Source organism: Crinia signifera, chromosome 7 (genome assembly GCF_055691185.1).
Source record: "Crinia signifera chromosome 7, ASM5569118v1, whole genome shotgun sequence".
In the NCBI taxonomy this organism is placed as follows: Eukaryota; Metazoa; Chordata; class Amphibia; order Anura; family Myobatrachidae; genus Crinia; species Crinia signifera.
The window spans coordinates 102,379,272-102,451,360 of record NC_139223.1 but is presented as its reverse complement, the minus strand read 5'-3'; positions in this window follow the sequence as shown (position 1 = coordinate 102,451,360).

Here is a 72,089-nt window from a genome sequence, read left to right as displayed (position 1 = left end):
CAGAGAGTTCCGTGGGTCTGTCTGTGATGTCATAAAGGGCCTGCTGATCAATGGCCAGCTCTCTGATTGGCTGCTGTGTTTGATTGACAGATTGAATCTGGCAGCTGATTGGCTGTCTACGCTAAAGTGCATTACACACCCCTCATGGTACCACTGGCTAAGACTCCACCTCAGCTCATTGATTAATTATACATTTAGAACAAATGATGGATGAAAGCAGGCAGGCCGGCCATTTTTTTCACCCTCATTGGACTTGTTTAATGCAATGCACCTTTGTATATATTCACATGCATTCGCTTCATGCTGTAACCACTGTGCATAACAATTTGGAAACATGGCATACAGTGTATCATTTGATGTCTAAGTCATGTTTCCCATATTTTCGATTGCAAGATACAAGCCGGTTTGAGTGTTTGGAGCACATTTTAGCTAAAATTGTCCTACGGGGCCTAACTGCATATGCTAAAGCCTGCCTATTTTGAATGGCGTAGTGGCCACTGCAACCTCCAAAAATATCAGGACTTACTACCCCAATAACCTGCTAACTCACCCCTGAAATACTTACTTATTCACACTATTTTGTTCATTTGACTTGTTTCTAATTTGAAATGCCCATTTTTGTGGGGCCAGAAAGGTGCGTCTTTAAAAGGCGATTTCTAGGATACCCCACTTTTGCGCGTCGGACCGCGATTTTTACCGGAAACGCCGAAAAACCGCAATTTTCAGGAGAAACGAGACGTACATCCTCCCCCTCTGCCGCCCACCCACCCAACTGACAGCCAGCCAGCAGACAAGCACAGAGAGTTCCGTGGGTCTGTCTGTGATGTCATAAAGGGCCTGCTAAACAATGGCCAGCTCTCTGATTGGCTGCTGTGTTTGATTGACAGATTGAATCTGGCAGCTGATTGGCTGTCTACGCTAAAGTGCATTACACACCCCTCATGGTACCACTGGCTAAGACTCCACCTCAGCTCATTGATTAATTATACATTTAGAACAAATGATGGATGAAAGCAGGCAGGCCGGCCATTTTTTTTCACCCTCATTGGACTTGTTTAATGCAATGCACCTTTGTATATTCACATGCATTCGCTTCATGCTGTAACCACTGTGCATAACAATTTGGAAACATGGCATACAGTGTATCATTTGATGTCTAAGTCATGTTTCCCATATTTTCGATTGCAAGGTACAAGCCGGTTTGAGTGTTTGGAGCACATTTTAGCTAAAATTGTCCTACGGGGCCTAACTGCATATGCTAAAAACTGCCTATTTTGAATGGCGTAGTGGCCACTGCAACCTCCAAAAATATCAGGACTTACTACCCCAATAACCTGCTAACTCACCCCTGAAATACTTACTTATTCACACTATTTTGTTCATTTGACTTGTTTCTAATTTGAAATGCCCATTTTTGTGGGGCCAGAAAGGTGCGTCTTTAAAAGGCGATTTCTAGGATACCCCACTTTTGCGCGTCGGACCGCGATTTTTACCGGAAACGCTGAAAAACCGCAATTTTCAGGAGAAACGAGACGTACATCCTCCCCTTCTGCCGCCCACCCACCCAACTGACAGCCAGCCAGCAGACAAGCACAGAGAGTTCCGTGGGTCTGTCTGTGATGTCATAAAGGGCCTGCTGATCAATGGCCAGCTCTCTGATTGGCTGCTGTGTTTGATTGACAGATTGAATCTGGCAGCTGATTGGCTGTCTACGCTAAAGTGCATTACACACCCTTCATGGTACCACTGGCTAAGACTCCACCTCAGCTCATTGATTAATTATACATTTAGAACAAATGATGGATGAAAGCAGGCAGGCCGGCCATTTTTTTCACCCTCATTGGACTTGTTTAATGCAATGCACCTTTGTATATATTCACATGCATTCGCTTCATGCTGTAACCACTGTGCATAACAATTTGGAAACATGGCATACAGTGTATCATTTGATGTCTAAGTCATGTTTCCCATATTTTCGATTGCAAGATACAAGCCGGTTTGAGTGTTTGGAGCACATTTTAGCTAAAATTGTCCTACGGGGCCTAACTGCATATGCTAAAAACTGCCTATTTTGAATGGCGTAGTGGCCACTGCAACCTCCAAAAATATCAGGACTTACTACCCCAATAACCTGCTAACTCACCCCTGAAATACTTACTTATTCACACTATTTTGTTCATTTGACTTGTTTCTAATTTGAAATGCCCATTTTTGTGGGGCCAGAAAGGTGCGTCTTTAAAAGGCGATTTCTAGGATACCCCACTTTTGCGCGTCGGACCGCGATTTTTACCGGAAACGCTGAAAAACCGCAATTTTCAGGAGAAACGAGACGTACATCCTCCCCCTCTGCCGCCCACCCACCCAACTGACAGCCAGCTAGCAGACAAGCACAGAGAGTTCCGTGGGTCTGTCTGTGATGTCATAAAGGGCCTGCTGATCAATGGCCAGCTCTCTGATTGGCTGCTGTGTTTGATTGACAGATTGAATCTGGCAGCTGATTGGCTGTCTACGCTAAAGTGCATTACACACCCCTCATGGTACCACTGGCTAAGACTCCACCTCAGCTCATTGATTAATTATACATTTAGAACAAATGATGGATGAAAGCAGGCAGGCCGGCCATTTTTTTCACCCTCATTGGACTTGTTTAATGCAATGCACCTTTGTATATATTCACATGCATTCGCTTCATGCTGTAACCACTGTGCATAACAATATGGAAACATGGCATACAGTGTATCATTTGATGTCTAAGTCATGTTTCCCATATTTTCGATTGCAAGATACAAGCCGGTTTGAGTGTTTGGAGCACATTTTAGCTAAAATTGTCCTACGGGGCCTAACTGCATATGCTAAAGCCTGCCTATTTTGAATGGCGTAGTGGCCACTGCAACCTCCAAAAATATCAGGACTTACTACCCCAATAACCTGCTAACTCACCCCTGAAATACTTACTTATTCACACTATTTTGTTCATTTGACTTGTTTCTAATTTGAAATGCCCATTTTTGTGGGGCCAGAAAGGTGCGTCTTTAAAAGGCGATTTCTAGGATACCCCACTTTTGCGCGTCGGACCGCGATTTTTACCGGAAACGCAGAAAAACCGCAATTTTCAGGAGAAACGAGACGTACATCCTCCCCCTCTGCCGCCCACCCACCCAACTGACAGCCAGCAGACAAGCACAGAGAGTTCGGTGGGTCTGTCTGTGATGTCATAAAGGGCCTGCTGATCAATGGCCAGCTCTCTGATTGGCTGCTGTGTTTGATGGACAGATTGAATCTGGCAGCTGATTGGCTGTCTACCCTAAAGTGCATTACACACCGCTGATGGTACCACTGGCTAAGACTCCACCTTAGCTCATTGATTAATTATAAATTTAGAACAAATGATGGATGAAAGCAGGCAGGCCGGCCATTTTTATCACCCTCATTGGACTTGTTTAATGCAATGCACCTTTGTATATTCACATGCATTCGCTTCATGCTGTAACCACTGTGCATAACAATTTGGAAACATGGCATACAGTGTATCATTTGATGTCTAAGTCATGTTTCCCATATTTTCGATTGCAAGATACAAGCCGGTTTGAGTGTTTGGAGCACATTTTAGCTAAAATTGTCCTACGGGGCCTAACTGCATATGCTAAAAACTGCCTATTTTGAATGGCGTAGTGGCCACTGCAACCTCCAAAAATATCAGGACTTACTACCCCAATAACCTGCTAACTCACCCCTGAAATACTTACTTATTCACACTATTTTGTTCATTTGACTTGTTTCTAATTTGAAATGCCCATTTTTGTGGGGCCAGAAAGGTGCGTCTTTAAAAGGCGATTTCTAGGATACCCCACTTTTGCGCGTCGGACCGCGATTTTTACCGGAAACGCAGAAAAACCGCAATTTTCAGGAGAAACGAGACGTACATCCTCCCCCTCTGCCGCCCACCCACCCAACTGACAGCCAGCCAGCAGACAAGCACAGAGAGTTCCGTGGGTCTGTCTGTGATGTCATAAAGGGCCTGCTGATCAATGGCCAGCTCTCTGATTGGCTGCTGTGTTTGATTGATAGATTGAATCTGGCAGCTGATTGGCTGTCTACGCTAAAGTGCATTACACACCCCTCATGATACCACTGGCTAAGACTCCACCTCAGCTCATTGATTAATTATACATTTAGAACAAATGATGGATGAAAGCAGGCAGGCCGGCCATTTTTTTCACCCTCATTGGACTTGTTTAATGCAATGCACCTTTGTATATATTCACATGCATTCGCTTCATGCTGTAACCACTGTGCATAACAATTTGGAAACATGGCATACAGTGTATCATTTGATGTCTAAGTCATGTTTCCCATATTTTCGATTGCAAGATACAAGCCGGTTTGAGTGTTTGGAGCACATTTTAGCTAAAATTGTCCTACGGGGCCTAACTGCATATGCTAAAGCCTGCCTATTTTGAATGGCGTAGTGGCCACTGCAACCTCCAAAAATATCAGGACTTACTACCCCAATAACCTGCTAACTCACCCCTGAAATACTTACTTATTCACACTATTTTGTTCATTTGACTTGTTTCTAATTTGAAATGCCCATTTTTGTGGGGCCAGAAAGGTGCGTCTTTAAAAGGCGATTTCTAGGATACCCCACTTTTGCGCGTCGGACCGCGATTTTTACCAGAAACGCCGAAAAACCGCAATTTTCAGGAGAAACGAGACGTACATCCTCCCCCTCTGCCGCCCACCCACCCAACTGACAGCCAGCCAGCAGACAAGCACAGAGAGTTCCGTGGGTCTGTCTGTGATGTCATAAAGGGCCTGCTGATCAATGGCCAGCTCTATGATTGGCTGCTGTGTTTGATTGACAGATTGAATCTGGCAGCTGATTGGCTGTCTACGCTAAAGTGCATTACACACCCCTCATGGTACCACTGGCTAAGACTCCACCTCAGCTCATTGATTAATTATACATTTAGAACAAATGATGGATGAAAGCAGGCAGGCCGGCCATTTTTTTCACCCTCATTGGACTTGTTTAATGCAATGCACCTTTGTATATATTCACATGCATTCGCTTCATGCTGTAACCACTGTGCATAACAATTTGGAAACATGGCATACAGTGTATCATTTGATGTCTAAGTCATGTTTCCCATATTTTCGATTGCAAGATACAAGCCGGTTTGAGTGTTTGGAGCACATTTTAGCTAAAATTGTCCTACGGGGCCTAACTGCATATGCTAAAAACTGCCTATTTTGAATGGCGTAGTGGCCACTGCAACCTCCAAAAATATCAGGACTTACTACCCCAATAACCTGCTAACTCACCCCTGAAATACTTACATATTCACACTATTTTGTTCATTTGACTTGTTTCTAATTTGAAATGCCCATTTTTGTGGGGCCAGAAAGGTGCGTCTTTAAAAGGCGATTTCTAGGATACCCCACTTTTGCGCGTCGGACCGCGATTTTTACCGGAAACGCTGAAAAACCGCAATTTTCAGGAGAAACGAGACGTACATCCTCCCCTTCTGCCGCCCACCCACCCAACTGACAGCCAGCCAGCAGACAAGCACAGAGAGTTCCGTGGGTCTGTCTGTGATGTCATAAAGGGCCTGCTGATCAATGGCCAGCTCTATGATTGGCTGCTGTGTTTGATTGACAGATTGAATCTGGCAGCTGATTGGCTGTCTACGCTAAAGTGCATTACACACCCCTCATGGTACCACTGGCTAAGACTCCACCTCAGCTCATTGATTAATTATACATTTAGAACAAATGATGGATGAAAGCAGGCAGGCCGGCCATTTTTTTCACCCTCATTGGACTTGTTTAATGCAATGCACCTTTGTATATATTCACATGCATTCGCTTCATGCTGTAACCACTGTGCATAACAATTTGGAAACATGGCATACAGTGTATCATTTGATGTCTAAGTCATGTTTCCCATATTTTCGATTGCAAGATACAAGCCGGTTTGAGTGTTTGGAGCACATTTTAGCTAAAATTGTCCTACGGGGCCTAACTGCATATGCTAAAAACTGCCTATTTTGAATGGCGTAGTGGCCACTGCAACCTCCAAAAATATCAGGACTTACTACCCCAATAACCTGCTAACTCACCCCTGAAATACTTACATATTCACACTATTTTGTTCATTTGACTTGTTTCTAATTTGAAATGCCCATTTTTGTGGGGCCAGAAAGGTGCGTCTTTAAAAGGCGATTTCTAGGATACCCCACTTTTGCGCGTCGGACCGCGATTTTTACCGGAAACGCTGAAAAACCGCAATTTTCAGGAGAAACGAGACGTACATCCTCCCCTTCTGCCGCCCACCCACCCAACTGACAGCCAGCCAGCAGACAAGCACAGAGAGTTCCGTGGGTCTGTCTGTGATGTCATAAAGGGCCTGCTGATCAATGGCCAGCTCTATGATTGGCTGCTGTGTTTGATTGACAGATTGAATCTGGCAGCTGATTGGCTGTCTACGCTAAAGTGCATTACACACCCCTCATGGTACCACTGGCTAAGACTCCACCTCAGCTCATTGATTAATTATACATTTAGAACAAATGATAGATGAAAGCAGGCAGGCCGGCCATTTTTTTCACCCTCATTGGACTTGTTTAATGCAATGCACCTTTGTATATATTCACATGCATTCGCTTCATGCTGTAACCACTGTGCATAACAATTTGGAAACATGGCATACAGTGTATCATTTGATGTCTAAGTCATGTTTCCCATATTTTCGATTGCAAGATACAAGCCGGTTTGAGTGTTTGGAGCACATTTTAGCTAAAATTGTCCTACGGGGCCTAACTGCATATGCTAAAAACTGCCTATTTTGAATGGCGTAGTGGCCACTGCAACCTCCAAAAATATCAGGACTTACTACCCCAATAACCTGCTAACTCACCCCTGAAATACTTACATATTCACACTATTTTGTTCATTTGACTTGTTTCTAATTTGAAATGCCCATTTTTGTGGGGCCAGAAAGGTGCGTCTTTAAAAGGCGATTTCTAGGATACCCCACTTTTGCGCGTCGGACCGCGATTTTTACCGGAAACGCTGAAAAACCGCAATTTTCAGGAGAAACGAGACGTACATCCTCCCCTTCTGCCGCCCACCCACCCAACTGACAGCCAGCCAGCAGACAAGCACAGAGAGTTCCGTGGGTCTGTCTGTGATGTCATAAAGGGCCTGCTGATCAATGGCCAGCTCTCTGATTGGCTGCTGTGTTTGATTGACAGATTGAATCTGGCAGCTGATTGGCTGTCTACGCTAAAGTGCATTACACACCCTTCATGGTACCACTGGCTAAGACTCCACCTCAGCTCATTGATTAATTATACATTTAGAACAAATGATGGATGAAAGCAGGCAGGCCGGCCATTTTTTTCACCCTCATTGGACTTGTTTAATGCAATGCACCTTTGTATATATTCACATGCATTCGCTTCATGCTGTAACCACTGTGCATAACAATTTGGAAACATGGCATACAGTGTATCATTTGATGTCTAAGTCATGTTTCCCATATTTTCGATTGCAAGATACAAGCCGGTTTGAGTGTTTGGAGCACATTTTAGCTAAAATTGTCCTACGGGGCCTAACTGCATATGCTAAAAACTGCCTATTTTGAATGGCGTAGTGGCCACTGCAACCTCCAAAAATATCAGGACTTACTACCCCAATAACCTGCTAACTCACCCCTGAAATACTTACTTATTCACACTATTTTGTTCATTTGACTTGTTTCTAATTTGAAATGCCCATTTTTGTGGGGCCAGAAAGGTGCGTCTTTAAAAGGCGATTTCTAGGATACCCCACTTTTGCGCGTCGGACCGCGATTTTTACCGGAAACGCTGAAAAACCGCAATTTTCAGGAGAAACGAGACGTACATCCTCCCCCTCTGCCGCCCACCCACCCAACTGACAGCCAGCAGACAAGCACAGAGAGTTCGGTGGGTCTGTCTGTGATGTCATAAAGGGCCTGCTGATCAATGGCCAGCTCTCTGATTGGCTGCTGTGTTTGATGGACAGATTGAATCTGGCAGCTGATTGGCTGTCTACCCTAAAGTGCATTACACACCCCTGATGGTACCACTGGCTAAGACTCCACCTCAGCTCATTGATTAATTATAAATTTAGAACAAATGATGGATGAAAGCAGGCAGGCCGGCCATTTTTATCACCCTCATTGGACTTGTTTAATGCAATGCACCTTTGTATATTCACATGCATTCGCTTCATGCTGTAACCACTGTGCATAACAATTTGGAAACATGGCATACAGTGTATCATTTGATGTCTAAGTCATGTTTCCCATATTTTCGATTGCAAGATACAAGCCGGTTTGAGTGTTTGGAGCACATTTTAGCTAAAATTGTCCTACGGGGCCTAACTGCATATGCTAAAAACTGCCTATTTTGAATGGCGTAGTGGCCACTGCAACCTCCAAAAATATCAGGACTTACTACCCCAATAACCTGCTAACTCACCCCTGAAATACTTACTTATTCACACTATTTTGTTCATTTGACTTGTTTCTAATTTGAAATGCCCATTTTTGTGGGGCCAGAAAGGTGCGTCTTTAAAAGGCGATTTCTAGGATACCCCACTTTTGCGCGTCGGACCGCGATTTTTACCGGAAACGCAGAAAAACCGCAATTTTCAGGAGAAACGAGACGTACATCCTCCCCCTCTGCCGCCCACCCACCCAACTGACAGCCAGCCAGCAGACAAGCACAGAGAGTTCCGTGGGTCTGTCTGTGATGTCATAAAGGGCCTGCTGATCAATGGCCAGCTCTCTGATTGGCTGCTGTGTTTGATTGACAGATTGAATCTGGCAGCTGATTGGCTGTCTACGCTAAAGTGCATTACACACCCCTCATGGTACCACTGGCTAAGACTCCACCTCAGCTCATTGATTAATTATACATTTAGAACAAATGATGGATGAAAGCAGGCAGGCCGGCCATTTTTTTTCACCCTCATTGGACTTGTTTAATGCAATGCACCTTTGTATATTCACATGCATTCGCTTCATGCTGTAACCACTGTGCATAACAATTTGGAAACATGGCATACAGTGTATCATTTGATGTCTAAGTCATGTTTCCCATATTTTCGATTGCAAGATACAAGCCGGTTTGAGTGTTTGGAGCACATTTTAGCTAAAATTGTCCTACGGGGCCTAACTGCATATGCTAAAAACTGCCTATTTTGAATGGCGTAGTGGCCACTGCAACCTCCAAAAATATCAGGACTTACTACCCCAATAACCTGCTAACTCATCCCTGAAATACTTACTTATTCACACTATTTTGTTCATTTGACTTGTTTCTAATTTGAAATGCCCATTTTTGTGGGGCCAGAAAGGTGCGTCTTTAAAAGGCGATTTCTAGGATACCCCACTTTTGCGCGTCGGACCGCGATTTTTACCGGAAACGCTGAAAAACCGCAATTTTCAGGAGAAATGAGACGTACATCCTCCCCCTCTGCCGCCCACCCACCCAACTGACAGCCAGCTAGCAGACAAGCACAGAGAGTTCCGTGGGTCTGTCTGTGATGTCATAAAGGGCCTGCTGATCAATGGCCAGCTCTCTGATTGGCTGCTGTGTTTGATTGACAGATTGAATCTGGCAGCTGATTGGCTGTCTACGCTAAAGTGCATTACACACCCCTCATGGTACCACTGGCTAAGACTCCACCTCAGCTCATTGATTAATTATACATTTAGAACAAATGATGGATGAAAGCAGGCAGGCCGGCCATTTTTTTCACCCTCATTGGACTTGTTTAATGCAATGCACCTTTGTATATATTCACATGCATTCGCTTCATGCTGTAACCACTGTGCATAACAATATGAAAACATGGCATACAGTGTATCATTTGATGTCTAAGTCATGTTTCCCATATTTTCGATTGCAAGATACAAGCCGGTTTGAGTGTTTGGAGCACATTTTAGCTAAAATTGTCCTACGGGGCCTAACTGCATATGCTAAAGCCTGCCTATTTTGAATGGCGTAGTGGCCACTGCAACCTCCAAAAATATCAGGACTTACTACCCCAATAACCTGCTAACTCACCCCTGAAATACTTACTTATTCACACTATTTTGTTCATTTGACTTGTTTCTAATTTGAAATGCCCATTTTTGTGGGGCCAGAAAGGTGCGTCTTTAAAAGGCGATTTCTAGGATACCCCACTTTTGCGCGTCGGACCGCGATTTTTACCGGAAACGCAGAAAAACCGCAATTTTCAGGAGAAACGAGACGTACATCCTCCCCCTCTGCCGCCCACCCACCCAACTGACAGCCAGCAGACAAGCACAGAGAGTTCGGTGGGTCTGTCTGTGATGTCATAAAGGGCCTGCTGATCAATGGCCAGCTCTCTGATTGGCTGCTGTGTTTGATGGACAGATTGAATCTGGCAGCTGATTGGCTGTCTACCCTAAAGTGCATTACACACCCCTGATGGTACCACTGGCTAAGACTCCACCTCAGCTCATTGATTAATTATAAATTTAGAACAAATGATGGAAGAAAGCAGGCAGGCCGGCCATTTTTATCACCCTCATTGGACTTGTTTAATGCAATGCACCTTTGTATATTCACATGCATTCGCTTCATGCTGTAACCACTGTGCATAACAATTTGGAAACATGGCATACAGTGTATCATTTGATGTCTAAGTCATGTTTCCCATATTTTCGATTGCAAGATACAAGCCGGTTTGAGTGTTTGGAGCACATTTTAGCTAAAATTGTCCTACGGGGCCTAACTGCATATGCTAAAAACTGCCTATTTTGAATGGCGTAGTGGCCACTGCAACCTCCAAAAATATCAGGACTTACTACCCCAATAACCTGCTAACTCACCCCTGAAATACTTACTTATTCACACTATTTTGTTCATTTGACTTGTTTCTAATTTGAAATGCCCATTTTTGTGGGGCCAGAAAGGTGCGTCTTTAAAAGGCGATTTCTAGGATACCCCACTTTTGCGCGTCGGACCGCGATTTTTACCGGAAACGCAGAAAAACCGCAATTTTCAGGAGAAACGAGACGTACATCCTCCCCCTCTGCCGCCTACCCACCCAACTGACAGCCAGCCAGCAGACAAGCACAGAGAGTTCCGTGGGTCTGTCTGTGATGTCATAAAGGGCCTGCTGATCAATGGCCAGCTCTCTGATTGGCTGCTGTGTTTGATTGACAGATTGAATCTGGCAGCTGATTGGCTGTCTACGCTAAAGTGCATTACACACCCCTCATGGTACCACTGGCTAAGACTCCACCTCAGCTCATTGATTAATTATACATTTAGAACAAATGATGGATGAAAGCAGGCAGGCCGGCCATTTTTTTCACCCTCATTGGACTTGTTTAATGCAATGCACCTTTGTATATATTCACATGCATTCGCTTCATGCTGTAACCACTGTGCATAACAATATGAAAACATGGCATACAGTGTATCATTTGATATCTAAGTCATGTTTCCCATATTTTCGATTGCAAGATACAAGCCGGTTTGAGTGTTTGGAGCACATTTTAGCTAAAATTGTCCTACGGGGCCTAACTGCATATGCTAAAAACTGCCTATTTTGAATGGCGTAGTGGCCACTGCAACCTCCAAAAATATCAGGACTTACTACCCCAATAACCTGCTAACTCACCCCTGAAATACTTACTTATTCACACTATTTTGTTCATTTGACTTGTTTCTAATTTGAAATGCCCATTTTTGTGGGGCCAGAAAGGTGCGTCTTTAAAAGGCGATTTCTAGGATACCCCACTTTTGCGCGTCGGACCGCGATTTTTACCGGAATACGCTGAAAAACCGCAATTTTCAGGAGAAACGAGACGTACATCCTCCCCCTCTGCCGCCCACCCACCCAACTGACAGCCAGCCAGCAGACAAGCACAGAGAGTTCCGTGGGTCTGTCTGTGATGTCATAAAGGGCCTGCTGATCAATGGCCAGCTCTCTGATTGGCTGCTGTGTTTGATTGATAGATTGAATCTGGCAGCTGATTGGCTGTCTACGCTAAAGTGCATTACACACCCCTCATGGTACCACTGGCTAAGACTCCACCTCAGCTCATTGATTAATTATACATTTAGAACAAATGATGGATGAAAGCAGGCAGGCCGGCCATTTTTTTCACCCTCATTGGACTTGTTTAATGCAATGCACCTTTGTATATATTCACATGCATTCGCTTCATGCTGTAACCACTGTGCATAACAATTTGGAAACATGGCATACAGTGTATCATTTGATGTCTAAGTCATGTTTCCCATATTTTCGATTGCAAGATACAAGCCGGTTTGAGTGTTTGGAGCACATTTTAGCTAAAATTGTCCTACGGGGCCTAACTGCATATGCTAAAGCCTGCCTATTTTGAATGGCGTAGTGGCCACTGCAACCTCCAAAAATATCAGGACTTACTACCCCAATAACCTGCTAACTCACCCCTGAAATACTTACTTATTCACACTATTTTGTTCATTTGACTTGTTTCTAATTTGAAATGCCCATTTTTGTGGGGCCAGAAAGGTGCGTCTTTAAAAGGCGATTTCTAGGATACCCCACTTTTGCGCGTCGGACCGCGATTTTTACCGGAAACGCAGAAAAACCGCAATTTTCAGGAGAAACGAGACGTACATCCTCCCCCTCTGCCGCCCACCCACCCAACTGACAGCCAGCAGACAAGCACAGAGAGTTCGGTGGGTCTGTCTGTGATGTCATAAAGGGCCTGCTGATCAATGACCAGCTCTCTGATTGGCTGCTGTGTTTGATGGACAGATTGAATCTGGCAGCTGATTGGCTGTCTACCCTAAAGTGCATTACACACCCCTGATGGTACCACTGGCTAAGACTCCACCTCAGCTCATTGATTAATTATAAATTTAGAACAAATGATGGATGAAAGCAGGCAGGCCGGCCATTTTTATCACCCTCATTGGACTTGTTTAATGCAATGCACCTTTGTATATTCACATGCATTCGCTTCATGCTGTAACCACTGTGCATAACAATTTGGAAACATGGCATACAGTGTATCATTTGATGTCTAAGTCATGTTTCCCATATTTTCGATTGCAAGATACAAGCCGGTTTGAGTGTTTGGAGCACATTTTAGCTAAAATTGTCCTACGGGGCCTAACTGCATATGCTAAAAACTGCCTATTTTGAATGGCGTAGTGGCCACTGCAACCTCCAAAAATATCAGGACTTACTACCCCAATAACCTGCTAACTCACCCCTGAAATACTTACTTATTCACACTATTTTGTTCATTTGACTTGTTTCTAATTTGAAATGCCCATTTTTGTGGGGCCAGAAAGGTGCGTCTTTAAAAGGCGATTTCTAGGATACCCCACTTTTGCGCGTCGGACCGCGATTTTTACCGGAAACGCAGAAAAACCGTAATTTTCAGGAGAAACGAGACGTACATCCTCCCCCTCTGCCGCCCACCCACCCAACTGACAGCCAGCCAGCAGACAAGCACAGAGAGTTCCGTGGGTCTGTCTGTGATGTCATAAAGGGCCTGCTGATCAATGGCCAGCTCTCTGATTGGCTGCTGTGTTTGATTGACAGATTGAATCTGGCAGCTGATTGGCTGTCTACGCTAAAGTGCATTACACACCCCTCATGGTACCACTGGCTAAGACTCCACCTCAGCTCATTGATTAATTATACATTTAGAACAAATGATGGATGAAAGCAGGCAGGCCGGCCATTTTTTTTCACCCTCATTGGACTTGTTTAATGCAATGCACCTTTGTATATTCACATGCATTCGCTTCATGCTGTAACCACTGTGCATAACAATTTGGAAACATGGCATACAGTGTATCATTTGATGTCTAAGTCATGTTTCCCATATTTTCGATTGCAAGATACAAGCCGGTTTGAGTGTTTGGAGCACATTTTAGCTAAAATTGTCCTACGGGGCCTAACTGCATATGCTAAAAACTGCCTATTTTGAATGGCGTAGTGGCCACTGCAACCTCCAAAAATATCAGGACTTACTACCCCAATAACCTGCTAACTCACCCCTGAAATACTTACTTATTCACACTATTTTGTTCATTTGACTTGTTTCTAATTTGAAATGCCCATTTTTGTGGGGCCAGAAAGGTGCGTCTTTAAAAGGCGATTTCTAGGATACCCCACTTTTGCGCGTCGGACCGCGATTTTTACCGGAAACGCAGAAAAACCGCAATTTTCAGGAGAAACGAGACGTACATCCTCCCCCTCTGCCGCCCACCCACCCAACTGACAGCCAGCAGACAAGCACAGAGAGTTCGGTGGGTCTGTCTGTGATGTCATAAAGGGCCTGCTGATCAATGGCCAGCTCTCTGATTGGCTGCTGTGTTTGATGGACAGATTGAATCTGGCAGCTGATTGGCTGTCTACCCTAAAGTGCATTACACACCCCTGATGGTACCACTGGCTAAGACTCCACCTCAGCTCATTGATTAATTATAAATTTAGAACAAATGATGGATGAAAGCAGGCAGGCCGGCCATTTTTATCACCCTCATTGGACTTGTTTAATGCAATGCACCTTTGTATATTCACATGCATTCGCTTCATGCTGTAACCACTGTGCATAACAATTTGGAAACATGGCATACAGTGTATCATTTGATGTCTAAGTCATGTTTCCCATATTTTCGATTGCAAGATACAAGCCGGTTTGAGTGTTTGGAGCACATTTTAGCTAAAATTGTCCTACGGGGCCTAACTGCATATGCTAAAAACTGCCTATTTTGAATGGCGTAGTGGCCACTGCAACCTCCAAAAATATCAGGACTTACTACCCCAATAACCTGCTAACTCACCCCTGAAATACTTACTTATTCACACTATTTTGTTCATTTGACTTGTTTCTAATTTGAAATGCCCATTTTTGTGGGGCCAGAAAGGTGCGTCTTTAAAAGGCGATTTCTAGGATACCCCACTTTTGCGCGTCGGACCGCGATTTTTACCGGAAACGCAGAAAAACCGCAATTTTCAGGAGAAACGAGACGTACATCCTCCCCCTCTGCCGCCCACCCACCCAACTGACAGCCAGCCAGCAGACAAGCACAGAGAGTTCCGTGGGTCTGTCTGTGATGTCATAAAGGGCCTGCTGATCAATGGCCAGCTCTCTGATTGGCTGCTGTGTTTGATTGACAGATTGAATCTGGCAGCTGATTGGCTGTCTACGCTAAAGTGCATTACACACCCCTCATGGTACCACTGGCTAAGACTCCACCTCAGCTCATTGATTAATTATACATTTAGAACAAATGATGGATGAAAGCAGGCAGGCCGGCCATTTTTTTTCACCCTCATTGGACTTGTTTAATGCAATGCACCTTTGTATATTCACATGCATTCGCTTCATGCTGTAACCACTGTGCATAACAATTTGGAAACATGGCATACAGTGTATCATTTGATGTCTAAGTCATGTTTCCCATATTTTCGATTGCAAGATACAAGCCGGTTTGAGTGTTTGGAGCACATTTTAGCTAAAATTGTCCTACGGGGCCTAACTGCATATGCTAAAAACTGCCTATTTTGAATGGCGTAGTGGCCACTGCAACCTCCAAAAATATCAGGACTTACTACCCCAATAACCTGCTAACTCACCCCTGAAATACTTACTTATTCACACTATTTTGTTCATTTGACTTGTTTCTAATTTGAAATGCCCATTTTTGTGGGGCCAGAAAGGTGCGTCTTTAAAAGGCGATTTCTAGGATACCCCACTTTTGCGCGTCGGACCGCGATTTTTACCGGAATACGCTGAAAAACCGCAATTTTCAGGAGAAACGAGACGTACATCCTCCCCCTCTGCCGCCCACCCACCCAACTGACAGCCAGCCAGCAGACAAGCACAGAGAGTTCCGTGGGTCTGTCTGTGATGTCATAAAGGGCCTGCTGATCAATGGCCAGCTCTCTGATTGGCTGCTGTGTTTGATTGATAGATTGAATCTGGCAGCTGATTGGCTGTCTACGCTAAAGTGCATTACACACCCCTCATGATACCACTGGCTAAGACTCCACCTCAGCTCATTGATTAATTATACATTTAGAACAAATGATGGATGAAAGCAGGCAGGCCGGCCATTTTTTTCACCCTCATTGGACTTGTTTAATGCAATGCACCTTTGTATATATTCACATGCATTCGCTTCATGCTGTAACCACTGTGCATAACAATTTGGAAACATGGCATACAGTGTATCATTTGATGTCTAAGTCATGTTTCCCATATTTTCGATTGCAAGATACAAGCCGGTTTGAGTGTTTGGAGCACATTTTAGCTAAAATTGTCCTACGGGGCCTAACTGCATATGCTAAAGCCTGCCTATTTTGAATGGCGTAGTGGCCACTGCAACCTCCAAAAATATCAGGACTTACTACCCCAATAACCTGCTAACTCACCCCTGAAATACTTACTTATTCACACTATTTTGTTCATTTGACTTGTTTCTAATTTGAAATGCCCATTTTTGTGGGGCCAGAAAGGTGCGTCTTTAAAAGGCGATTTCTAGGATACCCCACTTTTGCGCGTCGGACCGCGATTTTTTACCAGAAACGCCGAAAAACCGCAATTTTCAGGAGAAACGAGACGTACATCCTCCCCCTCTGCCGCCCACCCACCCAACTGACAGCCAGCCAGCAGACAAGCACAGAGAGTTCCGTGGGTCTGTCTGTGATGTCATAAAGGGCCTGCTGATCAATGGCCAGCTCTATGATTGGCTGCTGTGTTTGATTGACAGATTGAATCTGGCAGCTGATTGGCTGTCTACGCTAAAGTGCATTACACACCCCTCATGGTACCACTGGCTAAGACTCCACCTCAGCTCATTGATTAATTATACATTTAGAACAAATGATGGATGAAAGCAGGCAGGCCGGCCATTTTTTTCACCCTCATTGGACTTGTTTAATGCAATGCACCTTTGTATATATTCACATGCATTCGCTTCATGCTGTAACCACTGTGCATAACAATTTGGAAACATGGCATACAGTGTATCATTTGATGTCTAAGTCATGTTTCCCATATTTTCGATTGCAAGATACAAGCCGGTTTGAGTGTTTGGAGCACATTTTAGCTAAAATTGTCCTACGGGGCCTAACTGCATATGCTAAAGCCTGCCTATTTTGAATGGCGTAGTGGCCACTGCAACCTCCAAAAATATCAGGACTTACTACCCCAATAACCTGCTAACTCACCCCTGAAATACTTACTTATTCACACTATTTTGTTCATTTGACTTGTTTCTAATTTGAAATGCCCATTTTTGTGGGGCCAGAAAGGTGCGTCTTTAAAAGGCGATTTCTAGGATACCCCACTTTTGCGCGTTGGACCGCGATTTTTACCAGAAACGCAGAAAAACCGCAATTTTCAGGAGAAACGAGACGTACATCCTCCCCCTCTGCCGCCCACCCACCCAACTGACAGCCAGCCAGCAGACAAGCACAGAGAGTTCCGTGGGTCTGTCTGTGATGTCATAAAGGGCCTGCTGATCAATGGCCAGCTCTCTGATTGGCTGCTGTGTTTGATTGACAGATTGAATCTGGCAGCTGATTGGCTGTCTACGCTAAAGTGCATTACACACCCCTCATGGTACCACTGGCTAAGACTCCACCTCAGCTCATTGATTAATTATACATTTAGAACAAATGATGGATGAAAGCAGGCAGGCCGGCCATTTTTTTTCACCCTCATTGGACTTGTTTAATGCAATGCACCTTTGTATATTCACATGCATTCGCTTCATGCTGTAACCACTGTGCATAACAATTTGGAAACATGGCATACAGTGTATCATTTGATGTCTAAGTCATGTTTCCCATATTTTCGATTGCAAGATACAAGCCGGTTTGAGTGTTTGGAGCACATTTTAGCTAAAATTGTCCTACGGGGCCTAACTGCATATGCTAAAAACTGCCTATTTTGAATGGCGTAGTGGCCACTGCAACCTCCAAAAATATCAGGACTTACTACCCCAATAACCTGCTAACTCACCCCTGAAATACTTACTTATTCACACTATTTTGTTCATTTGACTTGTTTCTAATTTGAAATGCCCATTTTTGTGGGGCCAGAAAGGTGCGTCTTTAAAAGGCGATTTCTAGGATACCCCACTTTTGCGCGTCGGACCGCGATTTTTACCGGAATACGCTGAAAAACCGCAATTTTCAGGAGAAACGAGACGTACATCCTCCCCCTCTGCCGCCCACCCACCCAACTGACAGCCAGCCAGCAGACAAGCACAGAGAGTTCCGTGGGTCTGTCTGTGATGTCATAAAGGGCCTGCTGATCAATGGCCAGCTCTCTGATTGGCTGCTGTGTTTGATTGATAGATTGAATCTGGCAGCTGATTGGCTGTCTACGCTAAAGTGCATTACACACCCCTCATGATACCACTGGCTAAGACTCCACCTCAGCTCATTGATTAATTATACATTTAGAACAAATGATGGATGAAAGCAGGCAGGCCGGCCATTTTTTTCACCCTCATTGGACTTGTTTAATGCAATGCACCTTTGTATATATTCACATGCATTCGCTTCATGCTGTAACCACTGTGCATAACAATTTGGAAACATGGCATACAGTGTATCATTTGATGTCTAAGTCATGTTTCCCATATTTTCGATTGCAAGATACAAGCCGGTTTGAGTGTTTGGAGCACATTTTAGCTAAAATTGTCCTACGGGGCCTAACTGCATATGCTAAAGCCTGCCTATTTTGAATGGCGTAGTGGCCACTGCAACCTCCAAAAATATCAGGACTTACTACCCCAATAACCTGCTAACTCACCCCTGAAATACTTACTTATTCACACTATTTTGTTCATTTGACTTGTTTCTAATTTGAAATGCCCATTTTTGTGGGGCCAGAAAGGTGCGTCTTTAAAAGGCGATTTCTAGGATACCCCACTTTTGCGCGTCGGACCGCGATTTTTACCAGAAACGCCGAAAAACCGCAATTTTCAGGAGAAACGAGACGTACATCCTCCCCCTCTGCCGCCCACCCACCCAACTGACAGCCAGCCAGCAGACAAGCACAGAGAGTTCCGTGGGTCTGTCTGTGATGTCATAAAGGGCCTGCTGATCAATGGCCAGCTCTATGATTGGCTGCTGTGTTTGATTGACAGATTGAATCTGGCAGCTGATTGGCTGTCTACGCTAAAGTGCATTACACACCCCTCATGGTACCACTGGCTAAGACTCCACCTCAGCTCATTGATTAATTATACATTTAGAACAAATGATGGATGAAAGCAGGCAGGCCGGCCATTTTTTTCACCCTCATTGGACTTGTTTAATGCAATGCACCTTTGTATATATTCACATGCATTCGCTTCATGCTGTAACCACTGTGCATAACAATTTGGAAACATGGCATACAGTGTATCATTTGATGTCTAAGTCATGTTTCCCATATTTTCGATTGCAAGATACAAGCCGGTTTGAGTGTTTGGAGCACATTTTAGCTAAAATTGTCCTACGGGGCCTAACTGCATATGCTAAAGCCTGCCTATTTTGAATGGCGTAGTGGCCACTGCAACCTCCAAAAATATCAGGACTTACTACCCCAATAACCTGCTAACTCACCCCTGAAATACTTACTTATTCACACTATTTTGTTCATTTGACTTGTTTCTAATTTGAAATGCCCATTTTTGTGGGGCCAGAAAGGTGCGTCTTTAAAAGGCGATTTCTAGGATACCCCACTTTTGCGCGTCGGACCGCGATTTTTACCAGAAACGCAGAAAAACCGCAATTTTCAGGAGAAACGAGACGTACATCCTCCCCCTCTGCCGCCCACCCACCCAACTGACAGCCAGCCAGCAGACAAGCACAGAGAGTTCCGTGGGTCTGTCTGTGATGTCATAAAGGGCCTGCTGATCAATGGCCAGCTCTCTGATTGGCTGCTGTGTTTGATTGACAGATTGAATCTGGCAGCTGATTGGCTGTCTACGCTAAAGTGCATTACACACCCCTCATGGTACCACTGGCTAAGACTCCACCTCAGCTCATTGATTAATTATACATTTAGAACAAATGATGGATAAAAGCAGGCAGGCCGGCCATTTTTTTTCACCCTCATTGGACTTGTTTAATGCAATGCACCTTTGTATATTCACATGCATTCGCTTCATGCTGTAACCACTGTGCATAACAATTTGGAAACATGGCATACAGTGTATCATTTGATATCTAAGTCATGTTTCCCATATTTTCGATTGCAAGATACAAGCCGGTTTGAGTGTTTGGAGCACATTTTAGCTAAAATTGTCCTACGGGGCCTAACTGCATATGCTAAAAACTGCCTATTTTGAATGGCGTAGTGGCCACTGCAACCTCCAAAAATATCAGGACTTACTACCCCAATAACCTGCTAACTCACCCCTGAAATACTTACTTATTCACACTATTTTGTTCATTTGACTTGTTTCTAATTTGAAATGCCCATTTTTGTGGGGCCAGAAAGGTGCGTCTTTAAAAGGCGATTTCTAGGATACCCCACTTTTGTGCGTCGGACCGCGATTTTTACCGGAATACGCTGAAAAACCGCAATTTTCAGGAGAAACGAGACGTACATCCTCCCCCTCTGCCGCCCACCCACCCAACTGACAGCCAGCCAGCAGACAAGCACAGAGAGTTCCGTGGGTCTGTCTGTGATGTCATAAAGGGCCTGCTGATCAATGGCCAGCTCTCTGATTGGCTGCTGTGTTTGATTGATAGATTGAATCTGGCAGCTGATTGGCTGTCTACGCTAAAGTGCATTTCACACCCCTCATGGTACCACTGGCTAAGACTCCACCTCAGCTCATTGATTAATTATACATTTAGAACAAATGATGGATGAAAGCAGGCAGGCCGGCCATTTTTTTCACCCTCATTGGACTTGTTTAATGCAATGCACCTTTGTATATATTCACATGCATTCGCTTCATGCTGTAACCACTGTGCATAACAATTTGGAAACATGGCATACAGTGTATCATTTGATGTCTAAGTCATGTTTCCCATATTTTCGATTGCAAGATACAAGCCGGTTTGAGTGTTTGGAGCACATTTTAGCTAAAATTGTCCTACGGGGCCTAACTGCATATGCTAAAGCCTGCCTATTTTGAATGGCGTAGTGGCCACTGCAACCTCCAAAAATATCAGGACTTACTACCCCAATAACCTGCTAACTCACCCCTGAAATACTTACTTATTCACACTATTTTGTTCATTTGACTTGTTTCTAATTTGAAATGCCCATTTTTTGTGGGGCCAGAAAGGTGCGTCTTTAAAAGGCGATTTCTAGGATACCCCACTTTTGCGCGTCGGACCGCGATTTTTACCAGAAACGCCGAATAAACCGCAATTTTCAGGAGAAACGAGACATACATCCTCCCCCTCTGCCGCCCACCCACCCAACTGACAGCCAGCCAGCAGACAAGCACAGAGAGTTCCGTGGGTCTGTCTGTGATGTCATAAAGGGCCTGCTGATCAATGGCCAGCTCTCTGATTGGCTGCTGTGTTTGATTGACAGATTGAATCTGGCAGCTGATTGGCTGTCTACGCTAAAGTGCATTACACACCCCTCATGGTACCACTGGCTAAGACTCCACCTCAGCTCATTGATTAATTATACATTTAGAACAAATGATGGATAAAAGCAGGCAGGCCGGCCATTTTTTTTCACCCTCATTGGACTTGTTTAATGCAATGCACCTTTGTATATTCACATGCATTCGCTTCATGCTGTAACCACTGTGCATAACAATTTGGAAACATGGCATACAGTGTATCATTTGATGTCTAAGTCATGTTTCCCATATTTTCGATTGCAAGATACAAGCCGGTTTGAGTGTTTGGAGCACATTTTAGCTAAAATTGTCCTACGGGGCCTAACTGCATATGCTAAAAACTGCCTATTTTGAATGGCGTAGTGGCCACTGCAACCTCCAAAAATATCAGGACTTACTACCCCAATAACCTGCTAACTCACCCCTGAAATACTTACTTATTCACACTATTTTGTTCATTTGACTTGTTTCTAATTTGAAATGCCCATTTTTGTGGGGCCAGAAAGGTGCATCTTTAAAAGGTGATTTCTAGGATACCCCACTTTTGCACGTCGGACCGCGATTTTTACCGGAAACGCTGAAAAACCGCAATTTTCAGGAGAAACGAGACGTACATCCTCCCCCTCTGCCGCCCACCCACCCAACTGACAGCCAGCTAGCAGACAAGCACAGAGAGTTCCGTGGGTCTGTCTGTGATGTCATAAAGGGCCTGCTGATCAATGGCCAGCTCTATGATTGGCGGCTGTGTTTGATTGACAGATTGAATCTGGCAGCTGATTGGCTGTCTACGCTAAAGTGCATTACACACCCCTCATGGTACCACTGGTTAAGACTCCACCTCAGCTCATTGATTAATTATACATTTAGAACAAATGATGGATGAAAGCAGGCAGGCCGGCCATTTTTTTCACCCTCATTGGACTTGTTTAATGCAATGCACCTTTGTATATATTCACATGCATTCGCTTCATGCTGTAACCACTGTGCATAACAATTTGGAAACATGGCATACAGTGTATCATTTGATGTCTAAGTCATGTTTCCCATATTTTCGATTGCAAGATACAAGCCGGTTTGAGTGTTTGGAGCACATTTTAGCTAAAATTGTCCTACGGGGCCTAACTGCATATGCTAAAGCCTGCCTATTTTGAATGGCGTAGTGGCCACTGCAACCTCCAAAAATATCAGGACTTACTACCCCAATAACCTGCTAACTCACCCCTGAAATACTTACTTATTAACACTATTTTGTTCATTTGACTTGTTTCTAATTTGAAATGCCCATTTTTGTGGGGCCAGAAAGGTGCGTCTTTAAAAGGCGATTTCTAGGATACCCCACTTTTGCGCGTCGGACCGCGATTTTTACCGGAAACGCCGAAAAACCGCAATTTTCAGGAGAAACGAGACGTACATCCTCCCCCTCTGCCGCCCACCCACCCAACTGACAGCCAGCCAGCAGACAAGCACAGAGAGTTCCGTGGGTCTGTCTGTGATGTCATAAAGGGCCTGCTGATCAATGGCCAGCTCTCTGATTGGCTGCTGTGTTTGATTGACAGATTGAATCTGGCAGCTGATTGGCTGTCTACGCTAAAGTGCATTACACACCCCTCATGGTACCACTGGCTAAGACTCCACCTCAGCTCATTGATTAATTATACATTTAGAACAAATGATGGATGAAAGCAGGCAGGCCGGCCATTTTTTTCACCCTCATTGGACTTGTTTAATGCAATGCACCTTTGTATATTCACATGCATTCGCTTCATGCTGTAACCACTGTGCATAACAATTTGGAAACATGGCATACAGTGTATCATTTGATGTCTAAGTCATGTTTCCCATATTTTCGATTGCAAGATACAAGCCGGTTTGAGTGTTTGGAGCACATTTTAGCTAAAATTGTCCTACGGGGCCTAACTGCATATGCTAAAAACTGCCTATTTTGAATGGCGTAGTGGCCACTGCAACCTCCAAAAATATCAGGACTTACTACCCCAATAACCTGCTAACTCACCCCTGAAATACTTACTTATTCACACTATTTTGTTCATTTGACTTGTTTCTAATTTGAAATGCCCATTTTTGTGGGGCCAGAAAGGTGCGTCTTTTAAAGGCGATTTCTAGGATACCCCACTTTTGCGCGTCGGACCGCGATTTTTACCGGAAACGCCGAAAAACCGCAATTTTCAGGAGAAACGAGACGTACATCCTCCCCCTCTGCCGCCCACCCACCCAACTGACAGCCAGCCAGCAGACAAGCACAGAGAGTTCCGTGGGTCTGTCTGTGATGTCATAAAGGGCCTGCTGATCAATGGCCAGCTCTCTGATTGGCTGCTGTGTTTGATTGACAGATTGAATCTGGCAGCTGATTGGCTGTATACGCTAAAGTGCATTACACACCCCTCATGGTACCACTGGCTAAGACTCCACCTCAGCTCATTGATTAATTATACATTTAGAACAAATGATGGATGAAAGCAGGCAGGCCGGCCATTTTTTTCACCCTCATTGGACTTGTTTAATGCAATGCACCTTTGTATATATTCACATGCATTCGCTTCATGCTGTAACCACTGTGCATAACAATTTGGAAACATGGCATACAGTGTATCATTTGATGTCTAAGTCATGTTTCCCATATTTTCGATTGCAAGATACTAGCCGGTTTGAGTGTTTGGAGCACATTTTAGCTAAAATTGTCCTACGGGGCCTAACTGCATATGCTAAAGCCTGCCTATTTTGAATGGCGTAGTGGCCACTGCAACCTCCAAAAATATCAGGACTTACTACCCCAATAACCTGCTAACTCACCCCTGAAATACTTACTTATTCACACTATTTTGTTCATTTGACTTGTTTCTAATTTGAAATGCCCATTTTTGTGGGGCCAGAAAGGTGCGTCTTTAAAAGGCGATTTCTACGATACCCCACTTTTGCGCGTCGGACCACGATTTTTACCGGAAACGCCGAAAAACCGCAATTTTCAGGAGAAACGAGACGTACATCCTCCCCCTCTGCCGCCCACCCACCCAACTGACAGCCAGCCAGCAGACAAGCACAGAGAGTTCCGTGGGTCTGTCTGTGATGTCATAAAGGGCTTGCTGATCAATGGCCAGCTCTCTGATTGGCTGCTGTGTTTGATGGACAGATTGAATCTGGCAGCTGATTGGCTGTCTATCCTAAAGTGCATTACACACCCCTGATGGTACCACTGGCTAAGACTCCACCTCAGCTCATTGATTAATTATAAATTTAGAACAAATGATGGATGAAAGCAGGCAGGCCGGCCATTTTTTTCACCCTCATTGGACTTGTTTAATGCAATGCACCTTTGTATATTCACATGCATTCGCTTCATGCTGTAACCACTGTGCATAACAATTTGGAAACATGGCATACAGTGTATCATTTGATGTCTAAGGGGCAGATTTATTAAGCTTGGAGAAGAGATAAACTGGAGATAAAGCGGAGAAAAGGTAAAAGGAGATAAAGCACAGCCAATCAACTCCCAACTGTCTTTTTCAAACACAGCTGATTGGCTGTGCTTTATCTCCTTTTACCTTTTCTCCGCTTTATCTCCAGTTTATCTCTTCTCCAAGATTAATAAATCTGCCCCTAAGTCATGTTTCCCATATTTTCGATTGCAAGATACAAGCCGGTTTGAGTGTTTGGAGCACATTTTAGCTAAAATTGTCCTACGGGGCCTAACTGCATATGCTAAAAACTGCCTATTTTGAATGGCGTAGTGGCCACTGCAACCTCCAAAAATATCAGGACTTACTACCCCAATAACTTGCTAACTCACCCCTGAAATACTTACTTATTCACACTTTTTTGTTCATTTGACTTGTTTCTAATTTGAAATGCCCATTTTTGTGGGGCCAGAAAGGTGCGTCTTTAAAAGGCGATTTCTAGGAAACCCCACTTTTGCGCGTCGGACCGCGATTTTTACCGGAAACGCCGAAAAACCGCAATTTTCAGGAGAAACGAGACGTACATCCTCCCCCTCTGCCGCCCACCCACCCAACTGACAGCCAGCCAGCAGACAAGCACAGAGAGTTCCATGGGTCTGTCTGTGATGTCATAAAGGGCCTGCTGATCAATGGCCAGCTCTCTGATTGGCTGCTGTGTTTGATTGACAGATTGAATCTGGCAGCTGATTGACTGTCTACGCTAAAGTGCATTACACACCCCTCATGGTACCACTGGCTAAGACTCCACCTCAGCTCATTGATTAATTATACATTTAGAACAAATGATGGATGAAAGCAGGCAGGCCGGCCATTTTTTTTCACCCTCATTGGACTTGTTTAATGCAATGCACCTTTGTATATTCACATGCATTCGCTTCATGCTGTAACCACTGTGCATAACAATTTGGAAACATGGCATACAGTGTATCATTTGATGTCTAAGTCATGTTTCCCATATTTTCGATTGCAAGATACAAGCCGGTTTGAGTGTTTGGAGCACATTTTAGCTAAAATTGTCCTACGGGGCCTAACTGCATATGCTAAAAACTGCCTATTTTGAATGGCGTAGTGGCCACTGCAACCTCCAAAAATATCAGGACTTACTACCCCAATAACCTGCTAACTCACCCCTGAAATACTTACTTATTCACACTATTTTGTTCATTTGACTTGTTTCTAATTTGAAATGCCCATTTTTGTGGGGCCAGAAAGGTGCGTCTTTAAAAGGCGATTTCTAGGATACCCCACTTTTGCGCGTTGGACCGCGATTTTTACCGGAAACGCCGAAAAACCGCAATTTTCAGGAGAAACGAGACGTACATCCTCCCCCTCTGCCGCCCACCCACCCAACTGACAGCCAGCAGACAAGCACAGAGAGTTCCCTGGGTCTGTCTGTGATGTCATAAAGGGCCTGCTGATCAATGGCCAGCTCTCTGATTGGCTGCTGTGTTTGATGGACAGATTGAATCTGGCAGCTGATTGGCTGTCTACCCTAAAGTGCATTACACACCCCTGATGGTACCACTGGCTAAGACTCCACCTCAGCTCATTGATTAATAATAAATTTAGAACAAATGATGGATGAAAGCAGGCAGGCCGGCCATTTCTTTCACCCTCATTGGACTTGTTTAATGCAATGCACCTTTGTATATTCACATGCATTCGCTTCATGCTGTAACCACTGTGCATAACAATTTGGAAACATGGCATACAGTGTATCATTTGATGTCTAAGTCATGTTTCCCATATTTTCGATTGCAAGATACAAGCTGGTTTGAGTGTTTGGAGCACATTTTAGCTAAAATTGTCCTACGGGGCCTAACTGCATATGCTAAAAACTGCCTATTTTGAATGGCGTAGTGGCCACTGCAACCTCCAAAAATATCAGGACTTACTACCCCAATAACCTGCTAACTCACCCCTGAAATACTTACTTATTCACACTATTTTGTTCATTTGACTTGTTTCTAATTTGAAATGCCCATTTTTGTGGGGCCAGAAAGGTGCGTCTTTAAAAGGCGATTTCTAGGATACCCCACTTTTGCGCGTCGGACCGCGATTTTTACCGGAAACGCCGAAAAACCGCAATTTTCAGGAGAAACGAGACGTACATCCTCCCCCTCTGCCGCCCACCCACCCAACTGACAGCCAGCCAGCAGACAAGCACAGAGAGTTCCGTGGGTCTGTCTGTGATGTCATAAAGGGCCTGCTGATCAATGGCCAGCTCTCTGATTGGCTGCTGTGTTTGATTGACAGATTGAATCTGGCAGCTGATTGGCTGTCTACGCTAAAGTGCATTACACACCCCTCATGGTACCACTGGCTAAGACTCCACCTCAGCTCATTGATTAATTATACATTTAGAACAAATGATGGATGAAAGCAGGCAGGCCGGCCATTTTTTTCACCCTCATTGGACTTGTTTAATGCAATGCACCTTTGTATATATTCACATGCATTCGCTTCATGCTGTAACCACTGTGCATAACAATTTGGAAACATGGCATACAGTGTATCATTTGATGTCTAAGTCATGTTTCCCATATTTTCGATTGCAAGATACAAGCCGGTTTGAGTGTTTGGAGCACATTTTAGCTAAAATTGTCCTACGGGGCCTAACTGCATATGCTAAAGCCTGCCTATTTTGAATGGCGTAGTGGCCACTGCAACCTCCAAAAATATCAGGACTTACTACCCCAATAACCTGCTAACTCACCCCTGAAATACTTACTTATTCACACTATTTTGTTCATTTGACTTGTTTCTAATTTGAAATGCCCATTTTTGTGGGGCCAGAAAGGTGCGTCTTTAAAAGGCGATTTCTAGGATACCCCACTTTTGCGCGTCGGACCGCGATTTTTACCGGAAACGCCGAAAAACCGCAATTTTCAGGAGAAACGAGACGTACATCCTCCCCCTCTGCCGCCCACCCACCCAACTGACAGCCAGCAGACAAGCACAGAGAGTTCCGTGGGTCTGTCTGTGATGTCATAAAGGGCCTGCTGATCAATGGCCAGCTCTCTGATTGGCTGCTGTGTTTGATGGACAGATTGAATCTGGCAGCTGATTGGCTGTCTACCCTAAAGTGCATTACACACCCCTGATGGTACCACTGGCTAAGACTCCACCTCAGCTCATTGATTAATTATAAATTTAGAACAAATGATGGATGAAAGCAGGCAGGCCGGCCATTTTTTTCACCCTCATTGGACTTGTTTAATGCAATGCACCTTTGTATATTCACATGCATTCGCTTCATGCTGTAACCACTGTGCATAACAATTTGGAAACATGGCATACAGTGTATCATTTGATGTCTAAGTCATGTTTCCCATATTTTCGATTGCAAGATACAAGCCGGTTTGAGTGTTTGGAGCACATTTTAGCTAAAATTGTCCTACGGGGCCTAACTGCATATGCTAAAAACTGCCTATTTTGAATGGCGTAGTGGCCACTGCAACCTCCAAAAATATCAGGACTTACTACCCCAATAACCTGCTAACTCACCCCTGAAATACTTACTTATTCACACTATTTTGTTCATTTGACTTGTTTCTAATTTGAAATGCCCATTTTTGTGGGGCCAGAAAGGTGCGTCTTTAAAAGGCGATTTCTAGGATACCCCACTTTTGCGCGTCGGACCGCGATTTTTACCGGAAACGCCGAAAAACCGCAATTTTCAGGAGAAACGAGACGTACATCCTCCCCCTCTGCCGCCCACCCACCCAACTGACAGCCAGCCAGCAGACAAGCACAGAGAGTTCCGTGGGTCTGTCTGTGATGTCATAAAGGGCCTGCTGATCATTGGCCAGCTCTCTGATTGGCTGCTGTGTTTGATTGACAGATTGAATCTGGCAGCTGATTGGCTGTCTACGCTAAAGTGCATTACACACCCCTCATGGTACCACTGGCTAAGACTCCACCTCAGCTCATTGATTAATTATACATTTAGAACAAATGATGGATGAAAGCAGGCAGGCCGGCCATTTTTTTTCACCCTCATTGGACTTGTTTAATGCAATGCACCTTTGTATATTCACATGCATTCGCTTCATGCTGTAACCACTGTGCATAACAATTTGGAAACATGGCATACAGTGTATCATTTGATGTCTAAGTCATGTTTCCCATATTTTCGATTGCAAGATACAAGCCGGTTTGAGTGTTTGGAGCACATTTTAGCTAAAATTGTCCTACGGGGCCTAACTGCATATGCTAAAAACTGCCTATTTTGAATGGCGTAGTGGCCACTGCAACCTCCAAAAATATCAGGACTTACTACCCCAATAACCTGCTAACTCACCCCTGAAATACTTACTTATTCACACTATTTTGTTCATTTGACTTGTTTCTAATTTGAAATGCCCATTTTTGTGGGGCCAGAAAGGTGCGTCTTTAAAAGGCGATTTCTAGGATACCCCACTTTTGCGCGTCGGACCGCGATTTTTACCGGAAACGCAGAAAAACCGCAATTTTCAGGAGAAACGAGACGTACATCCTCCCCCTCTGCCGCCCACCCACCCAACTGACAGCCAGCCAGCAGACAAGCACAGAGAGTTCCGTGGGTCTGTCTGTGATGTCATAAAGCTCCTGCTGATCAATGGCCAGCTCTCTGATTGGCTGCTGTGTTTGATTGACAGATTGAATCTGGCAGCTGATTGGCTGTCTACGCTAAAGTGCATTACACACCCCTCATGGTACCACCGGCTAAGACTCCACCTCAGCTCATTGATTAATTATACATTTAGAACAAATGATGGATGAAAGCAGGCAGGCCGGCCATTTTTTTCACCCTCATTGGACTTGTTTAATGCAATGCACCTTTGTATATATTCACATGCATTCGCTTCATGCTGTAACCACTGTGCATAACAATTTGGAAACATGGCATACAGTGTATCATTTGATGTCTAAGTCATGTTTCCCATATTTTCGATTGCAAGATACAAGCCGGTTTGAGTGTTTGGAGCACATTTTAGCTAAAATTGTCCTACGGGGCCTAACTGCATATGCTAAAGCCTGCCTATTTTGAATGGCGTAGTGGCCACTGCAACCTCCAAAAATATCAGGACTTACTACCCCAATAACCTGCTAACTCACCCCTGAAATACTTACTTATTCACACTATTTTGTTCATTTGACTTGTTTCTAATTTGAAATGCCCATTTTTGTGGGGCCAGAAAGGTGCGTCTTTAAAAGGCGATTTCTAGGATACCCCACTTTTGCGCGTCGGACCGCGATTTTTACCGGAAACGCCGAAAAACCGCAATTTTCAGGAGAAACGAGACGTACATCCTCCAACTCTGCCGCCCACCCACCCAACTGACAGCCAGCAGACAAGCACAGAGAGTTCCGTGGGTCTGTCTGTGATGTCATAAAGGGCCTGCTGATCAATGGCCAGCTCTCTGATTGGCTGCTGTGTTTGATGGACAGATTGAATCTGGCAGCTGATTGGCTGTCTACCCTAAAGTGCATTACACACCCCTGATGGTACCACTGGCTAAGACTCCACCTCAGCTCATTGATTAATTATACATTTAGAACAAATGATGGATGAAAGCAGGCAGGCCGGCCATTTTTTTTCACCCTCATTGGACTTGTTTAATGCAATGCACCTTTGTATATTCACATGCATTCGCTTCATGCTGTAACCACTGTGCATAACAATTTGGAAACATGGCATACAGTGTATCATTTGATGTCTAAGTCATGTTTCCCATATTTTCGATTGCAAGATACAAGCCGGTTTGAGTGTTTGGAGCACATTTTAGCTAAAATTGTCCTACGGGGCCTAACTGCATATGCTAAAAACTGCCTATTTTGAATGGCGTAGTGGCCACTGCAACCTCCAAAAATATCAGGACTTACTACCCCAATAACCTGCTAACTCACCCCTGAAATACTTACTTATTCACACTATTTTGTTCATTTGACTTGTTTCTAATTTGAAATGCCCATTTTTGTGGGGCCAGAAAGGTGCGTCTTTAAAAGGCGATTTCTAGGATACCCCACTTTTGCGCGTCGGACTGCGATTTTTACCGGAAACGCAGAAAAACCGCAATTTTCAGGAGAAACGAGACGTACATCCTCCCCCTCTGCCGCCCACCCACCCAACTGACAGCCAGCCAGCAGACAAGCACAGAGAGTTCCGTGGGTCTGTCTGTGATGTCATAAAGCTCCTGCTGATCAATGGCCAGCTCTCTGATTGGCTGCTGTGTTTGATTGACAGATTGAATCTGGCAGCTGATTGGCTGTCTACGCTAAAGTGCATTACACACCCCTCATGGTACCACCGGCTAAGACTCCACCTCAGCTCATTGATTAATTATACATTTAGAACAAATGATGGATGAAAGCAGGCAGGCCGGCCATTTTTTTCACCCTCATTGGACTTGTTTAATGCAATGCACCTTTGTATATATTCACATGCATTCGCTTCATGCTGTAACCACTGTGCATAACAATTTGGAAACATGGCATACAGTGTATCATTTGATGTCTAAGTCATGTTTCCCATATTTTCGATTGCAAGATACAAGCCGGTTTGAGTGTTTGGAGCACATTTTAGCTAAAATTGTCCTACGGGGCCTAACTGCATATGCTAAAGCCTGCCTATTTTGAATGGCGTAGTGGCCACTGCAACCTCCAAAAATATCAGGACTTACTACCCCAATAACCTGCTAACTCACCCCTGAAATACTTACTTATTCACACTATTTTGTTCATTTGACTTGTTTCTAATTTGAAATGCCCATTTTTGTGGGGCCAGAAAGGTGCGTCTTTAAAAGGCGATTTCTAGGATACCCCACTTTTGCGCGTCGGACCGCGATTTTTACCGGAAACGCCGAAAAACCGCAATTTTCAGGAGAAACGAGACGTACATCCTCCAACTCTGCCGCCCACCCACCCAACTGACAGCCAGCAGACAAGCACAGAGAGTTCCGTGGGTCTGTCTGTGATGTCATAAAGGGCCTGCTGATCAATGGCCAGCTCTCTGATTGGCTGCTGTGTTTGATGGACAGATTGAATCTGGCAGCTGATTGGCTGTCTACCCTAAAGTGCATTACACACCCCTGATGGTACCACTGGCTAAGACTCCACCTCAGCTCATTGATTAATTATAAATTTAGAACAAATGATGGATGAAAGCAGGCAGGCCGGCCATTTTTTTCACCCTCATTGGACTTGTTTAATGCAATGCACCTTTGTATATTCACATGCATTCGCTTCATGCTGTAACCACTGTGCATAACAATTTGGAAACATGGCATACAGTGTATCATTTGATGTCTAAGTCATGTTCCCATATTTTCGATTGCAAGATACAATCGGTTTGAGTGTTTGGAGCACATTTTAGCTAAAATTGTCCTACGGGGCCTAACTGCATATGCTAAAAACTGCCTATTTTGAATGGCGTAGTGGCCACTGCAACCTCCAAAAATATCAGGACTTACTACCCCAATAACCTGCTAACTCACCCCTGAAATACTTACTTATTCACACTATTTTGTTCATTTGACTTGTTTCTAATTTGAAATGCCCATTTTTGTGGGGCCAGAAAGGTGCGTCTTTAAAAGGCGATTTCTAGGATACCCCACTTTTGTGCGTCGGACCGCGATTTTTACCGGAAACGCAGAAAAACCGCAATTTTCAGGAGAAACGAGACGTACATCCTCCCCCTCTGCCGCCCACCCACCCAACTGACAGCCAGCCAGCCAGCAGACAAGCACAGAGAGTTCCGTGGGTCTGTCTGTGATGTCATAAAGGGCCTGCTGATCAATGGCCAGCTCTCTGATTGGCTGCTGGGTTTGATTGACAGATTGAATCTGGCAGCTGATTGGCTGTCTACGCTAAAGTGCATTACACACCCCTCATGGTACCACTGGCTAAGACTCCACCTCAGCTCATTGATTAATTATACATTTAGAACAAATGATGGATGAAAGCAGGCAGGCCGGCCATTTTTTTCACCCTCATTGGACTTGTTTAATGCAATGCACCTTTGTATATATTCACATGCATTCACTTCATGCTGTAACCACTGTGCATAACAATTTGGAAACATGGCATACAGTGTATCATTTGATGTCTAAGTCATGTTTCCCATATTTTCGATTGCAAGATACAAGCCGGTTTGAGTGTTTGGAGCACATTTTAGCTAAAATTGTCCTACGGGGCCTAACTGCATATGCTAAAGCCTGCCTATTTTGAATGGCGTAGTGGCCACTGCAACCTCCAAAAATATCAGGACTTACTACCCCAATAACCTGCTAACTCACCCCTGAAATACTTACTTATTCACACTATTTTGTTCATTTGACTTGTTTCTAATTTGAAATGCCCATTTTTGTGGGGCCAGAAAGGTGCGTCTTTAAAAGGCGATTTCTACGATACCCCACTTTTGCGCGTCGGACCGCGATTTTTACCGGAAACACCGAAAAAACGCAATTTTCAGGAGAAACGAGACGTACATCCTCCCCCTCTGCCGCCCACCCACCCAACTGACAGCCAGCAGACAAGCACAGAGAGTTCCGTGTGTCTGTCTGTGATGTCATAAAGGGCCTGCTGATCAATGGCCAGCTCTCTGATTGGCTGCTGTGTTTGATGGACAGATTAAATCTGGCAGCTGATTGGCTGTCTACCCTAAAGTGCATTACACACCCCTGATGGTACCACTGGCTAAGACTCCACCTCAGCTCATTGATTAATTATAAATTTAGAACAAATGATGGATGAAAGCAGGCAGGCCGGACATTTTTTTCACCCTCATTGGACTTGTTTAATGCAATGCACCTTTGTATATTCACATGCATCCGCTTCATGCTGTAACCACTGTGCATAACAATTTGGAAACATGGCATACAGTGTATCATTTGATGTCTAAGTCATGTTTCCCATATTTTCAATTGCAAGATACAAGCCGGTTTGAGTGTTTGGAGCACATTTTAGCTAAAATTGTCCTACGGGGCCTAACTGCATATGCTAAAAACTACCTATTTTGAATGGCGTAGTGGCCACTGCAACCTCCAAAAATATCAGGACTTACTACCCCAATAACCTGCTAACTCACCCCTGAAATACTTACTTATTCACACTATTTTGTTCATTTGATTTGTTTCTAATTTGAAATGCCCATTTTTGTGGGGCCAGAAAGGTGCGTCTTTAAAAGGCGATTTCTAGGATACCCCACTTTTGTGCGTCGGACCGCGATTTTTACCGGAAACGCCGAAAAACCGCAATTTTCAGGAGAAACGAGACGTACATCCTCCCCCTCTGCCGCCCACCCACCCAACTGACAGCCAGCCAGCAGACAAGCACAGAGAGTTCCGTGGGTCTGTCTGTGATGTCATAAAGGGCCTGCTGATCAATGGCCAGCTCTCTGATTGGCTGCTGTGTTTGATTGACAGATTGAATCTCGCAGCTGATTGGCTGTCTACGCTAAAGTGCATTACACACCCCTCATGGTACCACTCCACCTCAGCTCATTGATTAATTATACATTTAGAACAAATGATGGATGAAAGCAGGCAGGCCGGCCATTTTTTTTCACCCTCATTGGACTTGTTTAATGCAATGCACCTTTGTATATTCACATGCATTCGCTTCATGCTGTAACCACTGTGCATAACAATTTGGAAACATGGCATACAGTGTATCATTTGATGTCTAAGTCATGTTTCCCATATTTTCGATTGCAAGATACAAGCCGGTTTGAGTGTTTGGAGCACATTTTAGCTAAAATTGTCCTACGGGGCCTAACTGCATATGCTAAAAACTGCCTGTTTTGAATGGCGTAGTGGCCACTGCAACCTCCAAAAATATCAGGACTTACTACCCCAATAACCTGCTAACTCACCCCTGAAATACTTACTTATTCACACTATTTTGTTCATTTGACTTGTTTCTAATTTGAAATGCCCATTTTTGTGGGGCCAGAAAGGTGCGTCTTTAAAAGGCGATTTCTAGGATACCCCACTTTTGCGCGTCGGACCGCGATTTTTACCGGAAACGCAGAAAAACCGCAATTTTCAGGAGAAACGAGACGTACATCCTCCCCCTCTGCCGCCCACCCACCCACCCAACTGACATCCAGCCAGCAGACAAGCACAGAGAGTTCCGTGGGTCTGTCTGTGATGTCATAAAGGGCCTGCTGATCAATGGCCAGCTCTCTGATTGGCTGCTGTGTTTGATTGACAGATTGAATCTGGCAGCTGATTGGCTGTCTACGCTAAAGTGCATTACACACCCCTCATGGTACCACTGGCTAAGACTCCACCTCAGCTCATTGATTAATTATACATTTAGAACAAATGATGGATGAAAGCAGGCAGGCCGGCCATTTTTTTCACCCTCATTGGACTTGTTTAATGCAATGCACCTTTGTATACAGTATATTCACATGAATTCGCTTCATGCTGTAACCACTGTGCATAACAATTTGGAAACATGGCATACAGTGTATCATTTGATGTCTAAGTCATGTTTCCCATATTTTCGATTTCAAGATACAAGCCGGTTTGAGTGTTTGGAGCACATTTTAGCTAAAATTGTCCTACGGGGCCTAACTGCATATGCTAAAGCCTGCTTATTTTGAATGGCGTAGTGGCCACTGCAACCTCCAAAAATATCAGGACTTACTACCCCAATAACCTGCTAACTCACCCCTGAAATACTTACTTATTCACAGTATTTTGTTCATTTGACTTGTTTCTAATTTGAAATGCCCATTTTTGTGGGGCCAGAAAGGTGCGTCTTTAAAAGGCAATTTCTACGATACCCCACTTTTGCGCGTCGGACCGCGATTTTTACCGGAAACGCCGAAAAACCGCAATTTTCAGGAGAAACGAGACGTACATCCTCCCCCTCTGCCGCCCACCCACCCAACTGACAGCCAGCAGACAAGCACAGAGAGTTCCGTGGGTCTGTCTGTGATGTCATAAAGGGGCTGCTGATCAATGGCCAGCTCTCTGATTGGCTGCTGTGTTTGATGGACAGATTGAATCTGGCAGCTGATTGGCTGTCTACCCTAAAGTGCATTACACACCCCTGATGGTACCACTGGCTAAGACTCCACCTCAGCTCATTGATTAATTATAAATTTAGAACAAATGATGGATGCAGGCAGGCCGGCCATTTTTTTCACCCTCGTTGGACTTGTTTAATGCAATGCACCTTTGTATATTCACATGCATTCGCTTCATGCTGTAACCACTGTGCATAACAATTTGGAAACATGGCATACAGTGTATCATTTGATGTCTAAGTCATGTTTCCCATATTTTCGATTGCAAGATACAAGCCGGTTTGAGTGTTTGGAGCACATTTTAGCTAAAATTGTCCTACGGGGCCTAACTGCATATGCTAAAAACTGCCTATTTTGAATGGCGTAGTGGCCACTGCAACCTCCAAAAATATCAGGACTTACTACCCCAATAACCTGCTAACTCACCCCTGAAATACTTACTTATTCACAGTATTTTGTTCATTTGACTTGTTTCTAATTTGAAATGCCCATTTTTGTGGGGCCAGAAAGGTGCGTCTTTAAAAGGCGATTTCTAGGATACCCCACTTTTGCGCGTCGGACCGCGATTTTTACCGGAAACGCCGAAAAACCGCAATTTTCAGGAGAAACGAGACGTACATCCTCCCCCTCTGCCGCCAACCCACCCAACTGACAGCCAGCCAGCAGACAAGCACAGAGAGTTCCGTGGGTCTGTCTGTGATGTCATAAAGGGCCTGCTGATCAATGGCCAGCTCTCTGATTGGCTGCTGTGTTTGATTGACAGATTGAATCTGGCAGCTGATTGGCTGTCTACGCTAAAGTGCATTACACACCCCTCATGGTACCACTGGCTAAGACTCCACCTCAGCTCATTGATTAATTATACATTTAGAACAAATGATGGATGAAAGCAGGCAGGCCGGCCATTTTTTTTCACCCTCATTGGACTTGTTTAATGGAATGCACCTTTGTATATTCACATGCATTCGCTTCATGCTGTAACCACTGTGCATAACAATTTGGAAACATGGCATACAGTGTATCATTTGATGTCTAAGTCATGTTTCCCATATTTTCGATTGCAAGATACAAGCCGGTTTGAGTGTTTGGAGCACATTTTAGCTAAAATTGTCCTACGGGGCCTAACTGCATATGCTAAAAACTGCCTATTTTGAATGGCGTAGTGGCCACTGCAACCTCCAAAAATATCAGGACTTACTACCCCAATAACCTGCTAACTCACCCCTGAAATACTTACTTATTCACACTATTTTGTTCATTTGACTTGTTTCTAATTTGAAATGCCCATTTTTGTGGGTCCAGAAAGGTGCGTCTTTAAAAGGCGATTTCTAGGATACCCCACTTTTGCGCGTCGGACCGCGATTTTTACCGGAAACGCCGAAAAACCGCAATTTTCAGGAGAAACGAGACGTACATCCTCCCCCTCTGCCGCCCACCCACCCAACTGACAGCCAGCCAGCAGACAAGCACAGAGAGTTCCGTGAGTCTGTCTGTGATGTCATAAAGGGCCTGCTGATCAATGGCCAGCTCTCTGATTGGCTGCTGTGTTTGATTGACAGATTGAATCTGGCAGCTGATTGGCTGTCTACGCTAAAGTGCATTACACACCCCTCATGGTACCACTGGCTAAGACTCCACCTCAGCTCATTGATTAATTATACATTTAGAACAAATGATGGATGAAAGCAGGCAGGCCGGCCATTTTTTTCACCCTCATTGGACTTGTTTAATGCAATGCACCTTTGTATATATTCACATGCATTCGCTTCATGCTGTAACCACTGTGCATAACAATTTGGAAACATGGCATACAGTGTATCATTTGATGTCTAAGTCATGTTTCCCATATTTTCGATTGCAAGATACAAGCCGGTTTGAGTGTTTGGAGCACATTTTAGCTAAAATTGTCCTACGGGGCCTAACTGCATATGCTAAAGCCTGCCTATTTTGAATGGCGTAGTGGCCACTGCAACCTCCAAAAATATCAGGACTTACTACCCCAATAACCTGCTAACTCACCCCTGAAATACTTACTTATTCACACTATTTTGTTCATTTGACTTGTTTCTAATTTGAAATGCCCATTTTTGTGGGGCCAGAAAGGTGCGTCTTTAAAAGGCGATTTCTACAATACCCCACTTTTGCGCGTCGGACCGCGTTTTTTACCGGAAACGCCGAAAAACCGCAATTTTCGGGAGAAACGAGACGTACATCCTCCCCCTCTGCCGCCCACCCACCCAACTGACAGCCAGCCAGCAGACAAGCACAGAGAGTTCCGTGGGTCTGTCTGTGATGTCATAAAGGGCCTGCTGATCAATGGCCAGCTCTCTGATTGGCTGCTGTGTTTGATTGACAGATTGAATCTGGCAGCTGATTGGCTGTCTACGCTAAAGTGCATTACACACCCCTCATGGTACCACTGGCTAAGACTCCACCTCAGCTCATTGATTAATTATACATTTAGAACAAATGATGGATGAAAGCAGGCAGGCCGGCCATTTTTTTTCACCCTCATTGGACTTGTTTAATGCAATGCACCTTTGTATATTCACATGCATTCGCTTCATGCTGTAACCACTGTGCATAACAATTTGGAAACATGGCATACAGTGTATCATTTGATGTCTAAGTCATGTTTCCCATATTTTCGATTGCAAGATACAAGCCGGTTTGAGTGTTTGGAGCACATTTTAGCTAAAATTGTCCTACGGGGCCTAACTGCATATGCTAAAAACTGCCTATTTTGAATGGCGTAGTGGCCACTGCAACCTCCAAAAATATCAGGACTTACTACCCCAATAACCTGCTAACTCACCCCTGAAATACTTACTTATTCACACTATTTTGTTCATTTGACTTGTTTCTAATTTGAAATGCCCATTTTTGTGGGGCCAGAAAGGTGCGTCTTTAAAAGGCAATTTCTACGATACCCCACTTTTGCGCGTCGGACCGCGATTTTTACCGGAAACGCCGAAAAACCGCAATTTTCAGGAGAAACGAGACGTACATCCTCCCCCTCTGCCGCCCATCCACCCAACTGACAGCCAGCAGACAAGCACAGAGAGTTCCGTGGGTCTGTCTGTGATGTCATAAAGGGGCTGCTGATCAATGGCCAGCTCTCTGATTGGCTGCTGTGTTTGATGGACAGATTGAATCTGGCAGCTGATTGGCTGTCTACCCTAAAGTGCATTACACACCCCTGATGGTACCACTGGCTAAGACTCCACCTCAGCTCATTGATTAATTATAAATTTAGAACAAATGATGGATGAAAGCAGGCAGGCCGGCCATTTTTTTCACCCTCGTTGGACTTGTTTAATGCAATGCACCTTTGTATATTCACATGCATTCGCTTCATGCTGTAACCACTGTGCATAACAATTTGGAAACATGGCATACAGTGTATCATTTGATGTCTAAGTCATGTTTCCCATATTTTCGATTGCAAGATACAAGCCGGTTTGAGTGTTTGGAGCACATTTTAGCTAAAATTGTCCTACGGGGCCTAACTGCATATGCTAAAAACTGCCTATTTTGAACGGCGTAGTGGCCACTGCAACCTCCAAAAATATCAGGACTTACTACCCCAATAACCTGCTAACTCACCCCTGAAATACTTACTTATTCACACTATTTTGTTCATTTGACTTGTTTCTAATTTGAAATGCCCATTTTTGTGGGGCCAGAAAGGTGCGTCTTTAAAAGGCGATTTCTAGGATACCCCACTTTTGCGCGTCGGACCGCGATTTTTACCGGAAACGCAGAAAAACCGCAATTTTCAGGAGAAACGAGACGTACATCCTCCCCCTCTGCCGCCCACCCACCCACCCAACTGACATCCAGCCAGCAGACAAGCACAGAGAGTTCCGTGGGTCTGTCTGTGATGTCATAAAGGGCCTGCTGATCAATGGCCAGCTCTCTGATTGGCTGCTGTGTTTGATTGACAGATTGAATCTGGCAGCTGATTGGCTGTCTACGCTAAAGTGCATTACACACCCCTCATGGTACCACTGGCTAAGACTCCACCTCAGCTCATTGATTAATTATACATTTAGAAGAAATGATGGATGAAAGCAGGCAGGCCGGCCATTTTTTTCACCCTCATTGGACTTGTTTAATGCAATGCACCTTTGTATACAGTATATTCACATGAATTCGCTTCATGCTGTAACCACTGTGCATAACAATTTGGAAACATGGCATACAGTGTATCATTTGATGTCTAAGTCATGTTTCCCATATTTTCGATTTCAAGATACAAGCCGGTTTGAGTGTTTGGAGCACATTTTAGCTAAAATTGTCCTACGGGGCCTAACTGCATATGCTAAAGCCTGCTTATTTTGAATGGCGTAGTGGCCACTGCAACCTCCAAAAATATCAGGACTTACTACCCCAATAACCTGCTAACTCACCCCTGAAATACTTACTTATTCACACTATTTTGTTCATTTGACTTGTTTCTAATTTGAAATGCCCATTTTTGTGGGGCCAGAAAGGTGCGTCTTTAAAAGGCAATTTCTACGATACCCCACTTTTGCGCGTCGGACCGCGATTTTTACCGGAAACGCCGAAAAACCGCAATTTTCAGGAGAAACGAAACGTACATCCTCCCCCTCTGCCGCCCACCCACCCAACTGACAGCCAGCAGACAAGCACAGAGAGTTCCGTGGGTCTGTCTGTGATGTCATAAAGGGGCTGCTGATCAATGGCCAGCTCTCTGATTGGCTGCTGTGTTTGATGGACAGATTGAATCTGGCAGCTGATTGGCTGTCTACCCTAAAGTGCATTACACACCCCTGATGGTACCACTGGCTAAGACTCCACCTCAGCTCATTGATTAATTATAAATTTAGAACAAATGATGGATGCAGGCAGGCCGGCCATTTTTTTCACCCTCGTTGGACTTGTTTAATGCAATGCACCTTTGTATATTCACATGCATTCGCTTCATGCTGTAACCACTGTGCATAACAATTTGGAAACATGGCATACAGTGTATCATTTGATGTCTAAGTCATGTTTCCCATATTTTCGATTGCAAGATACAAGCCGGTATGAGTGTTTGGAGCACATTTTAGCTAAAATTGTCCTACGGGGCCTAACTGCATATGCTAAAAACTGCCTATTTTGAATGGCGTAGTGGCCACTGCAACCTCCAAAAATATCAGGACTTACTACCCCAATAACCTGCTAACTCACCCCTGAAATACTTACTTATTCACAGTATTTTGTTCATTTGACTTGTTTCTAATTTGAAATGCCCATTTTTGTGGGGCCAGAAAGGTGCGTCTTTAAAAGGCGATTTCTAGGATACCCCACTTTTGCGCGTCGGACCGCGATTTTTACCGGAAACGCCGAAAAACCGCAATTTTCAGGAGAAACGAGACGTACATCCTCCCCCTCTGCCGCCAACCCACCCAACTGACAGCCAGCCAGCAGACAAGCACAGAGAGTTCCGTGGGTCTGTCTGGAATGTCATAAAGGGCCTGCTGATCAATGGCCAGCTCTCTGATTGGCTGCTGTGTTTGATTGACAGATTGAATCTGGCAGCTGATTGGCTGTCTACGCTAAAGTGCATTACACACCCCTCATGGTACCACTGGCTAAGACTCCACCTCAGCTCATTGATTAATTATACATTTAGAACAAATGATGGATGAAAGCAGGCAGGCCGGCCATTTTTTTTCACCCTCATTGGACTTGTTTAATGCAATGCACCTTTGTATATTCACATGCATTCGCTTCATGCTGTAACCACTGTGCATAACAATTTGGAAACATGGCATACAGTGTATCATTTGATGTCTAAGTCATGTTTCCCATATTTTCGATTGCAAGATACAAGCCGGTTTGAGTGTTTGGAGCACATTTTAGCTAAAATTGTCCTACGGGGCCTAACTGCATATGCTAAAAACTGCCTATTTTGAATGGCGTAGTGGCCACTGCAACCTCCAAAAATATCAGGACTTACTACCCCAATAACCTGCTAACTCACCCCTGAAATACTTACTTATTCACACTATTTTGTTCATTTGACTTGTTTCTAATTTGAAATGCCCATTTTTGTGGGTCCAGAAAGGTGCGTCTTTAAAAGGCGATTTCTAGGATACCCCACTTTTGCGCGTCGGACCGCGATTTTTACCGGAAACGCCGAAAAACCGCAATTTTCAGGAGAAACGAGACGTACATCCTCCCCCTCTGCCGCCCACCCACCCACCCAACTGACAGCCAGCCAGCAGACAAGCACAGAGAGTTCCGTGAGTCTGTCTGTGATGTCATAAAGGGCCTGCTGATCAATGGCCAGCTCTCTGATTGGCTGCTGTGTTTGATTGACAGATTGAATCTGGCAGCTGATTGGCTGTCTACGCTAAAGTGCATTACACACCCCTCATGGTACCACTGGCTAAGACTCCACCTCAGCTCATTGATTAATTATACATTTAGAACAAATGATGGATGAAAGCAGGCAGGCCGGCCATTTTTTTCACCCTCATTGGACTTGTTTAATGCAATGCACCTTTGTATATATTCACATGCATTCGCTTCATGCTGTAACCACTGTGCATAACAATTTGGAAACATGGCATACAGTGTATCATTTGATGTCTAAGTCATGTTTCCCATATTTTCGATTGCAAGATACAAGCCGGTTTGAGTGTTTGCAGCACATTTTAGCTAAAATTGTCCTACAGGGCCTAACTGCATATGCTAAAGCCTGCCTATTTTGAATGGCGTAGTGGCCACTGCAACCTCCAAAAATATCAGGACTTACTACCCCAATAACCTGCTAACTCACCCCTGAAATACTTACTTATTCACACTATTTTGTTCATTTGACTTGTTTCTAATTTGAAATGCCCATTTTTGTGGGGCCAGAAAGGTGCGTCTTTAAAAGGCGATTTCTACAATACCCCACTTTTGCGCGTCGGACCGCGTTTTTTACCGGAAACGCCGAAAAACCGCAATTTTCAGGAGAAACGAGACGTACATCCTCCCCCTCTGCCGCCCACCCACCCAACTGACAGCCAGCCAGCAGACAAGCACAGAGAGTTCCGTGGGTCTGTCTGTGATGTCATAAAGGGCCTGCTGATCAATGGCCAGCTCTCTGATTGGCTGCTGTGTTTGATTGACAGATTGAATCTGGCAGCTGATTGGCTGTCTACGCTAAAGTGCATTACACACCCCTCATGGTACCACTGGCTAAGACTCCACCTCAGCTCATTGATTAATTATACATTTAGAACAAATGATGGATGAAAGCAGGCAGGCCGGCCATTTTTTTTCACCCTCATTGGACTTGTTTAATGCAATGCACCTTTGTATATTCACATGCATTCGCTTCATGCTGTAACCACTGTGCATAACAATTTGGAAACATGGCATACAGTGTATCATTTGATGTCTAAGTCATGTTTCCCATATTTTCGATTGCAAGATACAAGCCGGTTTGAGTGTTTGGAGCACATTTTAGCTAAAATTGTCCTACGGGGCCTAACTGCATATGCTAAAAACTGCCTATTTTGAATGGCGTAGTGGCCACTGCAACCTCCAAAAATATCAGGACTTACTACCCCAATAACCTGCTAACTCACCCCTGAAATACTTACTTATTCACACTATTTTGTTCATTTGACTTGTTTCTAATTTGAAATGCCCATTTTTGTGGGGCCAGAAAGGTGCGTCTTTAAAAGTTGATTTCTAGGATACCCCACTTTTGCGCTACGGACCGCGATTTTTACCGGAAACGCCGAAAAACCGCAATTTTCAGGAGAAACGAGACGTACATCCTCCCCCTCTGCCGCCCACCCACCCAACTGACAGCCAGCCAGCAGACAAGCACAGAGAGTTCCGTGGGTCTGTCTGTGATGTCATAAAGGGCCTGCTGATCAATGGCCAGCTCTCTGATTGGCTGCTGTGTTTGATTGACAGATTGAATCTGGCAGCTGATTGGCTGTCTACGCTAAAGTGCATTACACACCCCTCATGGTACCACTGGCTAAGACTCCACCTCAGCTCATTGATTAATTATACATTTAGAACAAATGATGGATGAAAGCAGGCAGGCCGGCCATTTTTTTCACCCTCATTGGACTTGTTTAATGCAATGCACCTTTGTATATATTCACATGAATTCGCTTCATGCTGTAACCACTGTGCATAACAATTTGGAAACATGGCATACAGTGTATCATTTGATGTCTAAGTCATGTTTCCCATATTTTCGATTTCAAGATACAAGCCGGTTTGAGTGTTTGGAGCACATTTTAGCTAAAATTGTCCTACGGGGCCTAACTGCATATGCTAAAGCCTGCTTATTTTGAATGGCGTAGTGGCCACTGCAACCTCCAAAAATATCAGGACTTACTACCCCAATAACCTGCTAACTCACCCCTGAAATACTTACTTATTCACAGTATTTTGTTCATTTGACTTGTTTCTAATTTGAAATGCCCATTTTTGTGGGGCCAGAAAGGTGCGTCTTTAAAAGGCAATTTCTACGATACCCCACTTTTGCGCGTCGGACCGCGATTTTTACCGGAAACGCCGAAAAACCGCAATTTTCAGGAGAAACGAGACGTACATCCTCCCCCTCTGCCGCCCACCCACCCAACTGACAGCCAGCAGACAAGCACAGAGAGTTCCGTGGGTCTGTCTGTGATGTCATAAAGGGGCTGCTGATCAATGGCCAGCTCTCTGATTGGCTGCTGTGTTTGATGGACAGATTGAATCTGGCAGCTGATTGGCTGTCTACCCTAAAGTGCATTACACACCCCTGATGGTACCACTGGCTAAGACTCCACCTCAGCTCATTGATTAATTATAAATTTAGAACAAATGATGGATGAAAGCAGGCAGGCCGGCCATTTTTTTCACCCTCGTTGGACTTGTTTAATGCAATGCACCTTTGTATATTCACATGCATTCGCTTCATGCTGTAACCACTGTGCATAACAATTTGGAAACATGGCATACAGTGTATCATTTGATGTCTAAGTCATGTTTCCCATATTTTCGATTGCAAGATACAAGCCGGTTTGAGTGTTTGGAGCACATTTTAGCTAAAATTGTCCTACGGGGCCTAACTGCATATGCTAAAAACTGCCTATTTTGAATGGCGTAGTGGCCACTGCAACCTCCAAAAATATCAGGACTTACTACCCCAATAACCTGCCAACTCACCCCTGAAATACTTACTTATTCACAGTATTTTGTTCATTTGACTTGTTTCTAATTTGAAATGCCCATTTTTGTGGGGCCAGAAAGGTGCGTCTTTAAAAGGCGATTTCTAGGATACCCCACTTTTGCGCGTCGGACCGCGATTTTTACCGGAAACGCCGAAAAACCGCAATTTTCAGGAGAAACGAGACGTACATCCTCCCCCTCTGCCGCCAACCCACCCAACTGACAGCCAGCCAGCAGACAAGCACAGAGAGTTCCGTGGGCCTGTCTGTGATGTCATAAAGGGCCTGCTGATCAATGGCCAGCTCTCTGATTGGCTGCTGTGTTTGATTGACAGATTGAATCTGGCAGCTGATTGGCTGTCTACGCTAAAGTGCATTACACACCCCTCATGGTACCACTGGCTAAGACTCCACCTCAGCTCATTGATTAATTATACATTTAGAACAAATGATGGATGAAAGCAGGCAGGCCGGCCATTTTTTTTCACCCTCATTGGACTTGTTTAATGCAATGCACCTTTGTATATTCACATGCATTCGCTTCATGCTGTAACCACTGTGCATAACAATTTGGAAACATGGCATACAGTATATCATTTGATGTCTAAGTCATGTTTCCCATATTTTCGATTGCAAGATACAAGCCGGTTTGAGTGTTTGGAGCACATTTTAGCTAAAATTGTCCTACGGGGCCTAACTGCATATGCTAAAAACTGCCTATTTTGAATGGCGTAGTGGCCACTGCAACCTCCAAAAATATCAGGACTTACTACCCCAATAACCTGCTAACTCACCCCTGAAATACTTACTTATTCACACTATTTTGTTCATTTGACTTGTTTCTAATTTGAAATGCCCATTTTTGTGGGGCCAGAAAGGTGCGTCTTTAAAAGGCGATTTCTATGATACCCCACTTTTGCGCGTCGGACCGCGATTTTTACCGGAAACGCCGAAAACCCGCAATTTTCAGGAGAAACGAGACGTACATCCTCCCCCTCTGCCGCCCACCCACCCAACTGACAGCCAGCCAGTAGACAAGCACAGAGAGTTCCGTGGGTCTGTCTGTGATGTCATAAAGGGCCTTCTGATCAATGGCCAGCTCTCTGATTGGCTGCTGTGTTTGATTGACAGATTGAATCTGGCAGCTGATTGGCTGTCTACGCTAAAGTGCATTACACACCCCTCATGGTACCACTGGCTAAGACTCCACCTCAGCTCATTGATTAATTATACATTTAGAACAAATGATGGATGAAAGCAGGCAGGCCGGCCATTTTTTTCACCCTCATTGGACTTGTTTAATGCAATGCACCTTTGTATATATTCACATGCATTCGCTTCATGCTGTAACCACTGTGCATAACAATTTGGAAACATGGCATACAGTGTATCATTTGATGTCTAAGTCATGTTTCCCATATTTTCGATTGCAAGATACAAGCCGGTTTGAGTGTTTGGAGCACATTTTAGCTAAAATTGTCCTACGGGGCCTAACTGCCTATGCTCAAAACTGCCTATTTTGAATGGCGTAGTGGCCACTGCAACCTCCAAAAATATCAGGACTTACTACCCCAATAACCTGCTAACTCACCCCTGAAATACTTACTTATTCACACTATTTTGTTCATTTGACTTGTTTCTAATTTGAAATGCCTATTTTTGTGGGGCCAGAAAGGTGCGTCTTTAAAAGGCGATTTCTAGGATACCCCACTTTTGCGCGTCGGACCGCGATTTTTACCGGAAACGCCGAAAAACCGCAATTTTCAGGAGAAACGAGACGTACATCCTCCCCCTCTGCCGCCCACCCACCCAACTGACAGCCAGCCAGCAGACAAGCACAGAGAGTTCCGTGGGTCTGTCTGTGATGTCATAAAGGGCCTGCTGATCAATGGCCAGCTCTCTGATTGGCTGCTGTGTTTGATTGACAGATTGAATCTGGCAGCTGATTGGCTGTCTACGCTAAAGTGCATTACACACCCCTCATGGTACCACTGGCTAAGACTCCACCTCAGCTCATTGATTAATTATACATTTAGAACAAATGATGGATGAAAGCAGGCAGGCCGGCCATTTTTTTCACCCTCATTGGACTTGTTTAATGCAATGCACCTTTGTATATATTCACATACATTCGCTTCATGCTGTAACCACTGTGCATAACAATTTGGAAACATGGCATACAGTGTATCATTTGATGTCTAAGTCATGTTTCCCATATTTTCGATTGCAAGATACAAGCCGGTTTGAGTGTTTGGAGCACATTTTAGCTAAAATTGTCCTACGGGGCCTAACTGCATATGCTAAAAACTGCCTATTTTGAATGGCGTAGTGGCCACTGCAACCTCCAAAAATATCAGGACTTACTACCCCAATAACCTGCTAACTCACCCCTGAAATACTTACTTATTCACACTATTTTGTTCATTTGACTTGTTTCTAATTTGAAATGCCTATTTTTGTGGGGCCAGAAAGGTGCGTCTTTAAAAGGCGATTTCTAGGATACCCCACTTTTGCGCGTCGGACCGCGATTTTTACCGGAAACTCCGAAAAACCGCAATTTTCAGGAGAAACGAGACGTACATCCTCCCCCTCTGCCGCCCACCCACCCAACTGACAGCCAGCCAGCAGACAAGCACAGAGAATTCCGTGGGTCTGTCTGTGATGTCATAAAGGGCCTGCTGATCAATGGCCAGCTCTCTGATTGGCTGCTGTGTTTGATTGACAGATTGAATCTGGCAGCTGATTGGCTGTCTACGCTAAAGTGCATTACACACCCCTCATGGTACCACTGGCTAAGACTCCACCTCAGCTCATTGATTAATTATACATTTAGAACAAATGATGGATGAAAGCAGGCAGGCCGGCCATTTTTTTCACCCTCATTGGACTTGTTTAATGCAATGCACCTTTGTATATATTCACATACATTCGCTTCATGCTGTAACCACTGTGCATAACAATTTGGAAACATGGCATACAGTGTATCATTTGATGTCTAAGTCATGTTTCCCATATTTTCGATTGCAAGATACAAGCCGGTTTGAGTGTTTGGAGCACATTTTAGCTAAAATTGTCCTACGGGGCCTAACTGCATATGCTAAAAACTGCCTATTTTGAATGGCGTAGTGGCCACTGCAACCTCCAAAAATATCAGGACTTACTACCCCAATAACCTGCTAACTCACCCCTGAAATACTTACTTATTCACACTATTTTGTTCATTTGACTTGTTTCTAATTTGAAATGCCCATTTTTGTGGGGCCAGAAAGGTGCGTCTTTAAAAGGCTATTTCTAGGATACCCCACTTTTGCGCGTCGGACCGCGATTTTTACCGGAAACGCCGAAAAACCGCAATTTTCTGGAGAAACGAGACGTACATCCTCCCCCTCTGCCGCCCACCCACCCAACTGACAGCCAGCCAGCAGACAAGCACAGAGAGTTCCGTGGGTCTGTCTGTGATGTCATAAAGGGCCTGCTGATCAATGGCCAGCTCTCTGATTGGCTGCTGTGTTTGATTGACAGATTGAATCTGGCAGCTGATTGGCTGTCTACGCTAAAGTGCATTACACACCCCTCATGGTACCACTGGCTAAGACTCCACCTCAGCTCATTGATTAATTATACATTTAGAACAAATGATGGATGAAAGCAGGCAGGACGGCCATTTTTTTTCACCCTCATTGGACTTGTTTAATGCAATGCACCTTTGTATATTCACATGCATTCGCTTCATGCTGTAACCACTGTGCATAACAATTTGGAAACATGGCATACAGTGTATCATTTGATGTCTAAGTCATGTTTCCCATATTTTCGATTGCAAGATACAAGCCGGTTTGAGTGTTTGGAGCACATTTTAGCTAAAATTGTCCTACGGGGCCTAACTGCATATGCTAAAAACTGCCTATTTTGAATGGCGTAGTGGCCACTGCAACCTCCAAAAATATCAGGACTTACTACCCCAATAACCTGCTAACTCACCCCTGAAATACTTACTTATTCACACTATTTTGTTCATTTGACTTGTTTCTAATTTGAAATGTTCATTTTTGTGGGTCCAGAAAGGTGCGTCTTTAAAAGGCGATTTCTAGGATACCCCACTTTTGCGTGTCGGACCGCGATTTTTACCGGAAACGCCGAAAAACCGCAATTTTCAGGAGAAACGAGACGTACATCCTCCCCCTCTGCCGCCCACCCACCCAACTGACAGCCAGCCAGCAGACAAGCACAGAGAGTTCCGTGAGTCTGTCTGTGATGTCATAAAGGGCCTGCTGATCAATGGCCAGCTCTCTGATTGGCTGCTGTGTTTGATTGACAGATTGAATCTGGCAGCTGATTGGCTGTCTACGCTAAAGTGCATTACACACCCCTCATGGTACCACTGGCTAAGACTCCACCTCAGCTCATTGATTAATTATACATTTAGAACAAATGATGGATGAAAGCAGGCAGGCCGGCCATTTTTTTCACCCTCATTGGACTTGTTTAATGCAATGCACCTTTGTATATATTCACATGCATTCGCTTCATGCTGTAACCACTGTGCATAACAATTTGGAAACATGGCATACAGTGTATCATTTGATGTCTAAGTCATGTTTCCCATATTTTCGATTGCAAGATACAAGCCGGTTTGAGTGTTTGGAGCACATTTTAGCTAAAATTGTCCTACGGGGCCTAACTGCATATGCTAAAGCCTGCCTATTTTGAATGGCGTAGTGGCCACTGCAACCTCCAAAAATATCAGGACTTACTACCCCAATAACCTGCTAACTCACCCCTGAAATACTTACTTATTCACACTATTTTGTTCATTTGACTTGTTTCTAATTTGAAATGCCCATTTTTGTGGGGCCAGAACGGTGCGTCTTTAAAAGGAGATTTCTACAATACCCCACTTTTGCGCGTCGGACCGCGATTTTTACCGGAAACGCAGAAAAACCGCAATTTTCAGGAGAAACGAGACGTACATCCTCCCCCTCTGCCGCCCACCCACCCAACTGACAGCCAGCCAGCAGACAAGCACAGAGAGTTCCGTGGGTCTGTCTGTGATTTCATAAAGGGCCTGCTGATCAATGGCCAGCTCTCTGATTGGCTGCTGTGTTTGATTGACAGATTGAATCTGGCAGCTGATTGGCTGTCTATGCTAAAGTGCATTACACAACCCTCATGGTACCACTGGCTAAGACTCCACCTCAGCTCATTGATTAATTATACATTTAGAACATATGATAGATGAAAGCAGGCAGGCCGGCCATTTTTTTCACCCTCATTGGACTTGTTTAATGCAATGCACCTTTGTATATATTCACATGCATTTGCTTCATGCTGTAACCACTGTGCATAACAATTTGGAAACATGGCATACAGTGTATCATTTGATGTCTAAGTCATGTTTCCCATATTTTCGATTGCAAGATACAAGCCGGTTTGAGTGTTTGGAGCACATTTTAGCTAAAATTGTCCTACGGGGCCTAACTGCATATGCTAAAGCCTGCCTATTTTGAATGGCGTAGTGGCCACTGCAACCTCCAAAAATATCAGGACTTACTACCCCAATAACCTGCTAACTCACCCCTGAAATACTTACTTATTCACACTATTTTGTTCATTTGACTTGTTTCTAATTTGAAATGCCCATTTTTGTGGGGCCAGAAAGGTGCGTCTTTAAAAGGCGATTTCTACGATACCCCACTTTTGCGCGTCGGACCGCGATTTTTACCGGAAACGCAGAAAAACCGCAATTTTCAGGAGAAACGAGACGTACATCCTCCCCCTCTGCCGCCCACCCACCCAACTGACAGCCAGCCAGCAGACAAGCACAGAGAGTTCCGTGGGTCTGTCTGTGATGTCATAAAGGGCCTGCTGATCAATGGCCAGCTCTCTGATTGGCTGCTGTGTTTGATTGACAGATTGAATCTGGCAGCTGATTGGCTGTCTATGCTAAAGTGCATTACACAACCCTCATGGTACCACTGGCTAAGACTCCACCTCAGCTCATTGATTAATTATACATTTAGAACAAATGATAGATGAAAGCAGGCAGGCCGGCCATTTTTTTCACCCTCATTGGACTTGTTTAATGCAATGCACCTTTGTATATATTCACATGCATTCGCTTCATGCTGTAACCACTGTGCATAACAATTTGGAAACATGGCATACAGTGTATCATTTGATGTCTAAGTCATGTTTCCCATATTTTCGATTGCAAGATACAAGCCGGTTTGAGTGTTTGGAGCACATTTTAGCTAAAATTGTCCTACGGGGCCTAACTGCATATGCTAAAGCCTGCCTATTTTGAATGGCGTAGTGGCCACTGCAACCTCCAAAAATATCAGGACTTACTACCCCAATAACCTGCTAACTCACCCCTGAAATACTTACTTATTCACACTATTTTGTTCATTTGACTTGTTTCTAATTTGAAATGCCCATTTTTGTGGGGCCAGAAAGGTGCGTCTTTAAAAGGCGATTTCTACGATACCCCACTTTTGCGCGTCGGACCGCGATTTTTACCGGAAACGCAGAAAAACCGCAATTTTCAGGAGAAACGAGACGTACATCCTCCCCGTCTGCCGCCCACCCACCCAACTGACAGCCAGCAGACAAGCACAGAGAGTTCCGTGGGTCTGTCTGTGATGTCATAAAGGGCCTGCTGATCAATGGCCAGCTCTCTGATTGGCTCCTGTGTTTGATGGACAGATTGAATCTGGCAGCTGATTGGCTGTCTACCCTAAAGTGCATTACACACCCCTGATGGTACCACTGGCTAAAACTCCACCTCAGCTCATTGATTAATTATACATTTAGAACAAATGATGGATGAAAGCAGGCAGGCCGGCCATTTTTTTCACCCTCATTGGACTTGTTTAATGCAATGCACCTTTGTATATTCACATGCATTCGCTTCATGCTGTAACCACTGTGCATAACAATTTGGAAACATGGCATACAGTGTATCATTTGATGTCTAAGTCATGTTTCCCATATTTTCGATTGCAAGATACAAGCCGGTTTGAGTGTTTGGAGCACATTTTAGCTAAAATTGTCCTACGGGGCCTAACTGCATATGCTAAAAACTGCCTATTTTGAATGGCGTAGTGGCCACTGCAACCTCCAAAAATATCAGGACTTACTACCCCAATAACCTGCTAACTCACCCCTGAAATACTTACTTATTCACACTATTTTGTTCATTTGACTTGTTTCTAATTTGAAATGCCCATTTTTGTGGGGCCAGAAAGGTGCGTCTTTAAAAGGCGATTTCTAGGATACCCCACTTTTGCGCGTCGGACCGCGATTTTTACTGGAAACGCCGAAAAACCGCAATTTTCAGGAGAAACAAGACGTACATCCTCCCCCTCTGCCGCCCACCCACCCAACTGACAGCCAGCCAGCAGACAAGCACAGAGAGTTCCGTGGGTCTGTCTGTGATGTCATAAAGGGCCTGCTGATCAATGGCCAGCTCTCTGATTGGCTGCTGTGTTTGATTGACAGATTGAATCTGGCAGCTGATTGGCTGTCTACGCTAAAGTGCATTACACACCCCTCATGGTACCACTGGCTAAGACTCCACCTCAGCTCATTGATTAATTATACATTTAGAACAAATGATGGATGAAAGCAGGCAGGCCGGCCATTTTTTTCACCCTCATTGGACTTGTTTAATGCAATGCACCTTTGTATATATTCACATGCATTCACTTCATGCTGTAACCACTGTGCATAACAATTTGGAAACATGGCATACAGTGTATCATTTGATGTCTAAGTCATGTTTCCCATATTTTCGATTGCAAGATACAAGCCGGTTTGAGTGTTTGGAGCACATTTTAGCTAAAATTGTCCTACGGGGCCTAACTGCATATGCTAAAGCCTGCCTATTTTGAATGGCGTAGTGGCCACTGCAACCTCCAAAAATATCAGGACTTACTACCCCAATAACCTGCTAACTCACCCCTGAAATACTTACTTATTCACACTATTTTGTTCATTTGACTTGTTTCTAATTTGAAATGCCCATTTTTGTGGGGCCAGAAAGGTGCGTCTTTAAAAGGCGATTTCTACGATACCCCACTTTTGCGCGTCGGACCGCGATTTTTACCGGAAACGCCGAAAAACCGCAATTTTCAGGAGAAACGAGACGTACATCCTCCCCCTCTGCCGCCCACCCACCCAACTGACAGCCAGCAGACAAGCACAGAGAGTTCCGTGTGTCTGTCTGTGATGTCATAAAGGGCCTGCTGATCAATGGCCAGCTCTCTGATTGGCTGCTGTGTTTGATGGACAGATTAAATCTGGCAGCTGATTGGCTGTCTACCCTAAAGTGCATTACACACCCCTGATGGTACCACTGGCTAAGACTCCACCTCAGCTCATTGATTAATTATAAATTTAGAACAAATGATGGATGAAAGCAGGCAGGCCGGCCATTTTTTTCACCCTCATTGGACTTGTTTAATGCAATGCACCTTTGTATATTCACATGCATTCGCTTCATGCTGTAACCACTGTGCATAACAATTTGGAAACATGGCATACAGTGTATCATTTGATGTCTAAGTCATGTTTCCCATATTTTCGATTGCAAGATACAAGCCGGTTTGAGTGTTTGGAGCACATTTTAGCTAAAATTGTCCTACGGGGCCTAACTGCATATGCTAAAAACTACCTATTTTGAATGGCGTAGTGGCCACTGCAACCTCCAAAAATATCAGGACTTACTACCCCAATAACCTGCTAACTCACCCCTGAAATACTTACTTATTCACACTATTTTGTTCATTTGACTTGTTTCTAATTTGAAATGCCCATTTTTGTGGGGCCAGAAAGGTGCGTCTTTAAAAGGCGATTTCTACGATACCCCACTTTTGTGCGTCGGACCGCGATTTTTACCGGAAACGCCGAAAAACCGCAATTTTCAGGAGAAACGAGACGTACATCCTCCCCCTCTGCCGCCCACCCACCCAACTGACAGCCAGCCAGCAGACAAGCACAGAGAGTTCCGTGGGTCTGTCTGTGATGTCATAAAGGGCCTGCTGATCAATGGCCAGCTCTCTGATTGGCTGCTGTGTTTGATTGACAGATTGAATCTCGCAGCTGATTGGCTGGCTACGCTAAAGTGCATTACACACCCCTCATGGTACCACTCCACCTCAGCTCATTGATTAATTATACATTTAGAACAAATGATGGATGAAAGCAGGCAGGCCGGCCATTTTTTTTCACCCTCATTGGACTTGTTTAATGCAATGCACCTTTGTATATTCACATGCATTCGCTTCATGCTGTAACCACTGTGCATAACAATTTGGAAACATGGCATACAGTGTATCATTTGATGTCTAAGTCATGTTTCCCATATTTTCGATTGCAAGATACAAGCCGGTTTGAGTGTTTGGAGCACATTTTAGCTAATATTGTCCTACGGGGCCTAACTGCATATGCTAAAAACTGCCTATTTTGAATGGCGTAGTGGCCACTGCAACCTCCAAAAATATCAGGACTTACTACCCCAATAACCTGCTAACTCACCCCTGAAATACTTACTTATTCACAGTATTTTGTTCATTTGACTTGTTTCTAATTTGAAATGCCCATTTTTGTGGGGCCAGAAAGGTGCGTCTTTAAAAGGCGATTTCTAGGATACCCCACTTTTGCGCGTCGGACCGCGATTTTTACCGGAAACGCCGAAAAACCGCAATTTTCAGGAGAAACGAGACGTACATCCTCCCCCTCTGCCGCCCACCCACCCAACTGACAGCCAGCCAGCAGACAAGCACAGAGAGTTCCGTGGGTCTGTCTGTGATGTCATAAAGGGCCTGCTGATCAATGGCCAGCTCTCTGATTGGCTGCTGTGTTTGATTGACAGATTGAATCTGGCAGCTGATTGGCTGTCTACGCTAAAGTGCATTACACACCCCTCATGGTACCACTGGCTAAGACTCCACCTCAGCTCATTAATTAATTATACATTTAGAACAAATGATGGATGAAAGCAGGCAGGCCGGCCATTTTTTTTCACCCTCATTTGACTTGTTTAATGCAATGCACCTTTGTATATTCACATGCATTCGCTTCATGCTGTAACCACTGTGCATAACAATTTGGAAACATGGCATACAGTGTATCATTTGATGTCTAAGTCATGTTTCCCATATTTTCGATTGCAAGATACAAGCCGGTTTGAGTGTTTGGAGCACATTTTAGCTAAAATTGTCCTACGGGGCCTAACTGCATATGCTAAAAACTGCCTATTTTGAATGGCGTAGTGGCCACTGCAACCTCCAAAAATATCAGGACTTACTACCCCAATAACCTGCTAACTCACCCCTAAAATACTTACTTATTCACACTATTTTGTTCATTTGACTTGTTTCTAATTTGAAATGCCCATTTTTGTGGGGCCAGAAAGGTGCGTCTTTAAAAGTTGATTTCTAGGATACCCCACTTTTGCGCGTCGGACCGCGATTTTTACCGGAAACGCTGAAAAACCGCAATTTTCAGGAGAAACGAGACGTACATCCTCCCCCTCAGCCAGCAGACAAGCACAGAGAGTTCCGTGGGTCTGTCTGTGATGTCATAAAGGGCCTGCTGATCAATGGCCAGCTCTCTGATTGGCTGCTGTGTTTGATTGACAGATTGAATCTGGCAGCTGATTGGCTGTCTACGCTAAAGTGCATTACACACCCCTCATGGTACCACTGGCTAAGACTCCACCTCAGCTCATTGATTAATTATACATTTAGAACAAATGATGGATGAAAGCAGGCAGGCCGGCCATTTTTTTCACCCTCATTGGACTTGTTTAATGCAATGCACCTTTGTATATATTCACATGAATTCGCTTTCTGCTGTAACCACTGTGCATAACAATTTGGAAACATGGCATACAGTGTATCATTTGATGTCTAAGTCATGTTTCCCATATTTTCGATTGCAAGATACAAGCCGGTTTGAGTGTTTGGAGCACATTTTAGCTAAAATTGTCCTACGGGGCCTGACTGCATATGTTAAAGCCTGCCTATTTTGAATGGCGTAGTGGCCACTGCAACCTCCAAAAATATCAGGACTTACTACCCCAATAACCTGCTAACTCACCCCTGAAATACTTACTTATTCACACTATTTTGTTCATTTGACTTGTTTCTAATTTGAAATGCCCATTTTTGTGGGGCCAGAAAGGTGCGTCTTTAAAAGGCGATTTCTACGATACCCCACTTTTGCGCGTCGGACCGCGATTTTTACCGGAAACGCCGAAAAACCGCAATTTTCAGGAGAAACGAGACGTACATCCTCCCCCTCTGCCGCCCACCCACCCAACTGACAGCCAGCCAGCAGACAAGCACAGAGAGTTCCGTGGGTCTGTCTGTGATGTCATAAAGGGCCTGCTGATCAATGGCCAGCTCTCTGATTGGCTGCTGTGTTTGATGGACAGATTGAATCTGGCAGCTGATTGGCTGTCTACCCTAAAGTGCATTACACACCCCTGATGGTACCACTGGCTAAGACTCCACCTCAGCTCATTGATTAATTATAAATTTAGAACAAATGATGGATGAAAGCAGGCAGGCCGGCCATTTTTTTCACCCTCATTGGACTTGTTTAATGCAATGCACCTTTGTATATTCACATGCATTCGCTTCATGCTGTAACCACTGTGCATAACAATTTGGAAACATGGCATACAGTGTATCATTTGATGTCTAAGTCATGTTTCCCATATTTTCGATTGCAAGATACAAGCCGGTTTGAGTGTTTGGAGCACATTTTAGCTAAAATTGTCCTACGGGGCCTAACTGCATATGCTAAAAACTGCCTATTTTGAATGGCGTAGTGGCCACTGCAACCTCCAAAAATATCAGGACTTACTACCCCAATAACCTGCTAACTCACCCCTGAAATACTTACTTATTCACACTATTTTGTTCATTTGACTTGTTTCTAATTTGAAATGCCCATTTTTGTGGGGCCAGAAAGGTGCGTCTTTAAAAGGCGATTTCTAGGATACCCCACTTTTGCGCGTCGGACCGCGATTTTTACCGGAAACGCCGAAAAACCGCAATTTTCAGGAGAAACGAGACGTACATCCTACCCCTCTGCCGCCCACCCACCCAACTGACAGCCAGCCAGCAGACAAGCACAGATAGTTCCGTGAGTCTGTCTGTGATGTCATAAAGGGCCTGCTGATCAATGGCCAGCTCTCTGATTGGCTGCTGTGTTTGATGGACAGATTGAATCTGGCAGCTGATTGGCTGTCTACGCTAAAGTGCATTACACACCCCTCATGGTACCACTGGCTAAGACTCCACCTCAGCTCATTGATTAATTATACATTTAGAACAAATGATGGATGAAAGCAGGCAGGCCATTTTTTTTCACCCTCATTGGACTTGTTTAATGCAATGCACCTTTGTATATTCACATGCATTCGCTTCATGCTGTAACCACTGTGCATAACAATTTGGAAACATGGCATACAGTGTATCATTTGATGTCTAAGTCATGTTTCCCATATTTTCGATTGCAAGATACAAGCCGGTTTGAGTGTTTGAAACACATTTTAGCTAATATTGTCCTACGGGGCCTAACTGCATATGCTAAAAACTGCCTATTTTGAATGGCGTAGTGGCCACTGCAACCTCCAAAAATATCAGGACTTACTACCCCAATAACCTGCTAACTCACCCCTGAAATACTTACTTATTCACAGTATTTTGTTCATTTGACTTGTTTCTAATTTGAAATGCCCATTTTTGTGGGGCCAGAAAGGTGCGTCTTTAAAAGGCGATTTCTAGGATACCCCACTTTTGCGCGTCGGACCGCGATTTTTACCGGAAACGCCGAAAAACCGCAATTTTCAGGAGAAACGAGACGTACATCCTCCCCCTCTGCCGCCCACCCACCCAACTGACAGCCAGCCAGCAGACAAGCACAGAGAGTTCCGTGGGTCTGTCTGTGATGTCATAAAGGGCCTGCTGATCAATGGCCAGCTCTCTGATTGGCTGCTGTGTTTGATTGACAGATTGAATCTGGCAGCTGATTGGCTGTCTACGCTAAAGTGCATTACACACCCCTCATGGTACCACTGGCTAAGACTCCACCTCAGCTCATTGATTAATTATACATTTAGAACAAATGATGGATGAAAGCAGGCAGGCCGGCCATTTTTTTTCACCCTCATTGGACTTGTTTAATGCAATGCACCTTTGTATATTCACATGCATTCGCTTCATGCTGTAACCACTGTGCATAACAATTTGGAAACATGGCATACAGTGTATCATTTGATGTCTAAGTCATGTTTCCCATATTTTCGATTGCAAGATACAAGCCGGTTTGAGTGTTTGGAGCACATTTTAGCTAAAATTGTCCTACGGGGACTAACTGCATATGCTAAAAACTGCCTATTTTGAATGGCGTAGTGGCCACTGCAACCTCCAAAAATATCAGGACTTACTACCCCAATAACCTGCTAACTCACCCCTAAAATACTTACTTATTCACACTATTTTGTTCATTTGACTTGTTTCTAATTTGAAATGCCCATTTTTGTGGGGCCAGAAAGGTGCGTCTTTAAAAGTTGATTTCTAGGATACCCCACTTTTGCGCGTCGGACCGCGATTTTTACCGGAAACGCTGAAAAACCGCAATTTTCAGGAGAAACGAGACGTACATCCTCCCCCTCAGCCAGCAGACAAGCACAGAGAGTTCCGTGGGTCTGTCTGTGATGTCATAAAGGGCCTGCTGATCAATGGCCAGCTCTCTGATTGGCTGCTGTGTTTGATTGACAGATTGAATCTGGCAGCTGATTGGCTGTCTACGCTAAAGTGCATTACACACCCCTCATGGTACCACTGGCTAAGACTCCACCTCAGCTCATTGATTAATTATACATTTAGAACAAATGATGGATGAAAGCAGGCAGGCCGGCCATTTTTTTCACCCTCATTGGACTTGTTTAATGCAATGCACCTTTGTATATATTCACATGAATTCGCTTTCTGCTGTAACCACTGTGCATAACAATTTGGAAACATGGCATACAGTGTATCATTTGATGTCTAAGTCATGTTTCCCATATTTTCGATTGCAAGATACAAGCCGGTTTGAGTGTTTGGAGCACATTTTAGCTAAAATTGTCCTACGGGGCCTGACTGCATATGTTAAAGCCTGCCTATTTTGAATGGCGTAGTGGCCACTGCAACCTCCAAAAATATCAGGACTTACTACCCCAATAACCTGCTAACTCACCCCTGAAATACTTACTTATTCACACTATTTTGTTCATTTGACTTGTTTCTAATTTGAAATGCCCATTTTTGTGGGGCCAGAAAGGTGCGTCTTTAAAAGGCGATTTCTACGATACCCCACTTTTGCGCGTCGGACCGCGATTTTTACCGGAAACGCCGAAAAACCGCAATTTTCAGGAGAAACGAGACGTACATCCTCCCCCTCTGCCGCCCACCCACCCAACTGACAGCCAGCCAGCAGACAAGCACAGAGAGTTCCGTGGGTCTGTCTGTGATGTCATAAAGGGCCTGCTGATCAATGGCCAGCTCTCTGATTGGCTGCTGTGTTTGATGGACAGATTGAATCTGGCAGCTGATTGGCTGTCTACCCTAAAGTGCATTACACACCCCTGATGGTACCACTGGCTAAGACTCCACCTCAGCTCATTGATTAATTATAAATTTAGAACAAATGATGGATGAAAGCAGGCAGGCCGGCCATTTTTTTCACCCTCATTGGACTTGTTTAATGCAATGCACCTTTGTATATTCACATGCATTCGCTTCATGCTGTAACCACTGTGCATAACAATTTGGAAACATGGCATACAGTGTATCATTTGATGTCTAAGTCATGTTTCCCATATTTTCGATTGCAAGATACAAGCCGGTTTGAGTGTTTGGAGCACATTTTAGCTAAAATTGTCCTACGGGGCCTAACTGCATATGCTAAAAACTGCCTATTTTGAATGGCGTAGTGGCCACTGCAACCTCCAAAAATATCAGGACTTACTACCCCAATAACCTGCTAACTCACCCCTGAAATACTTACTTATTCACACTATTTTGTTCATTTGACTTGTTTCTAATTTGAAATGCCCATTTTTGTGGGGCCAGAAAGGTGCGTCTTTAAAAGGCGATTTCTAGGATACCCCACTTTTGCGCGTCGGACCGCGATTTTTACCGGAAACGCCGAAAAACCGCAATTTTCAGGAGAAACGAGACGTACATCCTACCCCTCTGCCGCCCACCCACCCAACTGACAGCCAGCCAGCAGACAAGCACAGATAGTTCCGTGAGTCTGTCTGTGATGTCATAAAGGGCCTGCTGATCAATGGCCAGCTCTCTGATTAGCTGCTGTGTTTGATGGACAGATTGAATCTGGCAGCTGATTGGCTGTCTACGCTAAAGTGCATTACACACCCCTCATGGTACCACTGGCTAAGACTCCACCTCAGCTCATTGATTAATTATACATTTAGAACAAATGATGGATGAAAGCAGGCAGGCCATTTTTTTTCACCCTCATTGGACTTGTTTAATGCAATGCACCTTTGTATATTCACATGCATTCGCTTCATGCTGTAACCAGTGTGCATAACAATTTGGAAACATGGCATACAGTGTATCATTTGATGTCTAAGTCATGTTTCCCATATTTTCGATTGCAAGATACAAGCCGGTTTGAGTGTTTGGAGCACATTTTAGCTAAAATTGTCCTACGGGGCCTAACTGCATATGCTAAAAACTGCCTATTTTGAATGGCGTAGTGGCCACTGCAACCTCCAAAAATATCAGGACTTACTACCCCAATAACCTGCTAACTCACCCCTGAAATACTTACTTATTCACACTATTTTGTTCATTTGACTTGTTTCTAATTTGAAATGCCCATTTTTGTGGGGCCAGAAAGGTGCGTCTTTAAAAGGCGATTTCTAGGATACCCCACTTTTGCGCGTCGGACCGCGATTTTTACCGGAAACGCTGAAAAACCGCAATTTTCAGGAGAAACGAGACGTACATCCTACCCCTCTGCCGCCCACCCACCCAACTGACAGCCAGCCAGCAGACAAGCACAGATAGTTCCGTGAGTCTGTCTGTGATGTCATAAAGGGCCTGCTGATCAATGGCCAGCTCTCTGATTGGCTGCTGTGTTTGATGGACAGATTGAATCTGGCAGCTGATTGGCTGTCTACGCTAAAGTGCATTACACACCCCTCATGGTACCACTGGCTAAGACTCCACCTCAGCTCATTGATTAATTATACATTTAGAACAAATGATGGATGAAAGCAGGCAGGCCGGCCATTTTTTTTCACCCTCATTGGACTTGTTTAATGCAATGCACCTTTGTATATTCACATGCATTCGCTTCATGCTGTAACCAGTGTGCATAACAATTTGGAAACATGGCATACAGTGTATCATTTGATGTCTAAGTCATGTTTCCCATATTTTCGATTGCAAGATACAAGCCGGTTTGAGTGTTTGGAGCACATTTTAGCTAAAATTGTCCTACGGGGCCTAACTGCATATGCTAAAAACTGCCTATTTTGAATGGCGTAGTGGCCACTGCAACCTCCAAAAATATCAGGACTTACTACCCCAATAACCTGCTAACTCACCCCTGAAATACTTACTTATTCACACTATTTTGTTCATTGGACTTGTTTAATGCAATGCACCTTTGTATATATTCACATGCATTCGCTTCATGCTGTAACCACTGTGCATAACAATTTGGAAACATGGCATACAGTGTATCATTTGATGTCTAAGTCATGTTTCCCATATTTTCGATTGCAAGATACAAGCCGGTTTGAGTGTTTGGAGCACATTTTAGCTAAAATTGTCCTACGGGGCCTAACTGCCTATGCTCAAAACTGCCTATTTTGAATGGCGTAGTGGCCACTGCAACCTCCAAAAATATCAGGACTTACTACCCCAATAACCTGCTAACTCACCCCTGAAATACTTACTTATTCACACTATTTTGTTCATTTGACTTGTTTCTAATTTGAAATGCCCATTTTTGTGGGGCCAGAAAGGTGCGTCTTTAAAAGGCGATTTCTAGGATACCCCACTTTTGCGCGTCGGACCGCGATTTTTACCGGAAACGCCGAAAAACCGCAATTTTCAGGAGAAACGAGACGTACATCCTACCCCTCTGCCGCCCACCCACCCAACTGACAGCCAGCCAGCAGACAAGCACAGATAGTTCCGTGAGTCTGTCTGTGATGTCATAAAGGGCCTGCTGATCAATGGCCAGCTCTCTGATTGGCTGCTGTGTTTGATGGACAGATTGAATCTGGCAGCTGATTGGCTGTCTACGCTAAAGTGCATTACACACCCCTCATGGTACCACTGGCTAAGACTCCACCTCAGCTCATTGATTAATTATACATTTAGAACAAATGATGGATGAAAGCAGGCAGGCCATTTTTTTTCACCCTCATTGGACTTGTTTAATGCAATGCACCTTTGTATATTCACATGCATTCGCTTCATGCTGTAACCAGTGTGCATAACAATTTGGAAACATGGCATACAGTGTATCATTTGATGTCTAAGTCATGTTTCCCATATTTTCGATTGCAAGATACAAGCCGGTTTGAGTGTTTGGAGCACATTTTAGCTAAAATTGTCCTACGGGGCCTAACTGCATATGCTAAAAACTGCCTATTTTGAATGGCGTAGTGGCCACTGCAACCTCCAAAAATATCAGGACTTACTACCCCAATAACCTGCTAACTCACCCCTGAAATACTTACTTATTCACACTATTTTGTTCATTTGACTTGTTTCTAATTTGAAATGCCCATTTTTGTGGGGCCAGAAAGGTGCGTCTTTAAAAGGCGATTTCTAGGATACCCCACTTTTGCGCGTCGGACCGCGATTTTTACCGGAAACGCCGAAAAACCGCAATTTTCAGGAGAAACGAGACGTACATCCTACCCCTCTGCCGCCCACCCACCCAACTGACAGCCAGCCAGCAGACAAGCACAGATAGTTCCGTGAGTCTGTCTGTGATGTCATAAAGGGCCTGCTGATCAATGGCCAGCTCTCTGATTGGCTGCTGTGTTTGATGGACAGATTGAATCTGGCAGCTGATTGGCTGTCTACGCTAAAGTGCATTACACACCCCTCATGGTACCACTGGCTAAGACTCCACCTCAGCTCATTGATTAATTATACATTTAGAACAAATGATGGATGAAAGCAGGCAGGCCGGCCATTTTTTTTCACCCTCATTGGACTTGTTTAATGCAATGCACCTTTGTATATTCACATGCATTCGCTTCATGCTGTAACCAGTGTGCATAACAATTTGGAAACATGGCATACAGTGTATCATTTGATGTCTAAGTCATGTTTCCCATATTTTCGATTGCAAGATACAAGCCGGTTTGAGTGTTTGGAGCACATTTTAGCTAAAATTGTCCTACGGGGCCTAACTGCATATGCTAAAAACTGCCTATTTTGAATGGCGTAGTGGCCACTGCAACCTCCAAAAATATCAGGACTTACTACCCCAATAACCTGCTAACTCACCCCTGAAATACTTACTTATTCACACTATTTTGTTCATTTGACTTGTTTCTAATTTGAAATGCCCATTTTTGTGGGGCCAGAAAGGTGCGTCTTTAAAAGGCGATTTCTATGATACCCCACTTTTGCGCGTCGGACCGCGATTTTTACCGGAAACGCCGAAAACCCGCAATTTTCAGGAGAAACGAGACGTACATCCTCCCCCTCTGCCGCCCACCCACCCAACTGACAGCCAGCCAGTAGACAAGCACAGAGAGTTCCGTGGGTCTGTCTGTGATGTCATAAAGGGCCTTCTGATCAATGGCCAGCTCTCTGATTGGCTGCTGTGTTTGATTGACAGATTGAATCTGGCAGCTGATTGGCTGTCTACGCTAAAGTGCATTACACACCCCTCATGGTACCACTGGCTAAGACTCCACCTCAGCTCATTGATTAATTATACATTTAGAACAAATGATGGATGAAAGCAGGCAGGCCGGCCATTTTTTTCACCCTCATTGGACTTGTTTAATGCAATGCACCTTTGTATATATTCACATGCATTCGCTTCATGCTGTAACCACTGTGCATAACAATTTGGAAACATGGCATACAGTGTATCATTTGATGTCTAAGTCATGTTTCCCATATTTTCGATTGCAAGATACAAGCCGGTTTGAGTGTTTGGAGCACATTTTAGCTAAAATTGTCCTACGGGGCCTAACTGCCTATGCTCAAAACTGCCTATTTTGAATGGCGTAGTGGCCACTGCAACCTCCAAAAATATCAGGACTTACTACCCCAATAACCTGCTAACTCACCCCTGAAATACTTACTTATTCACACTATTTTGTTCATTTGACTTGTTTCTAATTTGAAATGCCTATTTTTGTGGGGCCAGAAAGGTGCGTCTTTAAAAGGCGATTTCTAGGATACCCCACTTTTGCGCGTCGGACCGCGATTTTTACCGGAAACGCCGAAAAACCGCAATTTTCAGGAGAAACGAGACGTACATCCTCCCCCTCTGCCGCCCACCCACCCAACTGACAGCCAGCCAGCAGACAAGCACAGAGAGTTCCGTGGGTCTGTCTGTGATGTCATAAAGGGCCTGCTGATCAATGGCCAGCTCTCTGATTGGCTGCTGTGTTTGATTGACAGATTGAATCTGGCAGCTGATTGGCTGTCTACGCTAAAGTGCATTACACACCCCTCATGGTACCACTGGCTAAGACTCCACCTCAGCTCATTGATTAATTATACATTTAGAACAAATGATCGATGAAAGCAGGCAGGCCGGCCATTTTTTTCACCCTCATTGGACTTGTTTAATGCAATGCACCTTTGTATATATTCACATACATTCGCTTCATGCTGTAACCACTGTGCATAACAATTTGGAAACATGGCATACAGTGTATCATTTGATGTCTAAGTCATGTTTCCCATATTTTCGATTGCAAGATACAAGCCGGTTTGAGTGTTTGGAGCACATTTTAGCTAAAATTGTCCTACGGGGCCTAACTGCATATGCTAAAAACTGCCTATTTTGAATGGCGTAGTGGCCACTGCAACCTCCAAAAATATCAGGACTTACTACCCCAATAACCTGCTAACTCACCCCTGAAATACTTACTTATTCACACTATTTTGTTCATTTGACTTGTTTCTAATTTGAAATGCCCATTTTTGTGGGGCCAGAAAGGTGCGTCTTTAAAAGGCTATTTCTAGGATACCCCACTTTTGCGCGTCGGACCGCGATTTTTACCGGAAACGCCAAAAAAACGCAATTTTCAGGAGAAACGAGACGTACATCCTCCCCCTCTGCCGCCCACCCACCCAACTGACAGCCAGCCAGCAGACAAGCACAGAGAGTTCCGTGGGTCTGTCTGTGATGTCATAAAGGGCCTGCTGATCAATGGCCAGCTCTCTGATTGGCTGCTGTGTTTGATTGACAGATTGAATCTGGCAGCTGATTGGCTGTCTACGCTAAAGTGCATTACACACCCCTCATGGTACCACTGGCTAAGACTCCACCTCAGCTCATTGATTAATTATACATTTAGAACAAATGATGGATGAAAGCAGGCAGGACGGCCATTTTTTTTCACCCTCATTGGACTTGTTTAATGCAATGCACCTTTGTATATTCACATGCATTCGCTTCATGCTGTAACCACTGTGCATAACAATTTGGAAACATGGCATACAGTGTATCATTTGATGTCTAAGTCATGTTTCCCATATTTTCGATTGCAAGATACAAGCCGGTTTGAGTGTTTGGAGCACATTTTAGCTAAAATTGTCCTACGGGGCCTAACTGCCTATGCTCAAAACTGCCTATTTTGAATGGCGTAGTGGCCACTGCAACCTCCAAAAATATCAGGACTTACTACCCCAATAACCTGCTAACTCACCCCTGAAATACTTACTTATTCACACTATTTTGTTCATTTGACTTGTTTCTAATTTGAAATGCCCATTTTTGTGGGTCCAGAAAGGTGCGTCTTTAAAAGGCGATTTCTAGGATACCCCACTTTTGCGCGTCGGACCGCGATTTTTACCGGAAACGCCGAAAAACCGCAATTTTCAGGAGAAACGAGACGTACATCCTCCCCCTCTGCCGCCCACCCACCCAACTGACAGCCAGCCAGCAGACAAGCACAGAGAGTTCCGTGAGTCTGTCTGTGATGTCATAAAGGGCCTGCTGATCAATGGCCAGCTCTCTGATTGGCTGCTGTGTTTGATTGACAGATTGAATCTGGCAGCTGATTGGCTGTCTACGCTAAAGTGCATTACACACCCCTCATGGTACCACTGGCTAAGACTCCACCTCAGCTCATTGATTAATTATACATTTAGAACAAATGATGGATGAAAGCAGGCAGGCCGGCCATTTTTTTCACCCTCATTGGACTTGTTTAATGCAATGCACCTTTGTATATATTCACATGCATTCGCTTCATGCTGTAACCACTGTGCATAACAATTTGGAAACATGGCATACAGTGTATCATTTGATGTCTAAGTCATGTTTCCCATATTTTCGATTGCAAGATACAAGCCGGTTTGAGTGTTTGGAGCACATTTTAGCTAAAATTGTCCTACGGGGCCTAACTGCATATGCTAAAGCCTGCCTATTTTGAATGGCGTAGTGGCCACTGCAACCTCCAAAAATATCAGGACTTACTACCCCAATAACCTGCTAACTCACCCCTGAAATACTTACTTATTCACACTATTTTGTTCATTTGACTTGTTTCTAATTTGAAATGCCCATTTTTGTGGGGCCAGAACGGTGCGTCTTTAAAAGGAGATTTCTACAATACCCCACTTTTGCGCGTCGGACCGCGATTTTTACCGGAAACGCAGAAAAACCGCAATTTTCAGGAGAAACGAGACGTACATCCTCCCCCTCTGCCGCCCACCCACCCAACTGACAGCCAGAGAGCAGACAAGCACAGAGAGTTCCGTGGGTCTGTCTGTGATTTCATAAAGGGCCTGCTGATCAATGGCCAGCTCTCTGATTGGCTGCTGTGTTTGATTGACAGATTGAATCTGGCAGCTGATTGGCTGTCTATGCTAAAGTGCATTACACAACCCTCATGGTACCACTGGCTAAGACTCCACCTCAGCTCATTGATTAATTATACATTTAGAACAAATGATAGATGAAAGCAGGCAGGCCGGCCATTTTTTTCACCCTCATTGGACTTGTTTAATGCAATGCACCTTTGTATATATTCACATGCATTTGCTTCATGCTGTAACCACTGTGCATAACAATTTGGAAACATGGCATACAGTGTATCATTTGATGTCTAAGTCATGTTTCCCATATTTTCGATTGCAAGATACAAGCCGGTTTGAGTGTTTGGAGCACATTTTAGCTAAAATTGTCCTACGGGGCCTAACTGCATATGCTAAAGCCTGCCTATTTTGAATGGCGTAGTGGCCACTGCAACCTCCAAAAATATCAGGACTTACTACCCCAATAACCTGCTAACTCACCCCTGAAATACTTACTTATTCACACTATTTTGTTCATTTGACTTGTTTCTAATTTGAAATGCCCATTTTTGTGGGGCCAGAAAGGTGCGTCTTTAAAAGGCGATTTCTACGATACCCCACTTTTGCGCGTCGGACCGCGATCTTTACCGGAAACGCCGAAAAACCGCAATTTTCAGGAGAAACGAGACGTACATCCTCCCCCTCTGCCGCCCACCCACCCAACTGACAGCCAGCCAGCAGACAAGCACAGAGAGTTCCGTGGGTCTGTCTGTGATGTCATAAAGGGCCTGCTGATCAATGGCCAGCTCTCTGATTGGCTGCTGTGTTTGATTGACAGATTGAATCTGGCAGCTGATTGGCTGTCTATGCTAAAGTGCATTACACAACCCTCATGGTACCACTGGCTAAGACTCCACCTCAGCTCATTGATTAATTATACATTTAGAACAAATGATAGATGAAAGCAGGCAGGCCGGCCATTTTTTTCACCCTCATTGGACTTGTTTAATGCAATGCACCTTTGTATATATTCACATGCATTCGCTTCATGCTGTAACCACTGTGCATAACAATTTGGAAACATGGCATACAGTGTATCATTTGATGTCTAAGTCATGTTTCCCATATTTTCGATTGCAAGATACAAGCCGGTTTGAGTGTTTGGAGCACATTTTAGCTAAAATTGTCCTACGGGGCCTAACTGCATATGCTAAAGCCTGCCTATTTTGAATGGCATAGTGGCCACTGCAACCTCCAAAAATATCAGGACTTACTACCCCAATAACCTGCTAACTCACCCCTGAAATACTTACTTATTCACACTATTTTGTTCATTTGACTTGTTTCTAATTTGAAATGCCCATTTTTGTGGGGCCAGAAAGGTGCGTCTTTAAAAGGCGATTTCTACGATACCCCACTTTTGCGCGTCGGACCGCGATTTTTACCGGAAACGCAGAAAAACCGCAATTTTCAGGAGAAACGAGACGTACATCCTCCCCGTCTGCCGCCCACCCACCCAACTGACAGCCAGCAGACAAGCACAGAGAGTTCCGTGGGTCTGTCTGTGATGTCATAAAGGGCCTGCTGATCAATGGCCAGCTCTCTGATTGGCTCCTGTGTTTGATGGACAGATTGAATCTGGCAGCTGATTGGCTGTCTACCCTAAAGTGCATTACACACCCCTGATGGTACCACTGGCTAAAACTCCACCTCAGCTCATTGATTAATTATACATTTAGAACAAATGATGGATGAAAGCAGGCAGGCCGGCCATTTTTTTCACCCTCATTGGACTTGTTTAATGCAATGCACCTTTGTATATTCACATGCATTCGCTTCATGCTGTAACCACTGTGCATAACAATTTGGAAACATGGCATACAGTGTATCATTTGATGTCTAAGTCATGTTTCCCATATTTTCGATTGCAAGATACAAGCCGGTTTGAGTGTTTGGAGCACATTTTAGCTAAAATTGTCCTACGGGGCCTAACTGCATATGCTAAAAACTGCCTATTTTGAATGGCGTAGTGGCCACTGCAACCTCCAAAAATATCAGGACTTACTACCCCAATAACCTGCTAACTCACCCCTGAAATACTTACTTATTCACACTATTTTGTTCATTTGACTTGTTTCTAATTTGAAATGCCCATTTTTGTGGGGCCAGAAAGGTGCGTCTTTAAAAGGCGATTTCTAGGATACCCCACTTTTGCGCGTCGGACCGCGATTTTTACTGGAAACGCCGAAAAACCGCAATTTTCAGGAGAAACAAGACGTACATCCTCCCCCTCTGCCGCCCACCCACCCAACTGACAGCCAGCCAGCAGACAAGCACAGAGAGTTCCGTGGGTCTGTCTGTGATGTCATAAAGGGCCTGCTGATCAATGGCCAGCTCTCTGATTGGCTGCTGTGTTTGATTGACAGATTGAATCTGGCAGCTGATTGGCTGTCTACGCTAAAGTGCATTACACACCCCTCATGGTACCACTGGCTAAGACTCCACCTCAGCTCATTGATTAATTATACATTTAGAACAAATGATGGATGAAAGCAGGCAGGCCGGCCATTTTTTTCACCCTCATTGGACTTGTTTAATGCAATGCACCTTTGTATATATTCACATGCATTCGCTTCATGCTGTAACCACTGTGCATAACAATTTGGAAACATGGCATACAGTGTATCATTTGATGTCTAAGTCATGTTTCCCATATTTTCGATTGCAAGATACAAGCCGGTTTGAGTGTTTGGAGCACATTTTAGCTAAAATTGTCCTACGGGGCCTAACTGCATATGCTAAAGCCTGCCTATTTTGAATGGCGTAGTGGCCACTGCAACCTCCAAAAATATCAGGACTTACTACCCCAATAACCTGCTAACTCACCCCTGAAATACTTACTTATTCACACTATTTTGTTCATTTGACTTGTTTCTAATTTGAAATGCCCATTTTTGTGGGGCCAGAAAGGTGCGTCTTTAAAAGGCGATTTCTACGATACCCCACTTTTGCGCGTCGGACCGCGATTTTTACCGGAAACGCCAAAAAACCGCAATTTTCAGGAGAAACGAGACGTACATCCTCCCCCTCTGCCGCCCACCCACCCAACTGACAGCCAGCCAGCAGACAAGCACAGAGAGTTCCGTGGGTCTGTCTGTGATGTCATAAAGGGCCTGCTGATCAATGGCCAGCTCTCTGATTGGCTGCTGTGTTTGATTGACAGATTGAATCTGGCAGCTGATTGGCTGTCTATGCTAAAGTGCATTACACAACCCTCATGGTACCACTGGCTAAGACTCCACCTCAGCTCATTGATTAATTATACATTTAGAACAAATGATAGATGAAAGCAGGCAGGCCGGCCATTTTTTTCACCCTCATTGGACTTGTTTAATGCAATGCACCTTTGTATATATTCACATGCATTCGCTTCATGCTGTAACCACTGTGCATAACAATTTGGAAACATGGCATACAGTGTATCATTTGATGTCTAAGTCATGTTTCCCATATTTTCGATTGCAAGATACAAGCCGGTTTGAGTGTTTGGAGCACATTTTAGCTAAAATTGTCCTACGGGGCCTAACTGCATATGCTAAAGCCTGCCTATTTTGAATGGCGTAGTGGCCACTGCAACCTCCAAAAATATCAGGACTTACTACCCCAATAACCTGCTAACTCACCCCTGAAATACTTACTTATTCACACTATTTTGTTCATTTGACTTGTTTCTAATTTGAAATGCCCATTTTTGTGGGGCCAGAAAGGTGCGTCTTTAAAAGGCGATTTCTAGGATACCCCACTTTTGCGCGTCGGACCGCGATTTTTACTGGAAACGCCGAAAAACCGCAATTTTCAGGAGAAACAAGACGTACATCCTCCCCCTCTGCCGCCCACCCACCCAACTGACAGCCAGCCAGCAGACAAGCACAGAGAGTTCCGTGGGTCTGTCTGTGATGTCATAAAGGGCCTGCTGATCAATGGCCAGCTCTCTGATTGGCTGCTGTGTTTGATTGACAGATTGAATCTGGCAGCTGATTGGCTGTCTACGCTAAAGTGCATTACACACCCCTCATGGTACCACTGGCTAAGACTCCACCTCAGCTCATTGATTAATTATACATTTAGAACAAATGATGGATGAAAGCAGGCAGGCCGGCCATTTTTTTCACCCTCATTGGACTTGTTTAATGCAATGCACCTTTGTATATATTCACATGCATTCGCTTCATGCTGTAACCACTGTGCATAACAATTTGGAAACATGGCATACAGTGTATCATTTGATGTCTAAGTCATGTTTCCCATATTTTCGATTGCAAGATACAAGCCGGTTTGAGTGTTTGGAGCACATTTTAGCTAAAATTGTCCTACGGGGCCTAACTGCATATGCTAAAGCCTGCCTATTTTGAATGGCGTAGTGGCCACTGCAACCTCCAAAAATATCAGGACTTACTACCCCAATAACCTGCTAACTCACCCCTGAAATACTTACTTATTCACACTATTTTGTTCATTTGACTTGTTTCTAATTTGAAATGCCCATTTTTGTGGGGCCAGAAAGGTGCGTCTTTAAAAGGCGATTTCTACGATACCCCACTTTTGCGCGTCGGACCGCGATTTTTACCGGAAACGCCGAAAAACCGCAATTTTCAGGAGAAACGAGACGTACATCCTCCCCCTCTGCCGCCCACCCACCCAACTGACAGCCAGCCAGCAGACAAGCACAGAGAGTTCCGTGGGTC